At 41.2% G+C, this 53,265-nt stretch overlaps 1 protein-coding gene and 1 long non-coding RNA gene across 9 annotated transcripts; one reads left to right on the top strand and one right to left on the bottom strand.

Annotated features, from left to right (window-relative positions):
- The first annotated feature begins 19,925 nt into the window (after positions 1 to 19,925).
- LOC141568609 (uncharacterized) lies at positions 19,926 to 24,557 on the top strand. 2 transcript variants are annotated; one of them, XR_012491778.1, is made up of 4 exons: positions 19,926 to 20,238; positions 21,214 to 21,319; positions 22,973 to 23,045; positions 24,030 to 24,557. It is a non-coding gene; the product is annotated as an uncharacterized LOC141568609 (long non-coding RNA). The 2 variants fall into 2 exon arrangements; XR_012491779.1 differs by lacking the exon at positions 21,214 to 21,319 and having other exon boundaries at positions 19,928 to 20,238.
- A 9,058-nt stretch (positions 24,558 to 33,615) lies between these two features.
- GPR88 (G protein-coupled receptor 88) lies at positions 33,616 to 38,191 on the bottom strand. 7 transcript variants are annotated; one of them, XR_012491613.1, is made up of 3 exons: positions 37,115 to 37,440; positions 35,349 to 36,698; positions 33,616 to 35,237 (listed from the first exon to the last, which is right to left on the bottom strand). XR_012491613.1 is itself a non-coding variant. In XM_019747053.2 (2 exons), exon 2 carries the CDS (start codon positions 36,623 to 36,625, stop codon positions 35,471 to 35,473), a length of 1,155 nt encoding a protein of 384 aa, XP_019602612.1. In that variant the 5' UTR covers positions 36,626 to 36,881; positions 37,057 to 37,454; the 3' UTR covers positions 33,616 to 35,470. The 7 variants fall into 7 exon arrangements, 5 of the variants coding, with proteins under 5 accessions (XP_019602612.1, XP_019602614.1, XP_019602616.1 ...); XR_002138656.2 differs by having other exon boundaries at positions 35,349 to 38,191; XM_019747053.2 differs by having other exon boundaries at positions 33,616 to 36,881; positions 37,057 to 37,454.
- Positions 38,192 to 53,265: the final 15,074 nt, after the last annotated feature.

Here is a 53,265-nt window from a genome sequence, read left to right as displayed (position 1 = left end):
ACAAGCCTTTTTACAAAGAGCTGAATTTGTTTTTTGCTTGCTTTTGTTGTTTTCCTTTTTCAAATTAGCTTACATATTCTGTGGAGAAATATTCAGCACTTTTCAAAACCAAAATTGATTGATTTTAACCTAAAATAACCAGAATATGGACACAAACACACAGTAGGAAACATTCTATGCATTTTTTTCTGAATTTCTGGTTCATCAAAGTCAGGTGCTTAAAAACCTAGTTATCTTCAGGATATTTTCCTACCATGTTTATTTCACTAACTATAATTTTTTAATGTGTCCTAACATCTTATCAAGTTCTGAATAGCCATTTTAATAATTATTTTTATCAAGACATTTTCTCCTCTTCACAGTACTAGGGCCAAAATGCATGTGTTTTGATTTTTGTTTTGCATTGTTTTATTTTATTTTGTTTTGCATGTGTTTTAATACATGTTGGAAATACAAAATCATGCAACTATTCATGAGGGTAGTAAAAATACCATTTGGGGCAAGTCAGAAAATATGCTGATCGTTCTTGAACCTCCCTAAAGAAGAGAATTAAGGCTCAGTAAGCAGGGGTGTTAATTCCAGCTGTGTAAAAAATGTCAGCATGAGGTCAAGAAGGAACATAGAAAACAGAACACAGTATTTATTAGTCAGTCCTGTACCTTTCAGACAGTCTGTCCTCCTGCAGGCTCTCCTTTCTAGTCCTTAATCTGTTACCACCATCAGACTCTTGGCTCTGTTTATCCAGCACAATCCTATCCTGCCCTGTGGACTAGGGTTGGATTTGACTCTCTAGCTCGTCCATTTTCTGCTACATTTCAGAGATTAGCTTAGAGTTGAGTTCCCAGCTCTCTCCACATTGCATGATCTTGGGGCGCTTATATCCCACCTCAGTTGGCTCCTACTGACCCAAAACAAACTCTCACCCATGACCAGCAGCCCATACAGCCCCCTGATTTCCTACAAGGGGTGACTCTGAAATTGATGCATTAGGTAGCATTGTGGTTAAATGTTTTATTCAACCTTATTAACTTAGGTAACATAATTTCATGTGATAATAGGTAGAAATCAAGGAAAAAATGGGGGGGGGAGGCAAAGTTTTAATGTAAATGACAAAGCTTCTGTAAAAGAGGTTCACTATTACATAAAATGCTGTATGTTCTCCACTGTACTTACCTTATTCTGTAGCAAATTTACATCTTAGACCAATATGTTCTATTAGTAAAGGATGTCTAGACATCTTTCTGGTTTCACTCTGCTGTAAAGTCAAGCACCTCATTTTTTGAAGTCGGCTGACTGACTACATCAGGTACAAAGTGTTATTAAATTAATCTACTTCTCAATACGACTTTCCCTAGGAAGAAAAACGTTGAGGAAATCAAAACAGCAGCAGGTTATCCAGGCAAATACTTATTTAGCTGTCATTAGTACCCTGGGGGAGTCCTATCTCCACCACTAAGGGCAAAAGAAGGCAGCGTTATTTCTTGTCTTCAGATTTTGAATTCTAACTAAGGAACAAAATGATTTTTTTTCTTTATTAAAACTTAAAAGGAGAGAGTTATAGGTGTTTGATCACTTCAATGCTTTACTTACAGACTACAATAAAGAATTTCTCAAACAGCAAAATGTGTGATCTTTATCTACAAATAGAATTATGTCTTTCATAGCAGATTTCCGGCAGATCAGCTAGCTAATTCTGGGCCAAAGAACAGTGATTCATTACATAAAAATTCACAGAAGGAACAAATTTTTTTCTCTACTAGGCTCCTAGTCCATCTATCTCAAAGCTTCACTAAATAGTTTTGTATTCTTCAAAACTTATTTAAAACCAAGTGTGCCCTAGGTGGGCAGGAGCGTAGTGCCACCTAGCTTCCCTCCTGACCATCACGAGATGGTCTCAAATGCCTAAGGAAACTAGGCTGGGCTCAACAACGTGCTAAGGTTTTATGAAGCACAAATAGACAAAGGGGAATAGATCTCCTTTCATATTCCTGCAAAGACAACTGGACATCAGAAGTGGGCCCAAGAGTTAAGCAAGATCCTCTGTAATCTTGTCCCACCATCCTATCTAGCCTTTTCCTACCCCATCACCCCACTACTCAGCAGGAGGAGAACACGTGTATGGTGATATATTCAGTGCTTATGGTGATGATTACCCACATCATGGATTTCTCCTAACACCTCAACATATGCCATCAATATTCCTGCCTCTGTTGTAGATGCTTTTCCCAACCTAAAGTCTCCTCCCATTTGCTCTCCCTTTCAAATCCTTCCAATTCTTCAAGTCCTACTTTCTTTATGCAGCCTTCCCTAACTGCACCAAACTACAATCATAATCTCATCTCTGAATCACACTGTGTTTTCGAGTGGTCTCTGTGTCTTTCATTACTCTGCACACATCTGCCTGCCCATTCCAGTTGTGTACCTAGAGTCTCTCTTTCACCCTCCAAGATTCAGCTCAGCTGTCTGTAACTCTTCTTGACCACACACACTCCTTCCTTCAGACAAACTGATATGCAGCCTCCTCGGCGTACATAGCTCTATCAGCAAATTCTCTTTTTTTCCACCCTACTAGACTCTAAACAGAGACGGCGTTTTAGTCTTCTGCCTTAAAATAATCGTAAATAAACTGTTTTTCATTTAATAAATGGTTGAAAGAATGAAATATAGCCTTTAATTATTTCATGTTTCTCTAACTAGTCTACGTTTCTTGGGGAAGGAATATATCTTTCAATTCTTCCGTTGCCATAACCCTGGACACAATGACATTAATCGTATCAAACACACATACACACACACACACACACACACACACACACACACACAACTACATTTCTTTTGTTAATTTACTCTCCCACTCTTTAAAATAAGCAGTCTTCTCTTTCCTCCCATCAAAACTCTCACTCTCATTCGCAACTAAAGACTTTGCTTCTTCTTTCACTGAAAAAGAGAAGTAACCATGGTTTCTGGCAGTATTGTTAACCAGAAACTGTGAACCCTTCCCTCCTTCTGCAAATAATTGGGTGAAATGGCAGGAAAATTAGGGAAATAAGCTGAGGTCAGAAATGAGGCCAGGAGACAAATGAAGAATTGAGGCATACCAGACATGCTGAGGCATCTAGGTACCTTAGGCTTCATTGCCCGGGGTACTGGAGATGGGAGTCAGCCCACAGAAACCCGAGACACAGACTATTCTCAACACAGTAGCTGGAGTGATCATTTTAAAATGTCACTCGAGTACTCGCAACCCTCCAGTGACTCCCTGTTTTCATGGGAGTGAAATTCTGGGCCCTTCAAAGCTCTCTACGATCTGAGGCTCCTCCCTACTTCTTTGAACTCCATCTTGCCTCTCTCCCACTCACTGCACTCCTGCTCTACTGGCTTCTTCTCTTGCTCATGTTATTGATATTCCTGGTATCTGCGTACATAGCCATGCTAGTTGCCACATCATGTCCTTAGCTCTTTCCATTTCCCTTTCTCATTTCCTAAATTTCATGTGGCTTATCCCTCATTTCATTCAGTTCAATGCTCAATATAACATCATCAGAAAGGCCTTCCCTGGGCCGGCCCGGTGGCTCAGGCGGTTAGAGCTCCATGCTCCTAATTCCGAAGGCTGCCAGTTCGATTCCCACATGGGCCAGTGGGCTCTCAACCACAAGGTTGCCAGTTCAACTCCTCCAGTCCCACAAGGGATGGTGGGCTGTGCCCCCTGCAACTAGCAACGGCAACTGGTCCTGGAGCTGAGCTGCGCCCTCTACAACTAAGACTGAAAGAACAACAACTTGAAGCTGAATAGCACCCTCCACAACTGAGATTGAAAGGACAACAACTTGACTTGGAAAAAAAAAAAAAAGGCCTTCCCTGATTACATTATAAAATAGACCCCCCCAACCTTCATTCTCCACTCCCTTAGCCAGCTTTATCTTACTTTACAGCACTATCATTGCCTGAAATTATACTTCAAATTTTTATGGAGTATTTATCATCTGTCTTCCCCACCCAAATGTGAACCCTATGAGGAAATAAACTTTCCCCTTCTCATTTAGATCAATAAACCAATCTTAGATGGACCTACAGGATGCTTTATTCACATAACTTGGCAGAGTGGTAGGGACTTTCAGAAGGAAGAAGGCACCAAGGAGGTGTATTGTTCATTGTAGGATAACTGCTATAACAACCAACCCCAAGTTTCAGAGACATAACCCAATAAAAGTTTATTCCTTGCTCAGGCTGTAGTCCTCATGGGTGTTCCCAGTCAGATGGCCCAACGATGAGCAGAGTCCTTCAACCTACAGGCTCTGCTATCCCCTTGGACCGTGGAGTCCTCCACCAGATCGTTTGCATCTGGCCAGAAGATGAACTGGAGAGAACACAGAGTATTATCCAGGAGGCTTTAGAGGTTAGGTCTGGAACCCACTTTCAACCACATTTCTTTCCTCAAAACTCAGTCATGAGGCCATACCTAACTTTGAGGGAGCCTAGGAAAGCAGTCTAATTGATTCCAGAGGGAAAAGGAAGTGGGGTTTGGTGAACACATAGCATTGTAGTGTCTGTCATTAGACATAACTAGCAGGCAATGCACAAACCTGATTTACAAAGGATAAGAAACGTACTCTGGAAAAGTGTATTGGGGAAGGGAACAGCAGATACAGAGATAAAGAAGTGTGAAAAAATAATGACACATTTTAGAAACTTCAGGTTGTATATGTGGCTATATCCATTATGAATGTAAAATGTGAAACAAAAAGGCATAAGGTTGAGGAAATAAGCAGAATCTAGATCATGAAGGACCCTCTATGCCATGGCAAGATGAGTCCAGTTCAGGCTCATCTTGAGGGTAACAGGGAGCCAATGAAGGCTATTAAGGGCAAGTGTTGGAGAATAATAGAATCAAACGTGTTTATTAAAAGATCACTCCAATGGCTGTGTAGAAGATGCATATAGGACAGAGAGAATGGAGACAAGATAATTAGATAGAAAGCTGTTGCAGAAATATAACAAGAAACGTGGAGGGATGGGAGTCAAAACAAAGATAGTAGTTATATAGTGCTTGTTAAATTTTTTTCTTTCTGGAAAGTCTCGTGAGCATTCTTATTGTCTTTGATGAGCTGAGGACTCTATTATTCCTGGAGCTTAGAAAGCCATCTAATAAAGTTTAGCAAAATGACATTTTAATTGAATTTCTAATTGGATTTCTAATGCCTATCATTTAAATATAAAGGTCAGTTTATATGGATAAAGCTATTTTTTGATCAGTATTAAGAAATTACTTGGTGAGTTTGGGTAAGAGTGAACTCTCACATTGATATTGTGTGTAAGGGGAGGAAAATTGATGAACATCTATCCACAATACCCATTGTGACAACACAATTCAAATTAAAGAACAGATGAAAAGGCTAAATTGTTCATCATAACACTGTAGTCAACTCCACCAGATAAACTAACATTATACTTCTATTAAATTAAACTTTAGGTGTTTCTATAACCACAACTACCAATATTTTTACATTTTTCTCCTTTTAGTTACAAATGTTTCCAGTTCTCTGAATCATTATTAATCTATAGTAATTCTTTCTCTCTCTCTCTCTCAGAAATCTCTTTCTTTATTTAAAAATTTTCCCCAGCGTTATTGAGGTTTAATTAACAAATCAAAATTGTATATATTTGAGGTGTACACTGTGAAGTGTATTCATTGCAAAATGATCACCAAATCCAGTTTTTTAACACATTCATCTCCTCACACAACTATTTTATTTATTTATTTATTTATTTATTTATTTATTTATGGTAAGAACACTTAAGATCTACTGTCTTAGCAAATGTCAAGTGCACAATACTGTATTATTAACTATATAACCATGCTGCACATTATATTCCAGAACTTTAACAAAAAGTTATACCTTTTAACCAATATCTCCTCATTTCCACCCCCAGCCCCTGGTAAGCACTATTCTACTCACTGGTTCCATGAGCTTGACTCATTTACATTCCACATATAGGTGAGGCTACACAGTGTCTTTCTCTGTCTGACTTATTTCACTTAGCATATCTTCCAGGTTCATTCATATTATCACAAATGGCAGAATTTCCTTCTTTTTATGGCTGAATGATATTCCACTGTGTGTGTGTGTGTGTGTGTGTGTGTGTGTGTGTGTGTGAGACACAGTTTTTTATTCATCCATGAACAGACACTTAGTTTGTAGCTTGTTTCCATATCTTGGCTGTTATGAATAGTACTGATATGAGCATGGAAATACACACATCTCTTTGAGATCTTATTTAAATTCTTTGTATATATATACATATATACACATCCAGCAGTGGGATTGCTGGATCATATGGTAGATCTATTTTTAATTTTTTGAGGAACCTCCATGCTGTTTTCCATAATAGCTATATCAATTTATATCCCCACCAACAATGTACAAGGGTTTTCTTTTCTCCACACCCTCACCAACACTTATCTCTTGTCTTTTTTATAATAGCCATTCTAACATGTGTGAGATGATATCTCATTGTGGTTTTGATTTGCATTTCTCTTATGACTAGTGATGTTGAACACTATATCTGTCAGGTAAATCTTTGGGAAAATGTCTATAAATACCTTTGCCCATTTTTTAAATTGGGTTATTTGATTTTGCTCTTGAGAAAGATCTGTACACTGAAAACTAAAATACATTGATGAAAGAAATTAAAGAATACACAAATAAATAGAAAGATGTCTTATATTCATAAGTTAGAAGAATTAATATTGTTAAAACCTCCATACTACCCAGGGGTCTAGAGATTCAATATCAAAATTCTCATAGCATTTTTCACACACACACACACACACACACACACACACACAATTCACATGGACTCACAAAAGACCTTGAATAGCCAAAGTAGTCTTGAGAAAGAATAACAAAGCTAGAGGCATCACACTTTCCAATTTCAAATTATACTATAAGGCTATAGTAATCAAAACAGTAAAGTACTGGCATGAAAGCAGACTGATAGACCAATGGAACAGAATAAGAGTTCAGAAATAAATCTATACATATACAGTCAACTGATCTATAACAAGCACACCAAGAATACACAATGGGGAAAAGATAGTCTCTTCAAAAAAATATCATGTTGGGAAAACTGGATATACATATGCAAAAGAGTGAAATTGCACCATTATCTTACAACACACACACATACACACACACACACACACACACACACACACACACACACTCAACTCAAAATTGATTAATGCTTTAAACATAAGACCTGAAACCGTAAAACTCCTAGGAAAAAACAGGGGCAAAGCTCCTTGACATTGATCTTGCCAATGATTTTTTGGACTTGACACCAAAAGCTCATGCAGCATAAAGAAAAATAAACAAGTGGGGCTACAAATTAAAAGGCTTCTACACAGCAAATGCAAAACAAACAATCAACAAAATTAAAGATATATGAAATGATATATGCAAAGATATATGCAAACCATATATCTGATAAAGGATTAACATCCAAAATAGTTTTCATTTAGATGATTAGATGTACAATCTAGATATTTTAGGGCCATTGGAAGAAGAAGAAGCCACTCTGAATGAGTCTGGAGGTCAGAGGACTAAGTCTAAAAATTTACAAGTCATCGTCACAAAGCTGGTTTCTAAAGCCATGAGAATGGACTCACTAGGGGTAGAATTTAAAGAAAGAAGAGGGTCTGAGTCTGATGCCTGAGGGAGGTTGACTAGAGATGAATCCATCAAAAGAATCTGAGATGCTTTGGACAATGAGATGGAGGAAGTCATAAAGTATGATGTCAGGAAATTCATGACAGGAGGGGGCTTTATAAAGGGAATTGTCAATATGCCAGATACTGCTGAGATGACGAACAAGAGAGATGAGTTAGCTCACCTAAGCCACTTGATGCTATGGACTCCAGGAAGTTCTGATCCCTTACAGACACTCTCACCCCGTTCCCAGATGGACGAAAGCCTGCATTTAAATCTTCATTCCTTTTCTTTATTGCATTCAAAGTCCCATGAGTGAAATAGCAAATTGAGTCATTTCTATCCCCTAGAGGGAATAATTTTTGGATCATTTCTGGATAATGGAGATTTGTAAGGAAGAGGAGAGAGAGATGAGTATGGAGTAGTGAGGGAAGAGAGAGTACTATCAAAGTGAAGGAGAGGAAAAACAGAAATGCTGGGAGACAGCAAATAGCAACTTTATTTCACACATTTTCCTGAGGCCTTCTCACAGCACTGAGTCATTTCAATTTCAAAATGATATTCTGGCTGACATTTGATTTAATAAATGAGTATGAAATCTCCCTTACATCCCCTCAGAGCATAAGTAAATGCTCTCTTTATATATTATATACCATTGATAATGAAATTTTTGATGCATTCTTTTTACAATTTTTATATCACATCCTTTCTCCCTGAGTATATATTAGGGACATAATTAGAAACAAAACTTTTATGAACATATAAACACCATACAATGCTACCATTTGACTAACGGAGGTTGTGGTGAACAAGAAAAACACACTGGGTGACTTACATGTTTAGATCAGCCCATACCCAACTTAGACCAACCCACAACCCTCAGGGGGATGCATTTGCCAGGGAGAGGGCCCCTTTCCTGGTTGGATGCTGGTTGAACTTGGATTCTAGCTGGCACACTTGAGCTTCAAACCATTAGTTGTCCACTGCTTTACACCCTCTTAATTCTTCTTTCACAGATCCTGAAGGGAGAGTGGATCTGGAAAACTGGTTCACCTTTAATGTCAAATGTTTTCACAGTAAATGGATTCCAACCACCTGATGGAGGGTAAAAATACCATTCATCAGAGACTTCATAAAAATGGTGGCATCAGGTGAGCCTCTTGAAATCTCCCCTGGAATTTACAACAAATTGAACAACTATAACTCCACAAAGGACTCCATGCACAGCAGACAGGCAAGACTAAGAGGCCCACTACTGAATTCACCTAAAGGTGGGCAAATCGCGCGAGCGGCGGGGAGGAGAGAAGGGAGAAGTGCGGAGACGGGGCCTCGGAGGCTCAGGACGCAGACCTAGCTTAGTGCTCTGAGCTCGCTGCACTACCGAGCTTGCGGAACTACCGCAGCTGCGGGAGAGGGAAGAACTCGGACTGCTAGGGCTCCATTTATGGCCCACAAGGTTGAGGGGACAGTATATAACACGGCTGAACCCAACGCTCACGGCAGAGACCTCAGAGCAAAGACTGAGGGAAGAAGGCTGAAAAAGGTGGTTTAAGACCTCACTGCTGAGCAGAGAACGGAAGCCTTAGGCATTGAGTCTAGGCACCCCCTTTCTACACTCCCAGAGCTCACCCTGCCCCCACCCGCCCAGTGCTGGAAGCAGGACAGTAGCAGTGTCAGATCAAAAGAACAGAATACTTGCAGTTCTGAGAACTGTGGTCCACAGACACATACTCGCAGCCCAACTAGTTCCAGCAAAGTGGAGGAAGCCATGGAAGCAGGACCGGCTGTGGTGGTGGTCACAGCCATTGCTCTGGGCCACCTCTCACAATTTGGGCAGATCCCTGCAGGAGTAAACAAAGCTGCTGAAACACACAGGCTCTGAATCTGGTGCAGGAAGAGCTTTGGAACTTCAAAAGCTCTCCACATCCCCCCACGGAGGCAGCGCCCTATGACAGAGGCAAAGGCAAACTGTTCACAGCGGAGAAGCCCATCTTCCAGGGAATCCCCCCATTGTGTGGAAGCCAGAATAGTGCAGTGAAAATATAATGCTACAGTGTGAGAGAGAATAAAAGTCTGTAGTCAGAGAAAAAATAAAACATTCTACCAACACTTACTGGAAAACAAAACAAAGACCTCTTTCTATCAACCTGTTGCAGAACCTACTCCTGTATATGCCTAGGAAGAGAAATAATAAATAATTACTAGCCATGAATAACCAAGGTAACAAGACAGCTCAGAAAGAAAATGAAAAGTCTCCAGAAAATGAACTTAAAGACACAGAAATATGTGACGTAAATGACAGAGAATTCAAGATTGCAGTTCTTAAAAAAACTCAATGAGTTGCAAGAAAACACAGACAGGCAGTTTAATGAACTCAGAAACACAATCAAAGAACAAAATGAACATTTTACAAAAGAGATTGATATTTTAAAAAAGAACCAAATAGAATTTCTGGAGATTAAGGATTCAACAAAAGAAATGAAGAATGAAATAGCCAGCTTAGGTAATGGAGTTGACCAGATGGAGGAAAGAATCAGTGACGTTTGAAGATAGAAATCTGGAAATGACATGGATGGAAAAAGAAAGAGACTTGAGACTTGAAAGAAATGAAAGAACTCTACAAGAACTTTCTGACTCGATCAGAAAGAGTAATATAAGAATAATGTGCATACCAGAAGGAGAAGAAAGGGAGAAAGGAACAGAGAGTATATTCAAACAAATAGTCAACAAGAACTTCCCAAACTTATGGAAAGAACTGGATCCTTGAATCCAAGAAGCAAATAGAACACCTAATTACCTCAATCCCAACAGGCCTTCGCCAAGGCACATTGTATTGAAGCTGTCAAAAATTAACGACAAAGAAAGAATCCTCAAGACAGCCAGGGAAAAGAAGACGGTAACCTACAAAGGAAAGCCCATTAGATTATCATCAGATTTTTCAGAGAAACTCTGCAAGCCAGGAGGGAATGGAATCAAATATTCAAACTATTGGAAGAGAGAAATTATGAGCCAAGAATAATATATCCAACAAAGATATCCTTTAGATATGAAGGAGGAATAAAGATCTTTCCAGACATAGAAAAGCTGAGGGAATTTTCTAATGCACGACCTGCACTACAAGAAATACTGAAGTAGACTATTCAACCAGCACAAATAGGGATAATTTGTGACAACTAAAACATAAAAGGGGGGAGAGTAAAGGCCTGAACCAGAATATGGGAATGGAGAAAGTAAGCATACTGAAGAAAATGGAATATTCTAAATATCAAACTTTCTTTTACATAAACTTTATGGTAACCACACACAAAAAAATCCAGAACTGAAATATATAATGTATTAAAAGAAGAAACAGAGGGAAAAATCATAGAATACCACTACACAGAAGTAATAGACAGCAACAAAAAGGCAAAGAAACAATGGAGACATAGTCTTATGAGAAAACCGAAGGTAGAATCATAGGAAATTCTTACATATCAATAACAACCCTAAATGTAAATGGACTGAACTCACCAATAAAAAGGCACAGAGTTGCAGATTGCTTCAAAAAAACTAAATTCAAACATATGCTGTCTCCAAGAGACACATCTCAGCTACAAGGACAAACATAAACTCAAAGTGAAAGGGTGGAAATTGACACTCCAAGCAAATGGTATCCAGAGAAAATCAGGAATATCCATACTGATATCAGATGAAGCAGACTTCAGGATAAAAAAGGTAACAAGAGACAAAGATGGACATTTCATAATGATAAAGGGGACTATACAACAAAAAGACATAATAGCCATCAATCTTTATGCCCCTAATCAGGGAGCACCGAAATATACCAAGCAACTAGTAACAGAACTAAAGGGAGAAATTGACCAAAACACAATTATACTAGGGGACTTAAATACATCATTGACAGCTATGGATAGATCATCCAAACAGAAAATAAATAAAGAAATAGCAGCCCTAAATGATACATTAGATGAAATGGACATAAGTGACATTTATAGAGCACTTCATCCTAAAATATCAGACTATACATTTTTTTCTAGTGTATATGGAACATTCTCAAGGACAGACCATATATTGGGACATAAAACTAACCTCAGCAAATTTAGGAAGATTGAAATCATACCAAGCATATTCTCTGATCACAAGGCTTTGAAATTGGATATCGACTGCAAAAAGAAAGCAGGAAAAACCACAAACACATGGAGATTAAACAACATACATTTAAAGAATCACTGGGTCAAAGAAGAAATAAGCGGAGAGATCAAAAGATACATAGAAACAAATGAGAATGAAAATACATCCTACCAAAATTTTGGGATGCAGTGAAAGCAGTTTTAAGAAGGAATTTATATCTTTATAGGCCTATCTCAAGAAACAAGAAAAATCCCCAATAAATAACCTCACCTTAAAGAACTAGAAAGAGAAGAACAAATGAAACCCAAGGTCAGCAGAAGAAAGGAAATAATAAAAATCAGAGCAGAACTAAATGAAATAGAGAACAAAAAGACAATAGAAAAAATTAATGTGACAAAGAGCTGGTTCTTTGAAAAGATAAACAAAATTGACAAACCCTTGGCTAGACTCACTAAGATAAAAAGAGAGAAGACACTAATTAACAAAATCAGAAACGTAAAAGGGGAAGTTATCACGGACACCACAGAAATACAAAGGATCATCCAAGAATACTATGAAGGACTATATGCCACCAAATTCAATAACCTAGAAGAAATGGACAAGTTCTTAGAAACATATATCCTACCTAGGCTGAACCACGAAGAATCAGAAAATCTAAACAGACCCGTCACCAGTAAGAAAATTGAATCAGTCATCCGAAACCTTCCCAAAAGCAAAAGTCCAGGACCGGATGGCTTCACTAGTGAATTCTACCAAACCTTCAAAGAGGATCTAATACCAATCCTGCTCAAACTCTTCCAAAAAGTTGAAGAAGGGACAATACTCCCTAAAGCATTTTATGAGGCCATCATTACCCTGATATCGAAACCTGATAAGGACAACACAAAAAAAGAAAACTACAGATCAATATCTCTGATAAATACAGATGCAAAATTCTAGCAAATCAATGCAACAATGCATTAAAAAGATTATTCATCATGACCAAGGGCACAAGAATGGCTCAACATATGCAAATCCATCAATGTGATACACCACATAAACAAAATAAAGGACAAAAATCATATGATTATATCAATTGATGCAGAAAAAGCGTTTGACAAGATACAACATCCATTTATGATCAAAACACTTAATAAAATAGGTATAGAAGGAAAATACCTTAACATAATAAAGGCCATATATGACAAGCCCTCTGCTAATCTCATAATTAATGGTGAAAAACTGAAGCCCTTTGCTCTACGTTCAGGAACACGACAGGGCTGTCCCCTATCACCTCTGCTTTTCAACATAGTGTTGGAAGTCCTTGCCAGAGCAATCAGGCAAGAGAAAGAAATAAAAGGCATCCAAATTGGGAATGAAGAAGTTAAATTGTCACTCTTTGCAGATGACATGATGCTATATATAGAAAACCCTAAAGACTCCACCAAAAAGCTATTAGAAACAATCAACGAATACAATAAAGTTGCTGGCTACAAAATCAACGTACAAAAGTCCATTGCATTCCTATATACTAACAATGAAATCTCAGAAAAAGAAATGCAAAAAACAATTCCTTTTGCAATTGCAGCAAAAAAAAAAAAAATACCTAGGAATAAACTTAACCAAGGATGTGAAAGACCTATATGCTGAAAACTATAAGACATTTTTGAAAGAAATTGAAGAAGACACAAAGAAATGGAAAGACATTCCGTGCTCATGGATTGGAAGAATCAACATAGTTAAAATGGCCATATTACCCAAAGCAATATACAGATTTAATGCAATCCCCATCAAAATCCCAATGGCATATTTTAAAGAAATAGAACAAAAAATCATCAGATTTGTTTGGAACCACAAAAGACCCCGAATAGCCAAAGCAATCTTAAGAAAAAAGAACAATAATGGAGGTATCACACTTCCTGATTTTGTCTTGTACTACAGGGTTACAATAATCAAAACAGCATGGTATTGGCAGAAAAACAGACACATAGACCAATGGAATAGAATTGAGAACCCAGAAATAAAACCACATAAATATGGACAGATAATTTTTGACAAAGAAGCTAAAAACATACAATGGAGGAAAGACAGCCTCTTCAATAAATGGTGCTGGGAGAATTGGATAGCCACGTGCAAAAGAATGAAACTGGACTGCTATCTGTCACCATGTACCAAAATTAATTCAAAATGGATCAAAGATTTAAGCATAAGACCTGACACAATAAACTGCATAGAAGAAAACATAGGTACTAAACTTATGGACCTTGGGTTCAAAGAGCATTTTATGAATTTGACTCCAAAGGCAATGGAAGTAAAAGCTAAAATAAACAAATGGGACTATATGAAACTTAAAAGCTTCTGCACAGCAAAAGAAACCATCGACAAAATAAAGAGGCCACCAACTGAAGGGGAGAAGATTTTTGCAAATAGTGCCTCCGATAAGGGGCTAATATCCAAAATATACAAGGAACTCATGCAACTCAACAGCAAAAAAACAAACAACCCAATTGAAAAATGGGCAGACGACCTGAAGAGACATTTCTCCAAAGAGGACATACAAATGGCAAATAGACATATGAAAAAATGCTCAACATCACTAATCATCAGAGAAATGCAAATCAAAACCACAATGAGATAGCACCTCACCCCAGTCAGAATGGCTATCATCAACAAGACAGATAGTAACAAGTGTTGGAGAGGCTGTGGAGAAAAAGGAACCCTCATACACTGTTGGTGGGAATGCAGACTGGTGCAGCCATTTGGAAGGCAGTGTGGAGGTGCCTCAAAAAGTTAAGAATAGGATTACCATACGACCCAGCAATCCCTCTCCTGGGTATCTACCCAAAAAATCTGAAAACATTTATCCATAAAGACAGGTGTGCTCCAATGTTCATTGCAGCTTTGTTTACGGCATCCAAGACATGGAAACAACCAAAATGTCCTTCGATAGATGAATGGATAAAGAAGTTGTGGTATATATACACAATGGAATACTATTTGGCAGTAAGAAAAGATGAAATAGGAACATTTGTGACAACATGGATGGATCTTGAGAGTATAATGCTAAGCGAAATAAGTCAGACATGAAAAAATAGAGAACCGTATGATTTCACTGATATGCGGTATATAAAACTGAAAACAACAAAAGAACAAGACAAACAAATGAAGGAACAAAAACTCATAGACATAGAGAATAGTTTAGGGGTTACCAGAGGATAAGGGGGGGCTCTAGAAGAGGGTAAACGGGGTCTAATACATGGTGAGGGAAAGAGAACTGACTCTGGGTGGTAAACACACAATATGATATATAGATAGTGTATTACAGAATTGTACACCTGAAATCTATGTAACTTTACTAACAATTGTCACCCCAATAAACTTTAATTTTTAAAAAAAATGCCATTCATCACATTACTTAATTCTTTAGAAACCCTGCTTTCACATGTCTTCAGAGGAACAAAACAAAGGAAGTCGGCACACTTTCCATGACTTGTGGTTAGAAAAACAATGATGTTATGTAACAAATGTTTCTTAACAGAAAATTCTACTCAGATTAATGCATAATGAATGAACTAACAAATTAATAAATGAAAGGAAAAGGTACATTATGTACTGATTCCCTATAGATTATTTCAGGTATACTTTCAGTGACTATGATTCCTTCCAGACTCAGAACAGGGCATGAGATTGGGACAGATAAATTAGGAATGCAGGAAAAGCTGCAAAGGGTATAAACAAAGAGACCTTGGCTTCTGGGTAACAGGGTGACTGTGTTCTCCATGTTTGTCCTTGTGAAATCTTTTAGGAAATCTCAACCAACTATTCTCAAATCTCTTATCTGAGGATGAAATTTCCCTGACTGTGCAAAAATAAGGTAGCTGATGGTCTCCCTAAGGAGGTATTTTAGAAAAGCAAGCATTTCCCTTCTTCAGAACCTCCCCCTTCAGAGAAGATTAGCATTCCTGGAGAGGCTCCAAACTGTCCAGAGAGACTCTATCCCTGGAGGCTAAACAGAGCAACAATAAGAAGGAGAAAAGTCAACAGATTGCTTAAAAATGAAACAACAACCACCACAAAAACATTTTTCATTTGGAGCCTAAAGGATTACAAAAAAGTGGTTGGTGGGGACAGTAAGAACAATCACAGTACCTGGGGTCTTGGAGCCCCAGTAAGTCAACAGCAGAGCATTTTTTTTTTTTTAATGAATCCGTGGCATTTCCTACATAAGCCTAGATGGATCCTAGGTTGTCCAAATAGTGTTATACATTCGTCGGATGGGTCTGCCTCATGGAAATGGTGCCTTGATTAGATTCCATGACCAGAAGTGAAAATACATTGTCCTGTCCCACAATTTTCTCCACATTCTTCTCTAACCTGCAAGAGGGAGGACCCTCTACTATCTGCACATTCTCCCCTTATGGAAAATGGGCACATTGTCTGGAACTACCATTTGTCCCTAATACCTTGAAGCAGTGCAGGGTAGAGAAAAGAGAAGAGATGTCAGATAAAGCTGATTTAGCATCCCAACCTCACCACTTACTAATTGTTTGATTTCAGTTAGGTTCCTTAACTTCTCAGAGCCTCAGTTTCCTAACCTGCAAAACGGGTCTATAACTATGTACTACACAGGATTCCTGTGAGAATTACATAAGATAACATATACAAGCTCATATCATACTTTCCAAAAGCGTTCAATATTTACCCATTTACAGAACGCCCATCATGTCCTGTCTTGTCCTCTCGACTACACTGGACACTTCTTGAGGACATGGAAGGTACAGTGTATAATTTCACCATTTCCCTACAGCCTAGCAAGTACCTTCAGATGAAAAGCACCCCGCGAACATCAGTGAAATAAACAAATCTTTCTCTTTTATCAGAACAGATCAGCATGTAAACTTTCCTTAGGTCATTCTTACTTACAAGTCTTTACAAAGAGAAAGGGTAGAAGAAGTCTACTAATAAATGAGAAGAAGGGAGGCAGGCATTAGCATTTATTGAGTGCCTCCTGTGTACTAGGATTTTTACTTTTAGATCTTATTTCTCACATCAAACCGCTAGTTCCAATTTACAGAAAGGAAACTGACTCAGAAATGTAAATAATTTGCCCAGGATTTCACAGATTATAATAACATTTCAATTACCCTAATTGATATATTTCCATGCAAAATCAAAAATGATTGAGAAGAGACAATGGATTGTGTCCAGAGCCCCTGGCAATCATTAGTTTTGATCAGTTCTCTATTTTGTCAGACACTATCCACATGTGACAAAAACAACTGAGAATCTGCTGACAATTTGGTCAACTTATAAAAACTGTCATTTTTCTCCTAAAAAAATAAAAAAAACTATAAAAGCAACTCCCTGGAACCCTCTCTGTTGGCTAAAGTTCAAAATCCCGCAGTCACCTTTGTGTCATTCCAATATGCAAGGCCTTTCACCCAATCGAGAGATACTTGTCCAGAGACATGTTATTATTTCAAAGGCTGAACTTTGTACTCTCAGCAGTCTTCCTCTAGAATCAGGAACAGTCTGTTCAACACAAGTCCCTGGAGCTTCACCATCCAAACAAACATGGGGCTCAGCCTTACCTCCCCATCTCAGAGGATAGGGTCCAGAGAACCACAGAAATAAAGCAATTCTCTTACTATCTTTCTTCAACACAGGCTTTTCTCTCCAAAGTGTCTGCATTTCACATCTCTAATTTACTTAAGAGAGAAAACCTTAATTAAGCCCTACTGTCTTTAGCATCTTTTCCCTCCTGCTAAACAGAGGCAAACACAGCATGAGGCAGCATAGTGGGGGTGGCAGCGGGGGGGTGGGGGGGAGACACCAGGAAGGAGTGGGGTGAGGATAGGGGTGAGTTAAGGGGAGGAGCTTGATACCAGGGAGTGAGTGTGTGAGGTTATCCTGAAACACAAATCTAGAATCCACACACCTAGGAAGTGAAGTTCTCTGGGTTACACAGTCATGATGTCTGAGTTGTTTCACACAGAGTTCAAGCCCTCTGGTTGATGCAGGAAGTGGCCCAGGTTTTCCAGCATTTACCGCCCCTTCCGGTCTGTCCTATGACCTGGACTTGTGGCCTGGCCCCAGCAAAGTTGGTTTGCCTTCTTGGAACCACCAGACCGCTCTCTCTGCTCCTCTCCTCCCTTTTCATTTTGGTGACTTTATTTACCACCATCTTTATGATCCTTATGTTTTTATCTCATGGCCTTCCCTCCCCCACCCCCAGAGTCCTGCTTTGCTTTACCAAATGAGTCTACCTGTCAGCCACATAAAAATCACTCCACATCTTTATAGTTTCACAGTTTTATATACACATTTGAATTTTAAATGAATATGTAATGTTACAGACATAGTATTTCACACCCTGGTTCCCAGTCCAAGGGTAATCTGCCCAAAATATCAATTGTGTTTTTAGAGAGATGGGCCATATTTCTACAGATCATCTCTGAATATCTGTATTTAACCCCTGGACCAATAGGCAGATTTTAGGGATGGTCCCAGCTTGGTACACTTAAAGAGGTAAACCAAGCCAATTGAGGCCACCCACCACACTTCCATTCATATTGTAGAGATAGGTTTTATAATTGCACAATTGAAAGCACAGAGTAATTAGGTTCATAAAGAGTGTAAGTTAATTAATGGACAATAAATTCATTGCAGGGTGTTGAGTGACTTGGGGCATCCAGAATCATTAAGTGCAATGGCCAAGGACAACTTCTATGAACTCAATCAAAATATCCCTTGATGCTACTAGAAAAGACCTCTTTTTTATTAAAGGATAGAGTGCTAAAGAGATAGATGTGGCATCTTTCATTTCATAGGAGATAAGAGGGTCCAAAGAAGAGACAAATCAACTTGTCCCTACAGAGTGACCAAGAGTCACTAGGAAATGTTAGTGTTTCTTACAAAACACAGTGAAGAGAGCCCATTTAAAATACTTTTTGTAAAAGATGAATGACATGTTTGACTGATGATGGTGCCATGGATTAAAACTGTGGAACAAACTTGAAGGAGAGTTCTATGGGAGGTACAAATGCAAGCTTTTGAGGCTGGGTGATGAGAGCAGAGGACTGAGATTCCGAGAGTTTACTGGACTGTGGTTGAACTTCAGAAGAGGTATGGGCTCTTGGGGGCAACCTTGGCTAGAGTCACCTTGACATTCCAATATTTGGCAATGATGAATAAAACTGCTATAGACATTCATATGCAGGTGTCCAGCTCATTTGAGTAAATACCAAGGAGCATGATTCCTGGATCGTCTGGTAAGAGCATGTTTAGTTTTGTAAGAAATTGCCAAACTGTCTTTCAAAGTGGCTGCGCCATTTTGCATTTCCACCAGCAACGAATGAGTTCCTGTTGCTCCACATTCCTCTCATCATTTGCTGTTGTGATTTGGATTTGGGCCATTTTAACAAGTATGGAGTGATATCTCATTGTTGCTTTGATTTGTAATTTCCTAATGAAATATGATGTTGAGCATTTTCATATGTTTATTTGCCATCTGTATATTTTCTTTAATGAGGTGTCTGCAAAGGTCTTTGACCAATTTTTTAATTGGGCTCTTTGGTTTCTTATTGTTGGTTTTAAGAGTTCTTTGTATATTTTAGATAACAGTCCTTCATTAGATATGTCTTTTGCAAATATTTTGTTTTAGTTTGTGGCTTTTCTTCTCATTCTCTTAAAAGTGGTTTTCAGAGAGCAAAACTTTTTTTTTTAATGAAGTCGAGTTTATTAATTTTTTCATGGATTCTGCTTTTATAGGTGCTGTATCCAAAAACTATCACCAAACCCAAAGGCAGCTAGACTTTCTTCTTTGCTATCTTCTAGAAGTTTTATAATTTTGTACTTTACATGTAAGTCTATGATTCATTCTGAATTAATTTTTGTGAGAGGCATAAGTCTTGCATATAACAATTAAGTTCGTGAACTTGCGGCAATGATGTTGCTAACCTTTTTTTATATCAGAAGGATTATTCATTATGAATTTGTACCACCTGGACAGTTAGCCAAGTTTACTATTTGGAAGTGCTGAAAAGGCTGAACTTTCAGACGACCTGAACTTTTCGCCAACAATTCATGGCTCTTGCATCACGACAATGCACCAGCTCACATGGCACTGTCTGTGAGGGAGTATTTAGCGAGTAAACAAATAACTCTATTGGAACACCCTCCCTACTCACCTGATCTGGCCCCCAATGACTTCTTTCATTACCTGAAGCTAAAGGAAATATTGAGAGGAAGATATTTTGGTGACACTCAGGACCTCAAGGGTAATATGATGACAGCTCTGATGGCCATTCCAGAAAAAGAGCTCCAAAATTGCTTTGAGGGGGGACTAGGTGCTGGCGTCAGTGCATAGCTTCCCAAGGGGAGTACTTCAAAGATGACCATAGTGATATTCAACAATGAGGTATGTAGCACTATTTCTACTTCTAATAAGTTGAGTTTGCAAACTTAATTGTCTGATCTCTCACGCGCGTGTGTGTGTGTGTGTGTGCGCATATGGATGTTGTTTCAGACCCATTTGTTGAAAAGACTATCCATTCTCCATTGAATTGTCTTTAATCTTTTATCAAAGGTCAATTGCATATATTTCGGGGGGTCTATTCCTAGACTCTCTATTCTCCTCTGTTGGTCTATTTGTGTTTTTTTGCTTGTTTGTTTGTTTTATAACCAATGCCAATTTTGGCTTGATTACTGTAGCTTTATAGAAAATCTTGAAGTCGCATAGTGCCAGTTCTCCAACTTTGCCCTTCTAATATTGTGTTGTCTGCTGTGGGTCTTTTGCCTCTCCATATAAACTTTACAATCTATCTATCAATACTCACAAAATAACTTCTGGGATTGTGACTATGATTGCATTGATCTATAAATCAAGTTGGGAAGAGCTTACATATTGACATTATTGAGTCTTCCTGTCCATGAGCATGGACTATCTTTCCATAAAAATAGGCGTTAACTTGTAGCATTGAAGAATGCAGAAGGTCAGTCAGATCTCTATGAGGCTCTTCCTTTGTACAGAGAATTTGACTAACCCTTCTGCATTCTTCAATGTTACAAGCTAATACTTATTTTTATACACCAGCAAAATGCACAAATTTTCTCTTCCCAAAGTGTGAAGATTAATAGAGGCACTTTATTGCTAAGGTGATATGCAAGACAGGACTTGTGATAAACAGCATATTTGAATAAACACATATAATTGTAAAGGAGAGTATAACTACTCTGAAAATCAGGGAAAGGGAAGTAAACTGTATGTCTTCTTCAAAGGGACAGATCTGGAGAGTCCTACTACCATCTCAAATAATCCACTTGCAAATTTCAAAATAAAAGACATGACGAAATTACAGGCTGTCACTTTTATTTATGACTTCCTTCCAACCAGAGTCTGTACTTACATCTGAAATAAGTCTGCGTGGGAAGGTTTCAGAGGGATGACCAACCAACTGGCACATTGCTGCCAGAGCTGCTGATGCCACAGACTCTAAGAGGTGTGTGAGCCTGGTCTGGTAACCCATAGTATCCACCTGAAAGAGTTATCATGCAGGGGGGAGGAGAGGAGGAAGGAGAAGAAAATGATAGAAATACATTCTGAAAATCCAAAATGCAATTGAAATTCCAGTCTTAATCAAAAACAGTAACAGGCTCTGCTAAATACCCACAAAGGTCTGCTAAAAATGTGTGTAGTTCACAAAGAGTTCAAATCTCAGAATTATTTTTTATTTCCCAGCTTAGGTCTATCAAAACTACCATGAAGCTTTTAGTTGTTTTAGTGAGATGATAATCTGTCCGTTCAAATGGACTAACATGTTCTGACATCAAAAATGAAGCCAAAAGTGAAAGAAACTTGACAAATCTTTTCTTGCCATTTTAGTGAAGGTTAAGAGCACTGAGTTTGGTGTCAGTGAACATGAATTTGAGCTTACTAGCTTCCTGACAACCTCTATAAGTGTAGTGCAAAGACCCTCCATGAACATTCGTCAGCTTCGGTACAGGGGGGTAGAGGGCCAACATTTGGATGGGATGATTGGGTTCGTGCCAGTTGAGTGCACAGGAAATACAACGGGTTGAGTTGAGACGGGGATGTTGTCAAGGGGATTTGAAGTGACAGACTACGTTGTCCAAGTTGGATCAGAAATAAATCAAAGACAGAAAGAGGGGTATTGAGACAATATGGAGAGTTCAAGGAGTGGAGAGACATCTTAATAAAATCAAAGAACTTGTATAAACACAGTGTCCAAGGAGCAATCTGGAAGGACACAAGATTGTGGTCAAAGAGGAGATATTTGAATTTTAAGATTTTGTTCTAGGTGATGACATGTTTCAGGATGTGCCCGTTGGAATTGAAGTACAGTATAGGCTAGGTGAACAATCATGTCGGAGATTAACTTAAAGATAAAAGCAAACGAAATGTTTAGATATAAGATGTAAGATATTTATTGAAATTAAAAACTCGATTTGGAACATTATCTCTTTAAAGTGAAAACCATTCTTTGAAAAAATAGCAATTTAGAGAAGTGGAACAGGGGTCACCTGCTGCTGACACTGCTTCTCTCAGGAAGTTTTTCATAAAGAAAAGTCTGTCTTCACCTAGAAAAACACCCTGGAATCTTCTGGGTCTGCAATTTTCAGGTTAAGGATGGAGGTAAAGTGAAATGTGGAAATATGGCCCTCACCTTGGAGTTTGTTGCCTGGATGGCACCTGGAACCCATTTCCCTCTCCTCCAGCTCCCAATTCAGCTTCACTTGACTAACTCCAACTCATTGTTCGGGTCTGTTGAATGTCACTTTCTTAGAAAGACCTTTTCTGACACCCCACACTAATTTAGTTCTTCCTTTTACAAATGTTCACAGCACTTAACATTTTTGTTTCTTGTCACTTATCCCAACTGTAATGAAAAATACATGTGTAATTCATTTTTACGTTTCTCTTCCCCACTGAATTTAAGTCCCGTAAAGGTAGTGACTTCAGCGGTTTAGTTTACATAGGTAGATAGTCTTGCTATAAATTACTGTACCCCAAAATGTAATAATTATGCCTCCCCTTATCTCTGTGAGGGGAGTCTAAATGAGAAATCACTACAATGTGTTCCACTTAGAGGCAAAGCACATTAAAACCGACTGTATCTGATTCTTGACTGCAGGCTCTGACATCAGCTCTTTGCAGATGAAGCCTGGACACGCTGTTAACAACCCACATGATGGAAATGCATCAAGGTGGGGTCTATTTTTAGCTACAGCAAATTACAGTTCCTTTATGCTTTCAGGTTTTCATCTCTCAAATGAGTTCTCTTGTTCCTACATTTTTCAGAGTAAAGAAAGGCTGATTTCTTTTGTAAAGAAAGAAGGTAGTCCTTAAGACAAAAAGCATTTCTCCTTTATTCTCCATTCCAGCTCGGAGGTTCAAAGAGCCTTCATTGAGCTGTTTGTTGCTATTCCTGAGAATGGCGATGGTGCTCCATATTGCCTGTAATGACACTGCAGACGCAAACTTGCACGGGGAAAACTCATCCAAAAAGAAAAAAATGAAAATTTGACTTTGAGTCTAGTCAGGCACAGGATGTTCCACAACATTACATACTATTAATTGATAAGAAACCTACATCACATACTTACGGATTTTTTTTTTTTTTTTTTTTTTTGCTGTATTTGTAAATACAGTTATGTCACATAAAAATGAGCTAAAGGCTCTCACAAACAAATGCAGTTTATATAATGTCCTGAAGATGATGGGGTTCTTCAAAGACAAGTCAGTTTGCTTCCTGAGTTAACAGATGGTGTAGACAAGGTTAAAGCTGTCAGCTGAAATGTGGCGAGTCAGATGAGGTGTCTCACAGAAAGATCCTACTTCGTTGAAGCTGGGGAGACAAGAGAGAGCCTGTTGATCAAGTAGATGGGGAGAGGTTGTATAGCTTTTACATATATTTGAATTGTAATTTCATATTTTAAAAATATTGTTTTTAATACAAATAATAAAAATTAAAACTTGGTATGCATTTTTTGATTAATAAGAATATGAAGAAAAAGTTTCAGAATCACTAAGGAGACCTAAAATTTTTAAGTGGAGTCAAGGAAGGCATACGCCTAAAAAGACCAGTCATAAAATTGGCCCCAAAGTAGGATAAGTTTAAGAAACGTAGTTGGAGCTATACAATCTTACTTTCCACCTTCTTTTCCCTATTTAAACGTTTTTCTTTGCAGTCAAACACAACTATACACAGTCCAGCTTCCATGTCTGTGATAGAATAATGGCTCCCCCAAAGATGTCACATCATAATCCCGGGAACCTGTGAATATGTTACTTTACACGACAAAAGGAATTTTGTATTAAGATGAAAAGTAAGGACCTTGGGAAGGGGAGATTATCCTGGATTATCTAGGTAGACCCAATCTAATCTCATGGATCCTTTAAAAGTGTAAGAAGACAGAAAAATAGATCAGAAAAATCATCTACTTGACTTGAGAAGAATTCAACCCACCATTGATGGCTCTGAAGGTGGAAGCTGGGCATCATCTACACTTTACACCCAGTAAGAAAACATGGACCTTGGTCTACAACTGCAAGGAACTGATTTCTGCCAATCAACGCAAATGAGCAGAAAATGGATTCTCCTTTACAACCTCCAAAAAGGAAAAATTCCAGCATTTTGATTTTAGCCTCTTGAGACCATATTAAGCTGCATACCTACAGAAATGTAAACTAATAAATTTGTGTTATTTTAAGCCACAGAGATTCTGGTGATTTATTATGACAACAATAGAAAACTAATACAATATCTTTGCTCTTACCTTTCTCTGTTTGCAATGCCCTTCCCCCTCCTACGTTCTTCTAAATCCCTCATCCTCAGTGGAGCAATCTTGACTTAACTGATGTTTCCCTATTCTGTCCTACTTCTTGGCACATATACTTAGGGCAGCTAGTTATTTCTTAAAACTTATGTTCTGTCTCCATATGAGGTTTTAAGACCCTTAAGAACAAGGATGATATATTAATAACTGAGGTCCATTGCCAAAAAATGGCCACAAATCCTTTCTTTCCTTGCATCCACACTCTTGCAATGTGACTTTGAAAATATTCCCATCAAAAGATGGACTGTCTTGGGCCCAGCCCAGTGGCTCAGGCGGTTGGAGCTCCGTGCTCCTAACGCCGAAGGCTGCCAGTTCAATTCCCACATGGGCCAGTGGACTCTCAACCAAGGTTGCCTGTTCGACTCCTCCACACCTGCAAGGGATGGTGGGCTTCGCCCCCTGCAACTAAGATTGAGCCCGACACCTTGAGCTGAGCTGCCACTGAGTCACCGGATGGCTCAGTTGGTTGGAGTGCGTCCTCTCAACCACAAGGTTGCCTGTTCAACTCATTGACTCCTGCAAGGAATGGTGGGCTGCACCCTTGCAACTAACAACGGCAACTGGACCTGGAGCTGAACGGTGACCTCCACAACTAAGACTGAAAGGACAACAATTTGACTTGGAAAAACTGGAAGTACACACTCTTCCCCAATAAAGTCCTGTTCCCCTTCCCCAAAAATAAATAAATAAATAAATAAATGGATCTTAGCAAGGGGGAAAAAAGATGGACTGTCTTCCTTCACCCCTTGAATCTGAGTTGGTTCTGTAACTTATTTTTGTCAATTTTTAGTAAATTTGACTCTGAGACCACGATCATGTGAATGAACCTGGGCTAGTCCTGTCCAACTGCTAGTCCAGCCAATAGCCAGTCAAATACCAGACAGATGTGTGGACCACGGACACCAGCTGACTGCAGACTCAAAAGTGGGTTCAGCTAACACCAGCAGAACCATCCAGAGGACCCCATCCAAATTGCTAACCCCCAGAATCAGGAGCTAATCAATGATTGTTGTTTTAAGTCATTGTTTTAGAGTAATTTGCTAAATAGCAAACACTAACATGTACATTACCCAATGCTCTGCCCTGAGCTGTTGATGATTTTTTTATGATGCTCATGATAATGATGATGGTGATAATGATGACAATGACAGTAACAACAATGATAGAGGTAATAAAGCTGTATTCATTCCTAGTAAAACAAGAAGGCATGTGGCATTATTTACATATCCTGATAATAGGAAATTTTAATTCTTATGAATTAAGGAGTTCCAAATTTGTTGTTCAAGTAAATTGGAAAGTATAACCTCTAAAGATTTTAGGTTTACATATACTAGTCTATTATTGGTCTCCAACAAATCCAAAATGGCTCTAATAGTAAACTTTTGTATTGGTAACTTAGTCTTTCAATCCATCTCTCATTGTGTCAAGACATTGGGAGGAACCAGATTTTCACTGTGCTGTGCCAGTTCTGAGTATACAAATAGACTGTGGTTAAGATCTGCTTGGAGTTTGTCACACGAGAAAAACTCATTCAGAAATTTTCACGAAAGGAAGCTTTTACGTGGAAGCCATCGATAGCTTGTTTAGCATCGAAATAGTGTCCTCTGAAATCTTTTCAACTCCCAACAAAATCTTCAAAAGTGTTGTGTTTATTAAAGTTCTTAATTGAATTATGTGTATACATGGTGCTAATATTTAGCCTGAGAAATTTGAAGTACTATGTACTTCTTTCGATTAAAGTGTTTGGGGATGAGATGGGGAAAAAAGGAGATAGCAGCAGAAATGGGGCAAAATCACTAAGAATATAACATACTGATGTCCCCGTGCCCATGGAGGGACATCCCTGGGCACCGAGGTTCGCTTCTCTATTGACTAGAGTGGTTAAGGTTTTTGCCAAACACGTTCTTTCTGACTAACCATTGAAATGTTACAAGCCCAGGGCAAAGAAAATTTTGACATCTCCAAGCAGAAGAAGAAGTATTATATAATCCTAGAAATTCAATTTGAAACTCATCTGAGTTGATCTGATAAAGCTTCCCACATAACACAGACATCCTTTCCAGAGTTAGTCCTCCACACCCATTTTGAATTCCTCAAGTGTTAGGAAAGTCAAAATTTCCTGAGACAGCTTATACTATTTTGAGCATCTATAATTGAGACAAAGTTCTTTCTAATATTCAGCTGAAATATATCTCCCACCCACTGAGCCAAATTTTGCTTGAAGAATGGTACCCCGCACACATTTTCTCCTTCCCCTGCATCTGGGTGTTGTGTTTACAAGTGCAGGCTTTGGAGTGAGCCGGCCTTAAATTCAATGGTCAGCTCTTTCCATTGCCAAGTGGGTGAACTCAGGCAAGTAAATCTACCTCTCACAGAATCAGCATTTTCAACTGGAGTTATAATACCTGCCTTATAGGGGTGTTGTGAAAATTAGGGAAGATAACATGTATTTGGTGCATAGCACACTGTCTGATACATATATTATCAATAAATGGACACTGGCATTATTAATCTGTGTGATAGCCTTTCGGATTTGAAAATAACTTTATTTTTCCATATCATCTTCCCTTCTCCATACTGAACATCTTCTTCAATCATACTTCAGAATATGGCAAAAAATTATTCTTTCCTCGTTCTGTGTACTACACTTGATGACACTTGTTTACAGCTTAAGTTTGCAGGTAGGGTCTACTTTAAGTGATACCTGACTGACACTCCCTGACACAACTGGCAATTTACTTATTGCCATAAACCGAGAGGCATTTCCTCTAATAAAACTGGATAAAAAAGCAGGTCAATAGCTCATCTGTGTGATCACGCCATAAGCCTGCATGTTCCTCCTGACTTCTCCCTGGCTCAATTTCACAGGGTCTATACTTCTAGAGGAGAATTTCTTTTCCACATTCGTCTGGTCTCCATGAGAAGGAATTTTTACCAGACACTCCTGGCCTCTTGCCCCACCTTTTAGGCCACCCTTTGGAAGGTAAAGTAAGTTACCTGGTGGATAGGCAATAGCCACTAATTAAATTTCTGATTAGAGAGAAGCTAATTCAACAGGGTCTTGAGCCCAAGAAATGTGGTCTCTTTCTTCGTCCCTCTACCTAGACCAGCGAGAGCTACTCAACCTGCTTATTCCAAAGACCAGACTGGTAGGGAGAGAGTTCATAAGCCCATTTTGGCACTCAGATCAACCTAGCCTTTTTTAATAAAGAGGTAGTATTGTGGTCCACCATTTGCACACTTTATGTTCTCATTTACCACCTCGTTCAAAACTCAGTGAAGAGGGGTGCTATTTATTGGCCACCTCCAGACCTAGATATGTTCTGACCATAATCTGGAAACAATCATCCTGCATGAGTGTTGATGTGAGGAAGCTTGAGTGCTGTGATCACCTCTGCCTGCTCCACCCCCAGCACAGTTCTCTTTCTATGGTCAATCAGAAAACAACTTTGAGAGGGACAGAAACAGAAGGAGGCCCAGTTAGTTGTTGTTTTTCACATATCCCATGTGTTCACTGTCAGAAAGCTGAGTAATAGGGGTCAGAGAAGATTCTATTTTAGTGCAACAAACTTATAATAAATGACTTCTAGACACTGGAAATTGCACAAGGACCTACTCATTTTAATATGCAGTCCAGCTGTCAGTTTTGAAAAAAAAAGATAAAATCCACCAAGTAGGTAGGGAGCAGAACAAACGCCAAACCACAAATCTTGTATGTTGACAAGAACTGAATAGATTTCTCATGATAATTTTTTTTAAAAGACTTTATTGGGGAAGGGGAACAGGACTTTATTGGGGAACAGTGTGTACTTCCAGGACGTTTTTTCCAAGTCAAGTTGTTGTCCTTTCAATCTTAGTTGTGGAGGGTGCCAGTCAGCTTCAAGTTGTTGTTCTTTCAGTCTTAGTTGTGGAGGGCGCAGCTCAGCTCCAGGTCCAGTTGCCATTGTTAGTTGCAGAGGGCACAGCCCACCATCCCTTGGAGGGAGTCGAACCGGCAACCTTGTGGTTGAGAGGACACACTCCAACCAACTGAGCCATCCAGGAGCTCAGCGGCAGCTCAGCTCAAGGTGCCGTGTTCAATCTCAGTTGCAGGGGGTGGAGCCCACCATTCCTTGGGGACTCGAGGAATTGAACTGACAACTTTGTGGTTGAGAGCCCACTGGCCCATGTGGGAATCGAACCGGCAGCCTTCGGAGTTAGGAGCATGGAGCTCTAACCGCCTGAGCCACCGGGCTGGCCCATGATAATTTTTTTTTAATGCCAGATATTCACAGTCCAGCTTCCTTTAGGAGCAGCCATGTGATCTACTTCTGGCCAATGAGAAGGGAGAAATCTTTTGGGGTAGCTTCTTAGAGTTTCCTTTCTTATTTAAAAAAAAAAAAAAAAAAAACACAGAGAAAAGAAAAGAGAGGCCTTTTCCTTCTCCTCTGTTTTGGGTGCTGTCTTAGGCAGACATCTTGGACCCATGGAGCAACAACAGTGAGTTTCCGGGAGTAGAAGGATCCAAAGAAGCAGGGCCCTCATGACATCGTGCGACTGAGCACATTCTGGAAGCACCTATCTGCAGGCTTCTTGTTTGTGTGATGATTGAATGTCATCACTATTTAAGCCATTTTATTTTTTTTAATTTTTAATTTTTTTTAAACATGATGTTTTGTTGTTGTTGTTTTAAGTGTGTTTTTCCAGGACCCATCAGCTCCAAGTCAAGTAGTTGTTTCAATCTAGTTGTGGAGGGCGCAGATCACAGTGGCCCATGTGAGGATCAAACCGGGAACCTTGTTGTTAAGAGCACTGCACTCTAACCAACTGAACTATCTGGCCACCCCTGCTTAAGCCATCTTTGGTTAAGTAGTCTGTTGTCTGTAGTTGAACATATTCTAAAAGCACTAGTGGCAAATACTATACGTAGGTCCCTACATATATGTCCCTCGTTATAATATCTTTCTTCTGCTTACACTTTTTTTTAATATAGGTAAGTGCATAAACACATATAAATATATGTTAGTATATACCTTCTGGCTATAGTTACATACAATCATAATATTATTATTTTTAAGAAATAAAACTTTTGTAGTAAGAGAAGAATTCAACCATGCTGACATTTCCTAGAACTTTCATGAGGCTAAAAGCAGCATTAACTTACAAAGGGTGCTACATACTTTTTTACTCCCTAAGAATAGAAAAATGGGAAATGGGCCTAATTTATACCAAGAAAAATGAAAAATTAAAGCACTTTCTGTCTAATAATAATAGCAGGGAGCTGGGCTGGATGATTTCCAGGTCTACCATCCAGTGACTGACAGAAGAGGTAATAATTTTTCCCAGGATCCTAACAAAATTGCATGACCATTGATTAGCAATGTTGAAGGCTTTTGAAAATCAAAAATACACAGCTTTTCTATGTAAGGTCCACAGAATAATGGCACATATTCAGTAATTTAACCTTGAATTTAAAGTAGTAATTAGGACTGAAATATCTTCCTGTTGCTTTAGTTGGTGTGAACAGAGCTTGGATAACAGGAGTATAAATCTCCCCAAATAACAGCACTGACAACCTGTAATTTATGCACATTGATCATAATCCCAGACATTATTATTTTGAGATATCTTTTGGCAAGATATGAGTTGGGAGATAGAATTTATCTCTGGGACTGTTTCATTAAGAGAAAAATAAACATGCAAGGGAAAGAACCAAAAAAAAAAAGAACCAAGTCTTTTTTTTTTTTCAAAGTTACCGTCGTCAACTATAAACATATATTAATTATCTAGTATATTTCAGGTAAACTGGCTACTGAAAAATAAAAGACAGTTTGCCCTAAAAAAAAAATTAAAAATTAAAAAAAAAAGAATGAAAAATAAACCAAAAACCTTTTCTATGTAGTTTTGAAGATGACACACACATTAGGACAGAGATAATACAACAAAGGAATATGTGGTAGGAACAAAGTGGGGCAGGAGTTCTGTGGAGGCAGAGCTTTATGGCTGAGGGACGGGACTCTAATGAGCAGGTAGAAACCCCAGACTTCTCAGAAGGATGGGGGCTGGGAAAGCCAGAAGATGCAAGGGCACTCCAGGAAGGCTTAGACCCAGAGCGTGGTGTGGGGACAGAGTCCCAGAGAGCAGTTCTCAGGCTCTCGGCCTCACGTGGAAAGGTGCTGGCTCAGATAGTAGATAGCCATCAGCTGTAATTAGATGGCCATCCGCTGTGGCTGGGTGCACATCAGCTGTTACCGGGTAGCCATTAGCCACTAATATAACTGCCACGGCTATGCTAGGGGATTGGTCGGTTGGAGAGAAGCGGATGGCAGATTGCGAATCGTGTGGCTCCTGCACCCTGTGTCTCCAAGCCCAGCCGCCAGTGAGAATACAATAGTATGACTCCCCTATCTGTGGCTCCGTTCGTGTTCCTTTTTGGCCTCACCATTGCGTTCTTGTGCAGGGAGCGGGACCAGAGACCCTGCATGACACACGGGCTATGTTTAGAAGACAGCATTTACAGACCAACTAAGTTATAGCGAAGGATGCAAGTAGGGGGGAAAGAGATTGGGGAAATTAGGGACTGGTTATATCATGGAGGGGATTCCACACCTCACTTTAAAAAGTCTGATTTTTATTCTACAGTACAGTAGTTACCATCTCACGCTTTGGAGTCAGACAAAAGGTCGAATCCCAGCTCCTCCATTTAATTGCTGCATGAACTTAACTATGTTAGTTGCTTTTCTTTCTTTTTTCTCTTTCGTTTCTTTATTTCTTTTTTTCTCTTCCTTCCTTCCTTCCTTCCTTCCTTCCTTCCTTCCTTCCTTCCTTCCTTCCTTCCTTCCTTTCTTCCTTTCTTCTTTTTTTTTTGGTTTGGTTTCACTCTTTTAAATTTTTGATTATGCAAATATTCAAAGACACATATGAGTAAGTAAAACTGTGCGAAGCAACCCATGTACCCATCATGCCCCTTCCACATCTGACCTTCTTTGTTTCATCGACACCCTTTCCATTCTCTCCTCACCATCCTTCTTACCTATTGAATTAGGCCTGATGAGATTAAGTAGCTGGGGAAAACCTACGTGTGGCACCTATTTAAGGAGTCCCTGCAGGTGGGAGGAGCAAGGAGAGGATATAGGTCTTTCTTGGGAAGGACCTATATGAAAGCAGTATGGCCCGTAGACTCGAGAAACTGGAGTCCCAATCTGGGTCTCATTCTTTGAAGGGTCTGCTCCCACCTTCCTCTGGCCACTCCCCTCCCCACAGGGTGAGGAGTCCCAAGGAAATGTGCCCACCCAGAGCCTGTACCTTCCTCAACAGGTGCTGGTACCAGGAACCTAGGCATTCCCTACCCAAATGGCTCAAGGCCACTCCCAGGACATGCTGTGACCCCTGCATGTGCACCAATATATCCTCAAGGTGGGCAAGAGGTGGGTGTGGACAGAGATTGAACCTGGGGGCTGAGTCCACACACATATGTGTGAGGCCCCCTCAAAGTACTAAAAGGGAAAGTAGGGGTGGAAATAAAGGGCCTCCCCCCACCCCCTTGTTCCTGCAGACCAAGACCTCCCATCTGGAGCTCCACACTTGCCTCATTACCCATAAATATTTGAAAATGTCTGCAAGTAAGGCACATCTATAGTATTTCTCAATGTTTTTGAATTTAAATTGTCATTGATGCCCTTTGTCAAGTTAGCTCATAAGACTGAGAAAGAGTCAGGTGAGCCCTGTCTGAGTCCCTGGGAGAACAGAATAAAGGTTACACTTGAAACAATTAAGTTGGCCAATATGCTCGTCATCAAAGGAGCAAGGTTACACTGAATCATGAGGTCAAAGCAAACCAACATTTCCTTGGTGAGCAGATCTTTTCAATGGTTTTCTCTATCAGGAAGTTAAAGAGAGTCCCTTCCCCCTTCCTCAGCTCCACTCCCTCCTCCCACTGGGTTCTCCTGAAAAGAACAATGCCTCCATTGTAGAAAACTTTCTCCCTAAATCTGAGACATAGGGAAACCTGTCTGACCTTGGAAATCTCCCTATAGTGTTTAAAACAGAAACCACTTATGGATGCCTCTGTACAAAACAGCATTTTTATTTATGCACATACTTCATTTTGAAAGGAGAGAAGTGCTAGGGGTGGTACCTATTACATACTAGAATTTAGCCATTAAAATGCAAGGGGTGGGGGATGTTGCTATATGTCTTAACAGGCATATATCTAACAAATAAAAGTAGAAAAGGCAAAGTAGGGCAGCAATTATGGTTTTTTTTATTTCTGAGTGGATAATATCTGGTTTCATTTAAATAAGAACACAATCTCCATTAACTTAATTTGTAAAAACAGTAACTCCAATATTCCCAGTTAATGCCCTAGAAAGGCATTTTTGGACACATCACTGCTACTTTGAAATTAAAAGTGCATCAGTCCTGTGGAGTTAATTACCAGTAAATATAACCTAAAGTAGGTCTTCCATATGGCATTGAGCCAGCATGAAATGGTTCTCAGTGTTAGCCAGAAACATTGCAAGATAACAGGTACATGAAAAGCTAAGTTTATATGTGTGGCAAACATTTACAGGAACATTGGAAGAAATCGTTTGCAGCATCCACAGTGAGAAACAAGGATAAAGACCTAATTAAAAGAAGACCTTTTTGATAGAGATTTAGAAAAGTGCCCCTGGACTCTCCCAAGAGAAAAATCTTCAGCTCTGTTGTTGTTGTTGCAGCCTATTTCCCTAGTGAATTATGCTTACAGAAAGGAAATTATACCTATTTCTTTTTAATGATGGCATATGGATCCTAATTAATTACAAAAGGTGGAAATAATTTTAGAAACCAAAGTAAAATTAAATAAAGCCAGAACAAAGAATGTACTTTCATCACTAATGCTTTAGAACAGTGTCATCTGGTATAGTGTTCTCAAGGAGGTAAGCAAGAGCAGAGACAGAAGAAAACAACTCAGAAGAACAATTGTCTGAACTTTAATTATTTGAATCAAGGAAAATGGGAACAGATAAAACCTTAGAAAGAGAAAAATGGTGCATGCACTAAGGGATAGATTAATAAAATGACTGCTGATCTATTATTGGTGATGAACATATTTGTTTTGCTTTGTTTTACTACAGAGATGTCAGTTTCCTGCAACTCCAAAAATTATTCAAATACACAAGTGTTCCCACTCTGCTGGCTTACAATGCCCACGAGGGTGACAAAGCAATTACACAGTTAACTGAGGCTATTCAGCCCCAGATTTCATGTAGTTAGCAGTCTGACTGCTAATAGACATTTATTTAAAATTTCTTCCCATTTTAATTTATAAAGTGGTTTTACACAACTGCATTTCAAATATTTCTAAATAAATTTAGTAAACCAAAGATGAAAATGACAAGCCTCAAATCATACATTTTAGAACAAATTCCCATTTGAACTATTTGTTACACATAACTGAGTTAAATAATATTGTGTAACAGACACAATATTAATGTTAATGTCATGGTAATATACATGAACTACATAAACACAGTGCTGCTTTCTAATGCATGGCTTGTCTAAACCCTAAAAGAGCACAGAAGCCTTTGTAGAGCCAAACCATACTATTGATCCATCTTGACTGTGGTTCCATTTGCAAGATAAAGTCCCAACTGGGTGTTTTCTCATAAATTGGGTCAAGACAAGAACTTTAGGTAGCCAGAGGTTCTCTGTGTCTCTTTTCAAATAATGGAAGGCCACTTCTTCCAGTGCCTGGAAGAAGTAAAATGTCCTTATCTAATGGGTATTGCTTTAGTAGACCACATGCCCAATAAGTTCTAGCATCTAAGAGCATGCAATAGCAGCTAATATTAGGTGTGCAGTCATGGTATTATTAGTGTTTCATTATATCATGTGCATCGAGATATTTTAAATAGTAAAGAGAAAACAGAACTTTTTCTCCTTAGCAACCATTGTAGTACAGAGCTGCAATCACACTCATGAGGCAAGTAAATGGGTTACAAAATGAGGGTAGCAACAAGTGTGCATGCTATAGAACACGTGAGTCGGGTACCTAAAAGAGGTAACCGTCTTGTTTTCAAAATTCCATTGTTGGCTCAGAACATCAATCAGCACGACGGAACATTTTCACTTTAACACTTAGAAGTGCAAAAAGGAGTATAAAACAATAAATCTGTTTTGTATTGTTTCTCACTGGCTAAGATTCTATCTCATTCAGGATTAATTTCACTTTATAAACACCCGTGTAAAAATAAAGGGCCTGAGGCTCCATGGCAACTCATTACTGGTGTGCACATCTGTGGCTTCATTCTTCAGGTGACTAACTATACGCAGGGTAAATTATAACAGAAGCATCCTCAAACATAGGTTACTTTCTAAAATACTTCTTACATATTATTTTCTTCATCAATAGTATTTCCTTTGGCTCATGCACACTCGAGGCGCTTTCATGTATGTTATAAGACGATGAAGGTGGGAATGGTAACACGTCGTCAAAGTTCTTTTTCAAAAACAGTGTCGAAATAAATTAACTGGTTCTTTTTAAAATGTCAGTTTGCAAGTTCTTGAATTCTGCGGTGTTTTGACTTCAGGGTTTCTCTAAAACACAGAAACAAAGGGTAAAAATCAGGTGGCCGTTCAAAACGACTTCATTTAGGGAGAGACCCTGATTCAGGTATCCCCCTGGGGTCGAAGGTGAAATCTTCGCACCAGTTTACTGGTCTTTGCGCAGGAGTCTTCGTCCAGGGAGGAGATACTTTACAAGGGCAGGAGGCGATGGTGACCAAGGGCCTTGGAAGCCGGGACTCTGCCTCCCTCGGGTCCTGGCCGAGTCACCAGTGCTGGCCAGCCGCGCGGGTACCCAGCTGCGCCTGGGACACGGCGGGGACGGCCGTGGCGGCCACAGCTGCAGCTGCCGCGTCGCCGACGCCCGGCAGGACGGAGCGCACGGAGCGGCGGAACTCCTCGTTCCTCCACGTGTAGAGCAGCGGGTTGAGCGCGGACAGGGCGCAGCACAGGAGCCAGCTGGCCGTCTGCACACCCCATGGTACGGGCAGCGAGAAGCCGCTGGCCAGGCTCACCCACACCAGCGGCTGCGTGGCCAGCAGGAAGACGCAGCAGAGCAGCAGCACCGACAGGCCACTGAGGCGCCGCTGCGCCCGCCGCGGATGTAGCGCGGGCGGCAGGGGCTGGGCGGGCGCAGGGAGCGCCGCTCCCCCAGGGCCGGGCGCATGCGGGGCGCTGGGGAAGGCGGCGGCGGCGGCGGCGCAGCCGGGCAGCTGGTGCAGCAGGTGGAAGTTGAGGACGCTGACCCGCTTGACGCTGACGCGCACGCGGCGCACGATGCCCAGATAGCAGTGCAGCAGCAGCGCCGTCTGCGCCAGCAGCGCCCCGGCCGCCAACAGCGCGGGGTAGTGCACGCGCGGGGGCGCTGCGCCGGGACTCGGCGCCCAGGGCGGGAGCAGCAGCACGAGGCCCAGGGCCAGCGCCCAGGACAGCGCCAGCATGCCGGCCGTGTGGCGCCGCTGGTATAGCGCCTGGTAGGTGGCGGGCGCCCGGGTGATGAGCAGGTAGCGGTTCAGGGCCACGAGGCAGTGGGACAGCAGGGACACGGTGAGCCCGAGGCCCAGCAGCCCGCCCCGCAGCAGGCGGTAGCTGCCCGCGGCGCCATCCCAGTCCCCGGGGGGCTCCGGGGAGCCGGCGGGCAGGAGCCCGAGCACCGCCTCCTGCGGCATCCAGAGGGCGCAGACGCTGAGGTCCGCGGCGCAGCCGTTCACGATGAAGGCGTTGCTGGTGGTCTGCAGCTTTCGGAAGGACGACACGAGATAGATGACCATGCCGTTGGCCAGCGTGCCCCCGATGGCCAGGCCCGAGTACAGGAGCGACACGGGGATGCGCCGGCCCGCCCACGACTCCTCTTCCTCGCACAGCAGGAGCAGCGACCCCCCGGTGGTGGTGGAAGCCGACGTGGAGGAGGAGTTGGTCATTCTGGCCAACTCTTCACACCTCGCTGGCTAGCGTCGGCTCCTCGCAGCGCGGCCCATCCCGACACCCGCCTGCCTGCCAGGAGGGCAGAGACAGCCCTTCAGCCTTCTGCCACCGGCACAAAAGGCTGAAGGAGAAAAATGGGCTGGGGGAGGAGAAGAGGGATCTCGTGGAGAACGGGGGTGGTAGATGACAGGTGCCTGCCTCGGAATGTCTCCAGGAAAGGCCTCTTTGCATTCAGCAGGCACCAGGGAAGCCCTAGAACAGAGCAATACCAAGAGGTCTCCTCTTCTCCCCTACACACACACACACACACACACACACACACACACACACACACACACGAATGTTGCCAGATGGAGCCCCTACTTTCCAGGAGAAAGCAGAGATGCCCCAGCTGGGGAAAATGCCAGGGGAAAGGGCTTGGGAGTACCTTACTTTGGGGCCGGTCCTAAGCTGGCGGTAGCAGAGGGAGGGGTGCCAGGAAATACCTCCTCAGCAGCAGCATCTGTGGTCCCGAAGTCAACAGGAGAAACTCGTCTGGGATCAGAGCCAGGAGCAAGTGCCCACTTCTCCCAGGCAGCACCCACACACATGGTCCTAGGCAGAAACCAGCAGCTGCCAGGAGCCTTCTCAGCTGGCAGCAGGGCTCTGGAAAGGAAAGTGGCGGGCTGCAAGCCCAGACGGCGAGCAGGCAGGCAGAAGGCAAGGATGCTTGGCTGCAAAAGCAGTAGCTGAGCTCCAGAGAAGAGCACCCACCCTGTGCTCAGATGCAAGAGGGGTGGCTGATGTGGTGAACCCACTCTCAGCTCTTTCCTGCTCAGTTATATTATACATCACCCGGGGAAAAGGCAGCCTTTCCCTGCTTAGCATGAATTATTCAATAGCTTCTAACTTGTGAAAGGAAGAAAAATATCTTGCTCAGAAAGTCCTGTAATTAACAAGTTTCTCTGCCTTGTCTTTTCTCTCTCCCTCTCAATCACTTTATTTTTCACCCTGCTTCATTTTTCTTTTTCTCCCATCAATACTAGAATAAAATTTAATATACCTTCAATATCTTTCATCCCAGTCTTATACACTCTGGGGTGAAGATTTTTCTGAGGGAAAAATATACTCCCAATACCCAGGAGTGACCTCTTCCATCCCACATTTTCAGAAAGAATTGCTTTATATTCTAATTAAAATTTTTTTTCTTTGGTAAGGTGGGATATGGGTAATCCACAGAAAATCCCCAAGTCTCAATTTAAATAATAATTGCGGTTTTTTCCTCATTACCAAATTCCTTTCCAGAGTTTCGTTTGTGTTTCAGTAATGAAATGGTTAAAGGATAAAAATGAACCCATCAGATGGTTAAAAGTGAGTGTCAGCAGAAAGCAAGGAACCTGAATAATCCACAACATAAATGATAACAATCACTGTTCACTTCAGAACTTTTTATCTTGTGGTTCATCTTAGAGGTTTACAGTCTGGTGTTGGACTCTTCTTTGAGGCAAGAACTCATTGAACAATTCCATGTGGAAAATTTTGCATAAAAGTCATTTTCCCCCCAATAAATCATTTTTCACTGGGAAAAATCATTCATTTGAAAATTTAACTCAATATGAAATATGGTAATGTGGCATTATGGAAAAAAATGCTAGGTGGGGTTTCAGGACCCCTGGGTTGTAAGCTAGGCATCCACCAACTGGCCATGATGGATCATTTTCGTCTTGTCAAATAAGAAGTTCCCACTCAATGACCCTGACTAGCTGCACCAGCATCACTTGGAAACTTGTTAGAAATGATTCAGACCCACTGAGTCAGAATTTCTGGTGATGGGGCTTAACGTGTGTTTTAATGAGACCTCCAGGTGACTGATGCATGCCAAAGTTTAACAACCACTGCCCTAGGATGTTGTCCTTCTCTACGTGGCTGACATCATTTCGCCACACCACATCCACATTCCAGCCCACAGAGATGGGCAAAAAAGAAGGAAGTGGGGGCCACTGGCTTTCTTTATAAGGATATGACCTGAAATTTTCACATATCACTTCTGTACACATACCACGGACCAAAACTTTAGTCACATGGCTGCTCCTGGTTGCAAGAAAAGCTGAGACTAGTCTAGCTGAGTGCTTACTTGCCCTGCTGAAATTCAGGAAGGGTGGGTAAAGGCAGAGAATGGACACTGGGCAGTGGGAAGTTGGAGGGAGAGACAGTTATCAGGTTTATATCTGCAAGTTTAAAACAAGGCTATTGTTATCATTTGGGCCCTATAAACATGGTGCCTACAGCATACCAGCTTTTCAAGACCCTTTGAAAACGTTTGATGTCTGAAAAAAAGAATTACTGGCTCTAAAATACAAAAAGAAAACTTTAAAATAGAAAGTAATATGCTGTTAAATAGTCAACTGCAATTCATTTTCATTTATAAATTAAGATGGGATCAGAATGCATTTTAATATGTTTGATATGTGTTATGGGTCCTCCAAAGGTGTTGAGGTCTGCAGAAGGCTTAGAACAGTCCACGTGATCTCTTACACCCTCACCTGTCCACACATCTCTCGCTCCTCCAACTCCGTTCCAGCCACAATGTGAACTTGCCATTCATGCACATGCCTATCTCTTCTCTGCCTCCCATCCGGGCACCTCCACTTGTTCAGTGGATCCTATTCCCTTGGCTACCCCTCCAGAATCTGCCCCCACTTAAGCCCAGCTAAGTCCTCTCATCTCCAGGCCTGGACCCAGACTTCACCTCCTGCATGGAGTCTTTCTTGATCCCCGTTGTGGGTTGTCCAGCCTATGTGCCCCCAGAACACCTAAGTATATCCCTGCCAAGGCCAGGCTTGTGGTTATTCCCTCTTCAGATGGTAAACTAGTCAAGGGCAAGGCTGTCCTTTTGATCAGAGTGCCTGACACATTGTAAATACTTAAACGTTTGTTGACCAAATAGGTTTCTTAGTATAATCTTTAATGAGTGGGATGGAGATTTCCATCTTAATGATCTTCTCAATAGATACAACCACCATCAGAGTTATACAACAAAGATTATTACTGATTTTTCTAAAATGCTTTAAAAACTTCATGTAACCACATCCTCATACTTTATGCCACCAAATTATTTTTAAATAGAGCTTTTGTTAACAACCCCCCTTGCCCCGCCCACCACAACTCTACACCCACCCTGACAGGATCCAATGTGGACTTTCCTAGTATTCAATTTCATAATCCACCAAAACATGACATAGCAACTGTCTCCTACACTTCTGGAAACCAAAGGGTAAGTGACAGCAGTGACCAATTGCTCGTTTTCCTGTCTGCTGGCAGCCAAGCCGCAGAGCAGCCTCCCTAAGCACAACCCTGAGACTGGCTACAGTCCCGTTCCAGCTCTCTTTCGTCAGATCTTGGTCTCTCAGAGGTAACACAACTGAGAATCTTGTCGCTGTGGGCCTGTTTGGGCTGTAGAAGATGGTTTTCAAATGAACAACAGCTTTGTGTTGCTTTGTAGCCAAATTTAGGAGTGATTCAACTGCACGTAAGCATTTACATTCCAAGAAAGCTCACTGGTAGAGCGTTTAGTAATGATGAATTTAGAGAAGCAGGAAACTGGAAAGGAACTGTAGTGTGTCCTGTCCTAAGCCCTTTACCTGGGGTATGTGAGATCTTGGAATAGTGGCTCCCAGCGTTGCTCCTAGCCTCACCTCACTGACAGCAGCTCACTAGGTAGTGCTGTCAGGGAGTGTACATGAGTGTGGTTCTCAACTGGGGGCTGTTTTGCCCCCAGGGCACATTTAGCAATGTCTGGAGACATTTTTGCTTGTCACAACTTGAGTGGGAGAGTGGTACTGGCATCTCATGGGTAGAGGCCAGGGATGCTGCTAAACATCTTGCAGTGCACAGGACAGACCCTAACAACAAAGAATTATCCAGCCCAAAATGCTGCCAGAGAGGTTAAGAGCTCAGGGTCGCTTTTCCGCCTGCTCCCCCTTCCCCCTGAGCAAGGCTCAGGCTGCATCGCACTGGCTCTGAACTCCTGCTAAGCCAGCCCCGCGTGGTCTCCTCCCAGCCGCCGTCATGATCATCTACCCAGACCTCAGCCATGATGAGATGTTCTCCGACATCTACGGGAGATATGGGAGATCACGGACGAGCTGTGTCTGGAGGTGGAGGGGAAGATGGTCAGTAGGACAGAGGGTGACATTGATGACTCGCTCATTGGTGGAAATGCCTCCACAGAAGACGTCCAGGTCAAAGGTACTGAAAGCACAGTAGTCACTGGTGTTGATATTGTCATGAACCATCATTTGCAGGAAACCAGCTTCACAAAAGAAGCCTGCAAGAAGTACCTCAAGGGTTACATAAAATCAATCAAGGGGAAATTTGAAGAACAGAGATGAGGGGCTGAGGAAGAAATCAAGCACATCCTTGCTAATTTCAAAAAACTACCATTTCCTGGGCCTGCCCAGTGGCTCAGGCCCAGTGGCTCAGGCCTGGTAGCTCAGGTGGTTGTAGCACTGTGCTGCTAACTCCGGGGTCGCCAGTTGGATTCCCACATAGGCCAGTGAGCTGCGCCCTCTACAGCTAAAATTGTGAACAACAGCTCTCCCTGGAGCTGGGCTGCTGCGAGCAGCTGCCCGCAGCCATGGTGGGCTGCTGTGTGCTGCCATGAGTGGCCAGCAGTCATCGTGAGCGAGCGACAGCCGCTTGAGAGCTGCTGTGGACTGCTGTGTGTGGCAGACGCGACTGACTGCCCCAGGGGGATCGCAAGGCTCATAATACCAGCATGGGCCAGGGAGCTGTGTCCTACACAACTAGACTGAGAAACAACAGCTTGAACCGGAGCCGGGTGGAGGAGGCAGAAGAAGGGAAAAACAAAAAACAAAAAGTTCTTAATTGGTGAAAATATGACTCCAGATGGCACAGTTAGACTGTGAGGATGATGTGACCCCATAAATGATTTTCTTTAAGGGTGGTTTAGAAATGGAAAAATGTTAACACAGTTGGTGGTTGGGATCCATCACCTGCCATCATCATAACTGGCTGCTGCTTTTCATCCACACACCAGGACTAGGACAGATGGGACTGATGTTACCTTGAGCGCTTCGTTTATCTTGAGCTTGATTTATTTGGAGCAGAGGCATTGTTTTTAAGAATGTCATGTAGGTTGTCTAAAAATAAAATGCATTTAAACTCATTTGAGAGAATGGCCCTTAGTTTAATACATATTTAAATCCATCCTGTGTAGTGTTCCTGGAGAAGCTAGAGCCTGGTTGTAGACCACTACCATAAATCAGAAGACTGTCTTCAGATAACTTCTACAGTGAAAACTACTTCTGAGACTGGAATAGAAAAAACAAGGATCAAAAGTCTCAAGTCAGAGTTGAAGTGAAGGGAAGGATGGTGCTCAGAACACAGCCAACATTTGAAGTGGATTCCTTAGTCATTTCATCACCCACAAATGAAGTAGTTAACTCTGGAAGAGATTACCAAAAGAATGAAAAGAGACTAATACAATTGGGGGGTGGGGGAGGAAGAGCTCAGGGTGAAACCCAGGACCTGTTTGTTATTAACATGTAACTTCAAGCAAATTATTTCCCCTTTACACACCTCAGTTTTCTCATTTGTAAAATGAAGATAATGTCATCTGCCTCTGAGGGGGGTTCTTATAATGATTAAGTCTATTTAAACCATTTCACGAAGTGGCTAGCATATTACGAAGTGTGTTATATGTATTAGTGGCAATGTGATTCCCAACATGGGGTGAGAGTGCGGGCCATAAAGGGTCATGCCCTTCATTTGAACAAATCTGAATTGTGGATTGTGGGGCTCATGAGATATAATAAAGATTAACCCAATTCTCCAGCTCTGAGACTCACTGTCACAAAAGTTCCTGTAAGCATTTTAAGGGTACTATAACCCGCCTTAAATCTGTGTACAAAAATGTATGTATTTGTGCAACTTTCTGGAGAAAAGATTAAAGAATTTTATTAGCTTCTCAAAGGAGTCTATAATATCAAAAAGGTTAAGAACCATTGATGTCATCCAATCTCCTCATTTGACATAAAACTGAAACCCAAAGATAGTAAATGACTTAGGAAGTCACACACATAGTGATGGATCTATGTCTGACCCAGGCTGTTCCAAGCCACTACTACACACGGCCCCAATGAAGTCCACTTCATCACAAAATAACATAATAAACACACACACAATTCTTCATTCATTTATGTCTGTATTTGTCTTTTCAGAGTTAATTGAACTGTGCTCTTCACTTCACCTGGCCCTGGGTCAGAGCTACTCTCTGGGCCTGGGAATCTGCATTTGGACAAGCCTCCTAGGAGATTCTTTTAACACTAGTCCTTGAGAATCACTCAAGTGGAGGATATGCAGACTGACCTTGTTAGTTTTTGAATGTTGATTTGTAAAGTTGCCAAGGCATTTCTTTTCTGAACTACATTTTCAGCTTTTCCAGGAAAACCAATTTGAACTAAAAATGCTTTGGCTTGGTCTCTGTCCAGAAGTGACTTTTTTTCCAGTAAGGGGTTTAATGTCTGCTTTAAAAATATTTCCGTCTGATAGAGATAGGAACTTGATGGAGATAGTTTCATGTTTTCAAGCATTTAGGAATTATTTTAGGTAGCTTAAGTGATGGAATCAAATTATTTTAAAAGAGAGAGAGAGAATGTGTGTGTGTGTGTGTGTGTGTGTGTGTGTGTGTGTGTTCAAATATCACTGATGGGAAAAAAGATCATACACTTTTAGGTACTTGGCCACAATTATTATCATTCTTACAGAGTTAAGCAGAATTGACAGGCTCACAAATGATAACAGGAAAATAATCTAAGACATTGTTCATGTAATTTCAAGACTAAATTTGAATGATAAGAAACAAATAAGACAACCAGGAGCCACAATCCTGTATCTACCTCATCAAGGCAATCATTGGTGGTTAGAAAAAACTAATATTTTCTACTTTCCACATCTCAGAAATAAGGTGCTCACTTCCTACTTAGAAAACAACTGGCACTGTCAATTTCAAGAAACCATTTCCTCAGCATAGTGCTTTATTCTATAATCCTTGAACACCTTCTCCGGATGCTGGGCACAGCCCTCTGAGGTGCAATGAAAGTTACTGCCAAATACGTGTTAGAAATCTCTCTGACATGGATCTTAAGAGTTGAAGAAAAACAACCCAGCAATTCCACTCTGGGTATTTATCCGAGGACAAGTGTCGCGTCCAGCACAACACGGGCAGTGAGAGAACGAGAAGGGGCAGCGAAGGGTTAAGAAAGAAACAGAAATCAAGAAAGTTTTGAAACAGGGGCCAAGGGTCTCACAGCCTCAAAGGACTGAGAGCTCCGAATCGGGCCACCTTGTGGCTTTTATCGATGCATATACAAGGAAGTAGCATTGTTTTTACCATGGTCTGTGAGTCTCATACATGATACCAGAAAACTGGTTCAATCGAAATCACCCTTGTCCATGATGTATAAATAATTATTGTTTGTACCTCCCCAGGGGACAAAACCTTTATGTTGAAAACTTACTGAGATGGAAAACTGATGTTATCACATCCCAAGCAGGTTGTGGGAAGGAATACAGCCACAGAGGCAGAAGCTCTCCTAGATGGAGAATGTGGGGGGCTATGCCCACCTCTATCAACCCCATGAATTCTCCTGGTGGTCCCCACACGACTGTGTCTGTCTTATGTTGTTCCTTTCTTGAGGAATCTTACCCATCATTGGCTAGCCAGCCATCCTTTGGGGCCAAACAAGGAGATGGCATAAAGGTGAAGCAATGTCCCTGAAAGGAATAGTCTCACAGACTCTTCTTTCTTCTTAGGGGTAGGTACGAGGGGACAGCAGGCATGCTGCTGTGTGACAACAGACAAGAAAAACACTAATTCAAAAAGATACATGCCCCCCCATCCATGTTTATTGCAGCATTGCTTACAATAGCCAAGATATGGCAGCAATGGAATATTACTCAGACAAAAAAAAAGAATGAAATCTTGCCATTTGCAACAACATGGATAGACCTAGAGAGTATTATGTTAAGTGAAATTAGATGGACAGAGAAAGACAAATACCATATTATTTCACTTATGTGTGGAACCTAAAAAAAAAATAAATAAAAAATAACAAACGAACAAAAGGAAACAGAAACTCAAAGATACAGACAACAAACTGATGGTTGTCAGAGGGGAGAAGGAAAGGGGATTGGGTGGAAAAGGAGTAGGAGATTAAGAAGTACAAACTTCCAGTTATAAGTCAGAGAAGTGTACTGTACATCATAGGGAATATAGTCAATAATATTGTAATAACCATGTATGGTGACAGAAGGGTACTAGACTTATTGTGGTGGTCACTTTGTAAAGTATTTAAATGCCTAATCACTATGTTACACACCTGTGGGGACAGAGCCCCAGAAAGCAGTTTCCAGGCTCTCGGCCTCACATAGAAAGGTGCTGGCTCAGGTAGTAAATGGCCATCAACTGTGATTGGATGGCCATCAGCTGTGGCTAGTTGGCCGTCAGCTGTAACCAGTGAGCCATTGGCCACAAATATAACTGCTGTGGCTACACTAGCAGAAAAATGGGGGCTAGCAAGAAGACGGTGGCTGAGCCAGCAAGAGCGGATTGCAGAGAGGTAGATGCCGCCAGTGAGAATATAGTGGTATGACTCCCCTATCTAGGGCTCCGTGGGTGTTCCTTTTTGGCTTCACCATGTCCTGCGTTCTTATGTGGGGAGCGGGAGCAGAGACCCCGCATGACTCCCCGCATGACAAATGGCACAGCGAGCAGGGTACGGTGCTGGCCAAAGCTCCCTGAAGGGCGGTGGAGCAGTTTATGCGTATGAACACTCAGTCTCAGGAAGACCAGGAGGAGCAGCTGCAGGAGAGCTGGACCCCCGTGGAGGGGTGGGAAGATGTGGACGGTTCTCCAACCAGTACAGGCCAGAGACAGCAAAGGTCATTGTGGCCCTGTGGGCTGGGAAGTGCTTGCTGAGGCAGCCCGGATACAGGACTTGTAGTCCCAGGAGGAAACGCTTGCTGAGTCCTCCATGGGAAATGAGGGTGAGGTCAAGGTCGTCCCTCACCCCCAGGACAGACCTGGCGAATGACTATGGACTATGGGGAATTGCCTTCCATCCCTAATTTAATGGACCGCTTGACTGTTTGCTTGGGAATGTACCACCATGTAGTGGAACTGGGGGATGTTTGCTTTTGTGTCTTGACCGGCCGCCATCGAGAATATGTAAGCACCTTGACTGTGAGCCGCTGTTGTTCCAGCACGATGCCCTGAGAGGCCCAGAGAGAATGGCAGTGCCCTGAGAGCCCTGGCTGTGTCCAGGAAGCCTGGCTGTGCCCAGAGAGAGTGGCAGTGCCCTGAGAGCCCTGGCTGTGTCCAGGAAGTCTTCCTAAGCCCAGAGAGAGTAGCAGTGCCCTAAGAGGCCCTGGCTGTGCCCGGGGAGTGGTGCCCTAAGAAGCCCAGGAAGTCTGGCTGTGCCCAGAGAGCCTGGCTGTGTCCAGGATATTGCATTCACCTCCAGGCTCTTCGCACAGGGCCCCTCGCGGAAGACGCTTGTCGTGTAGATTGTGAGGCGAGAGCCTGTAGGGGTGGAGTGTGGGGACAGAGCCCCAGAAAGCAGTTTCCAGGCTCTCGGCCTCACATAGAAAGGTGCTGGCTCAGGTAGTAAATGGCCATCAACTGTGATTGGATGGCCATCAGCTGTGGCTAGTTGGCCGTCAGCTGTAACCAGTGAGCCATTGGCCACTAATATAACTGCTGTGGCTACGCTAGCAGAAAAATGGGGGCTAGCAAGAAGATGGTGGCTGAGCTAGCAAGAGCGGATTGCAGAGAGGCAGATGCTGCCACTGAGAATATAGTGGTATGACTCCCCCATCTATGGCTCCGTGGGTGTTCTTTTTTGGCCTCACCATGTCCTGCGTTCTCTTGTGAGGAGCGGGAGCAGAGACCCCGCATGACTCCCTGCATGACAAATGGCACAGCGAGCAGGGTCTCCCACAGGACAACACCTGAAATTAATATAATCTTGCATGTCATCTGTAATTAAAAATAAATTCTAAATGAATAAAGTTGAGGACCTCACCCCATTTCAGACTGCATACTAGACATCACCTAGAGGTCCCTCAAACACCAGAGATGAAACTAAACGTTCCTGTGCTTGCTGCTCATTGAGGTATGGGACAGGCAGTGATTCTCTGTCCTTTAAGCCCCTGTATGCACTGCCTCGTTTCGACCTAATCACCTCCATGCTCCACATGCGGTGGGAAACTGAAACTGCAAAGAGGCTGCTCCGAGGGCCCAGTTTGCATTTGGCTGGGGTACAGCAGCGCTCTGTGCCACTCCTTCCGTTGTGCCTTCGGCACCTCACTGCTCTCCAGTGCTGACAAGTGTACTGGACACTTGTTTTGTTTGCCTGGCAAGTCCACCCCTCCACACACTTTTTAAGGACTAGAACGCCTATTAATGTCAGTCGAGTCCCAGGGGTGCAGACTGTGGACTAAGAGTCAGGCCAATGTCTCTCCAGTTTACTGAAGCTTAAGTTGTAATACGCAGCAGCTGTCAGTAGCCATGCAGAGCAAGAGATAGGCTACTCTTTCTGATTTTCAACTCCTGGTTTTAACTGTACCTAAAATCTGCCTACTTCCCAGTCCTTGGGTTCTACAAGCTGTTTGTGCCCTAGGCTAACTGGGTATCTCTCACAATCAAAAAAGACCAGCCCATACATGATTATATAATTTCCCCCACTGGTTGGCGAACTCCATGAAGACATGAATGAGGCAGGGAAAAGACACATTGTCACCCTCATCCCACTTCTTTTTATTCTCCCACAGTTCCTAGCAAAATCCCTTCAGCAAGATATTTCTTAACTGATAGATAAGGGGGGGCTATATAGTCTATTATTTCTCAACTTAAATCTTGATTTTGAAAGCCACCTTGAAGAATTGAAAATCTTATTTTAAAAAGATAATGTTAAATGGTTGAAAGCTTGACTTTCTCCCTCCGATTTCTTAACCCTACTATGTACCAGGAATTACTTGAGAAGTTAAAAAAGAAGAAAGAAAAAAAGTTTAAAAAACCAATCTCAGGCCACATGCTTCTCCATTCTGGTTTAATTGGTCTGGGGTAAGACCTTGGTACCATTTTTAAAAAATGTTCCCCAGGTGATGCTAATGAAACCAGAATTAAGAATCATTGTGCCATGTGAATTTCACTTTACAATAGTTTTAATGTTAAATTGATTTTATACATATATATAAAGCATGTATATATATGCTTTAAACAGCCAGTTGAGGAATTGACAGTCATGAAAGTTACATTCCAATAAAGTATTTGCATGCCTCTCTTCCTTTCAATTCCTGTATGACCTCCTCCAACCCACAACCCCACCTGACTCCCTTAGTCAATTTTGTTCATTTGTGGGAAAGTAGTACGGATTGAGCAGGCATCCTTCTGTCCTACAAACCGTCTCTTCTTTTGGGTCCACTTTAACGTTTAGCAAGTATGGACCTGCTGGGGCGGAGAGTACTGGATGGCTCCACTGGTCTGAAGGCTGTTTTCTTCTAATTCCTGGCCAGAGGAACACATTCAGGTTTTCATTTAGGAAAAAGATACCAATATTTACTACTACACCTCCTGCTGCCTTCAAAACCATCTCAACAAATGCCTGCTCTTCTTTGAAGGTCCTTTGACCACACTTTCTCCTTAGATTTATCCCAGCTCTCTCCTCAGGACCATCAGCATTTCCCAGGAAAAACATTGGACTGGATGGTCATTATTTAGGTGTGTGTTCCTCAGAAGACTGTGAACTTAAGGTTTTAACTTTGTATCTGTGGCCTCTCAATAAACTTTGTTGAATGAATGAATGAATGAATGAATATAAATCCCCAGTCAACTTCCTAATCTCTGTAGGTCAATATGAGGCTTTTTTTTCCTTTCTCTGTTTCCATTCTTTCCAGACCAGCAAAGACGCCAGAGGCAGCAGCGCATGAAGCTTTCCCAAGTCCTTTCTGATAAAGCTTCTGCAAAGTTCTGCTCCCAGCAGAAAGCTATCCTGAACCAGATTTCACTCAGACCTCTAGATCTATGGCTAAGCGTCCACCCCAAAATGAAATGTATATAGCATTTAATTTCTGTAGCACACTGAGAAACTATGGGGGGAAGAAAAGTGAAGTGAAATAAAAGGGTCCTGTGCCTGAGTCTGGTACCTGGGGTACAGCAATAGAAGGCATACAAACTTAGTTAAGGACGCCACAGCTTAGTGAAGGAAAAACAATTACACTTCACCAAACCCAATGTAGAAAAAGGCTTCCTGAGGAAGGTGGAAAGTAAGCTGATCATTAAAAGGATTGACTCTATGTAAAATATGTAAAAAGAAGCATTAAAGTGCAACTCATCAGAGGGGCGGGGCTTATTTTTACCCAGCACACCATTGGTACACTGAGCATATTTATGCAGGGACAAGAAACACATCACATTTCTGGTGTTCAGATAGAGTCATTATTTAAGTATAGATCATGTTTTAGAAAAAAAATCAAATATGGAAATATAATCTATTATCACAATTACTTCAAGTTAATAGATTTGAGGGAAAGGAGGACTTGAACCATTTGCTCTATAATAGCTCTGATTTTCTTTTTTTGTTGTTGTTTTACAAGAATCATAGTCTTTCTAAAAATAAAAATAGTATATTGACTAAGGCCCACAAGATATACTTTCAATAAACTATTTTACGAAATCAGATTCTAACTATAATACAGTCAGGTATATTCATGCACAGTGTTTGAGCCCATTAAAACCAAGAGGGTAGTACAATTTGGAAAACAGTTGCTCAGAGTTTATTATTAGAACAATCCTAAAACTTATATAAAAAATTCCTTTAATTTATTAGATGCTGCTCATTGCCATGTGAGCACAGAAAGAGAAGTCTTTACTGGTACCTGTAAGGTGCATCGGCAGATTGCTGTGAAAACTTCAAACTTGAGCTCTGCCTTTTGGCCAACTAATCTTGTCAACGCTGAATTATAACAACTTTTTTTCATTTCAAGAATTTAATTTTCTTTCATTAGGTCTCAATGTATGAATTATTGGTCTTTTTAGATCTTAAACACTAGCTGAGAATCAGCAAGAGATTATTAATTTACACACACGTCTCTCATACTCCCTGCCTCAAAACAGCTCTATTTTCAAAGCAATAAAACCTTTTCACCAAACTTTTTCTAGGCCTAAAAGCATGTGCTCCAATCTGAAGCTTTAAAATGCTGAGTATTGTCTTGCTTGAGGTATTTCTGGTGTTTTATTTTGATGCACTCTTTCACAGCAGTCAGGCCATATGTAAGGGAGACTGGCTATGTGTAATTCAGCAAAAAGGGAGGGGATAGGAGCTATGGCATTAAGGCTGTGTTTATATCTGGGCTGTCCCACTTGCTAGGTATATGAGCTTGGGCAAGTGACTTCACTTCTCTACGTTTGTTTCCTCCACCTGAAACCTCTCAGGGCTATACAGTAAGATAGCTTATAAGTTTTACTTATAGTTTCATGGTATTTGGTGCATTGTCTGGCTTATGATAATCATTGGGGGGGAAATGTATTCTTAACATTCCCTAAGGCTTAACAGCTTTTGCAGGTCTGCAGATGGCTGGTTGGAAATCTAACTGGGATAATTTGATCTAACAAAGAGTCTTGCTCATAGGTCTTTTACTTATTATATTCTGCCTGGGGATTTTGGCTCTCACAGGCCTATCCAGGGCAGCTCAACCTTGGGATCCGACTAAACGGGAGGCCAAGCTAGTTAAAGTTGGGAGTATCTGTAACATTCTCTGCACAAGTAGCCCCGGTAGCCTCATTGCTTTGTTAAGAATGTTCTAAATTTCTTTATTTTTGTGTTTTAATTTTTAATTTTTAAAAATCCAGATCTTTTTGTTTGATTTGTCCTTATTTTAGAGTATTCCAGCTCATTCTTTTAAATCTTCAAATTCCTAAATGGTCTTTTTTTCATTGTATTTTATTCCTTAGATTTGCCTTCTACCTTATTTTAAACAGTTTATCATTTTACAGTATAGACTTTATTATTTTAATCTATATTTTTATTGTTTTAAGTATATCTTTTTTAAAGCCTCACTGATGCCTTTATTTTTATCTCAGTCATGTTTTAGCTTTAATTTTTTTTTTTTTTTTTTTTTAATTTGGGGAAGGGAAACAGGACTTTATTGGGGAACAGTGTGTACTTCCAGGTCTTTGTCCAAGTCAAGGTGTTGTACCTTGTCCTTTCAGCCTTAGTTGTGAAGGGCACAGCTTAGCTCCAGGTCCAGTTGCCATTGTATCCCTTGCGAGATACAAACCAGCAACCTTGTGGTTGAGAGCCCTTGCTCCAACCAACTGAGCCATTCAGGAACTCAGCAGCAGCTCAGCTCAAGGTGCCGTGTTCAATCTCAGTTGCAGGGGGCGCCACCCACCATCCCTTGCAGGAGTCGAGGAGTCCAACCCGCAAACTTGTGGTTGAGAGCCCACTGGCCCATGTGGGAATCGAACCCGCAGCCTTCAGAGTTAGGCGCATGGAGCTCCAACCGCCTGAACCACCGGGCCACCGGGCCAGCCCTAGCTTTAATTTATTAAAATACTTTTTTACTTTAATATTTTTGAAATTGCAATATTTTAAAAACTATATTTACTTATATTTTTATTTCTTTCACTTACTAAATAACAAGTAAATGTTAGGAACAAAATTTTAGACTAGGTCGTCTTATAAAGCAAAGGAACCTTTCCTTTGTAGACTCTTTCCTACTCATTTCCCTGAAACGGATTGGCATATCGGAGTCCTTGGTTGGTAGCATGTATACCGCGACCTGCAGCAGAGTTTAGGAAGAGGAAGCTGCACCACGTCTGAATTTATCCATTTAAAAACAAATCAGAACTCTGGCCCATCTGGAGCACTAGAGACCCAGCACGACCTCGTCTCCTAGATCACAGCTCCTTTTCTCCATCAATAAGTCTTCCAAAAATGGAGATCTTGGGTTAATTTCATAAGGTGAAACTGCACATTAATTTAATTGGGCTTTAGTTACTACAAAATCAGTAGGCTAAGATAGAATGTACAAAAAAGTGTTTACATAGCAGACCTGAGACTGGTGTCCTCACAAAGGTCTGCTTTCAAGGTTGCCCTTGGCTTGCATCTGGTAACTTGACTGATAAACAGCTCCCAGTGCTGGTATCAAACTTCCCCTAAATGACAAGGGTGGTTCACTAGGCCCGGACTGCGCAAACAGGAAGGTTTATGCAGAACGCCTGCTTTCCTTCTGGGAGTCTGGGATTATGGGTTATGCTCAGCAGAGGGGGCTTACAGGACCATGGGTGCTTCATCTCTTTGAGCTTCACTGGTAGACAACACATGTGTTGTCACTACTGGTTGCTGGAGAATGAAGCATATCCTGCGTGACTCCACTGGGAGAGGACGCTTGGAAGCTTATGCCTGGTTTCCTCCAGATCTCACTCCACACACACTTCCCTCAGCTGAGTTTGCTTTGTATCCTTTCACTGTAATGAATCTTACCTGTGAGTACTCCTGTCTTTATTTATTTATTATTCTTGTTGTTAGTATTATTATTTTATGGTAAAAGCACTTAAGGTCTATGGTCTTGGCAAATTAGCCAAAGGATACAAAATTTCAGTTATACATGATGAAGTCTTGGAGAATCTACTGTACAACACAGAGCCCAGAGTTAGTAACAATGTATTGTATTACTCTTAAAATTTTGAGTAAAATAAATCCCCATGAAGAGTCCTGAAGGAGCGTATTTAGCGTAAATTTGCCCAAATAGGAAAAGACAACCAATCTCCTATGACATTTGAGAGGTCTACTGATCTCAGCTTAAAGTTCCAGCATCGGTTGCCTCAAACTTTGTGTCCAAGCCCCTTCTCGCTCCTCTATTCTTTGCAGTCACCTTAAATCCTTTTGGAAAAGAGCCATAATATAAACAAACAACTGATAAACTGTTATCCCTGAATCTGAAGTTTAACGTAAACATTTGCAATTGGAGTCATTTTTACAGTTACTGCCTTGCCATTTTTCACTTGCAGTTTACTTTAAAAACAACCCTTTGGTCAACTTGACTCAAATCAAAGGAGAGACAGCAAATGGTGATGTAACTCATCTCTGTTTTGGTAGTATACAGGTTAAAGCAAGATGTGGCAAGTACGAAGGTCAGTTAACTTATTTTTGTCCACTTAAAAGCAGTTACAAATACCTGTGTTTTGCATTAAAAGTACTCTTTCAACTTAAGTTTCTACTTGTACTCACCAAAAAAAAAAAGTTTAAAATTCTCTAGAAAAGCTATTTCTCTCCTTCTTGATATGATTATCATAATTCAATCCATAGAGAAGGAACTGGGTGGGAATATATTAACATTTCAATTCAGCTCAAAATAACTTAATATAATACAATTATTTTCCACTTTCCTTTCTATGCCATGGGTGCCACAGCTCCTATGCAACCTCTATGTAAATAAAGGAGTTTTATCTTATGCTGTAAATTATATCTTGCTGTAACTGGAAATCTCCCCAATTAATCTTCTGAGGAGACATGCAGTGACCAAATTCTTGCTTTGCTGCATGTTACAAAGAGGTCCGCAAGGCTTTTGC

This window comes from Rhinolophus sinicus, linkage group LG14 (genome assembly GCF_036562045.2).
Source record: "Rhinolophus sinicus isolate RSC01 linkage group LG14, ASM3656204v1, whole genome shotgun sequence".
In the NCBI taxonomy this organism is placed as follows: Eukaryota; Metazoa; Chordata; class Mammalia; order Chiroptera; family Rhinolophidae; genus Rhinolophus; species Rhinolophus sinicus.
Note: the sequence above shows the minus strand (reverse complement) of the source record. Positions and strands in the feature narration are given on the sequence as shown.

Bases quoted from the DNA above. Each gene is read 5' to 3' on its own strand.
- GPR88 (XM_019747053.2), bottom strand. From the start codon at position 36,625: ATGACCAACTCCTCCTCCACGTCGGCTTCCACCACCACCGGGGGGTCG.